Here is a 72,089-nt window from a genome sequence, read left to right as displayed (position 1 = left end):
ATGAGGTCAAGGTGTCAAAAGTTGCTAATAAGGATGAACGAACAAGCTCAGAGAGATGCGACAATTTGCTTTTGCCTGAGTCTACTGGGAAAAACAAGATTCACCCTTACCCTACATTCTTCTTTCCTCTCCTCTCAGTTAACTGAGGGTGCTTCCAGACAGTGTCAAAATGTGTGTTTTAAAATTGAGGCAAAAAATCCTGGGAGTTGACAGCAGGTCCACACACAGATCTGTCAGTACCGGGAAATGGTCCCTTGCTGTCCTTCCTTTGTAGCGGATCAAGGTGGAGGGCAGACAAGGACATAAGCTGTATTTTTTCAAAAATATAGCTCAGTCATGCACTGCTAATAGGCTTCTATTGGAAATGCTGAGTCATACATTCACTGTATATAGGGAATCATTTGGGGAATGTGTTCTGGCCTAGTCCAGCTGATTGTGAATGATGTAATCCTGGGTCTGAGTTAAGTTAATGAGTTGGGAACCAATCAGAGATTGCTATGTGTAATTGTATAGAATTGTATATAAGGAAGTTATTTACAGTGTATATCTCTCTCCTTGTGCTGTGATGTTGTTCGTCAAAGTCTCTATGTAATTGATTAAAAGAACCTGTCTGCTAAGACAAGATATAACTGTGTGCTGTGGTAAGTTTGTAAAGTCATCTAGACTGGGGGAAAGACAATGGTAAAACTGACAATGGTCGGGCATGTGCTCAAGTGTCTGCAAAAGTTTCCAGAGTGATTGCAGGCTGTGGGAGCAGTTGACTGAAAATACTGTGCAGGAAGAAGCTACTGGAAAGCGCTGAAGTTGTGCAACTGATCTGCTGCTGAATTGTGAAATTAATCTCAACACATTATGTGCTGGACCTCATATGCACACGTGTGAATATCTTAATGTACACACAAGCAGAGTTCCTATCTCTCCTCACCCAATTGTTAATTCAAACTCCTCACCCTTGGGGAGATAGGACAGAAAATAAATAAAGTTATTTATTATTGATATAATATTATAAAGTTTAAAAGAAAGAGTTTCAAAGAGTTCTAATTGCTTTCCACTTGTGCTTCCCTTGAGCTACTTGTGCATCTTTATGATGCCAAGTTTGTAACTTTGTGGTTTTTCTATATAATATAACTGTATTCTCATTTTGCTTCTGATACAATAAATAAATAGTAACCAGGAATGAGGGCCATGTAGACCTTCCCTGGGTCACTCTGTCATTCACCATGCTGTATTGGCCAAGGAAATAAGTGTCAAACAGCCCCAGGACAATTTAAAAGCAGCTGATACTTCAGGACAACAGAGAATTTATCTGTATGTTAGAATAAGCCCTTGACTTAACAATGGCTGCAAGAAGTCAGAGCACGAATACTAGTAGACAAAACTGGTCTCACACTGAATATTGCAACTGACAAAAGAATTAGAGCAACTGAGTGCTTTTCAGAAAACTGTAAGGTCAGCCAAATATTAGATATACATGTACAACAACTTCTCGTATCAATATCTTCTTTCTAGTGTACTTTTTATGGCAGGAGCTGGAATTAGACTCATAAAAACAGCCTAATTTTGGAAAGTACAATTTTAAATGTAAAAGGACAGTTTAAAAAACCAATTTAGTTTCATATACTTCAATGTATGAGAAATTGATATTGCTCTCTCAACTCCACAATCCTTGGGGAGGATCTAGCTAAAATACACCTTGTAAATCCCACCAATTTACAAGCATATGTTTAATACTCTTCCGTTGAAATAAGTGAAGCTTGTAACTGCTTAATGTGGGCAGGATCATGCTCCTTGTGAAAATAATAGATCATGACCAAAATATTGTTCTTTGTACAGTTATTTAACCCAAGACGAAACAGATGTGAATCAAAATCCTTTGGTAAAGCTAGGGATTCTTTTTGGCATGTAGCATAGCATACGGATCTAACTTTTCAAAGGGGAATAACATCCAGAACATGATCAATCCACTATTTCAAAAGTTATGGACTCATCTGGTATTTTGGAATGAAATGTCCACCCAAACAAGGCATAGTTTTACAAAGACTGGCAGACTGTCAAATTAGAAAACCAAGCTGTTTTGGGAGAGATCTGCAAGCGCAATTGAAGGAGAGAGCACTCTGCAGAGGAATTATGTTTTAGCATTCTCCAAAGAGCAGGAGGGGGAGATCAATCAAGGGAATTTGAACAACCCTAGTCCAAACAACCAAACTGAAGCAAGTAAAAGTTAATGGTAATATTATGTCTGTTAGTTCTGTTAGTGTACTTTTAGAGACGTCTCCCAGCTGTGTCAGAGAAGCCTGTTTTATCAATCACAGAAGTAGGTCCAAGAAAAATAAGATTTTAGGAGGCATTTTCCCCATTCAGGTGACCTCCAGGTAGTTGGAGGCTTGTAGAAGTTCTGAGGTGCATCTAAGAATTGTAGTTTGGCACCACTTTAATACACTTTTCTCTATATTATGAAATCATGGGAGTTGTCATTTGCACCCTTTGGCAGCTCCCATGAATCCATAGCATTGAGCCATAGCATTTAAAGTGATATCAAACTGCATTAATTCTATAGTGTACATGCACCTCTTAGTCCCATGCTCTCCAACATTTCACAGATGAAAACCGGAACATATGCAGCCAAGCACCACTCGAGAGTGATCAAGATGACAAAGGCTATAAATGAGGAAGAATACATAAGCAAAAAGAGGCTGCAGCAGTTTGCTTTTGTCTGAGCCTATAGAGAAGGGCAACATTTCATCTTTCCTTCACCTCCTCGGCTCCCTTCTGAGTTGAGTGCAATTTGTGTTTGCACTTTGAACAACATTTTCAGCAACTGAAGCAAACTCAGAACAAAGGGGGATAGGTGGGAGGAGAAATAAGAAACCAGGACATTTTAAAGCAGTGTTCCTCACCTGGGGGTCAGGAACCCTGGGGGTTCACGAGGCGGTTTCAGAGGGGTCATCAAAGACCATCAGAAAGCACATATTTCTGATGGTCTTAGGAATCCCTTTGGCATAGTTGTTTGGGTTCATAGTGCTGTCTGAATGTAGGTGAACCACATCTCCCTTAAATCACTGTCAATTCATCCCAAATCCCTCCAGTCATGAGGGTTCTGTGTGGGAAGTTTGGCCCAATTCTATCACAATACTCTTTGAGTATAGGTGAACTATACATCCCAGTAACTACAACTCCCAAATCTCAAGGTCTTTTTCCCCCCAAACCCCACCAGTGTTCACATTTGGGCATATTGAGGATTCGTGCCAAGCTTGGTCCAGATCTATCATTGTTTGAATCCACAGTGCTCTCTAGATGTAGGTGAACTACAACTCCAAAACTCAAGGTCAATGCCCACCCACCCCTTCCAGTATTTTCTCTTGGTCATGGGAGTCCTGACTGCTAAGTTTGGTTCAATTCCATAATTGGTGGAGTTCAGAATGCTCTTTAATTGTAGGTTAACTATAAATCCCAGTAACTACAACTCCCAAATGATAAAATCAATCCCCCTCCCACAACCCCACCAGTATTCAGATCTGAGTGTCTCGGGTATTTGTGCCAAATTTGGTCCAGTGAATGAAAATACATCCTGCATATCAGATATTTACATTACGATTCATAACAGTAGCAAAATTTTAATTTTAATGTATTTAATGTATTCGTGTATTATGGGGTGTGATGTTTTAAACTATTGTTTATTAATCTTTGTTGTAAACTGGCCTGAGTCTTTCTTTGGAGGTCGAGAAGATCGGTATATAAAAATTCTAAATAAATAAAATAATAATAAATAAAATTACAGTTATGAAGTAGCAACGAAAATAATTTTAAGGTTGGGGGTCACCACATGAGGACCTGTATTAAGGGGTTGAGAAACACTGTTTTCAAGCATGTAAAAAGTGGGATAGCAGAGGATTAATCAGGACTGTTTCTGCCAAATCCCAATAGTAGAGTTTGAATCCACATTCAGCCATGGAAACAATTAGGGACCTTGGGTAAGTCACACACTCTCAGCCACAGAGAAAGGCAAAGGCAAATCCCCATGATAGGTTTGCTTTAGGGTTGCCATAAGTCATAACACACACATATACCGTTTAAGGAATCCCCTCTTTTGCATGGCTGCTCTTTATTTTTTTTTCACAAGCCCTCTTCTCCTGCCATTGATAACAGTTTGACGTGCAGAAATTAAACAGACCACGTCTTTTCAACCCCTTATCTCTAAGATAGAAATGGCTTTAACCTGTATTATTTCTAAGTGACAGTTATAGGAACCGAACCAATAAAAGAGGGAAAGGAATGTTTTGGCGTGTTTATTCTTGTCTCATTTCACTTATCTGCCATCTCTCACTTTCCTGACATTAATTTGTTTAGTCCATTGATCAGAGGTGGGCAAATTCCAGATAGATGCAGGAGCCAATTTTGTATAACAGCCCTGCAAAAACATAAATAAAAGGGGGAAAGGGTACATACTCTCCAACATTTCATAGATGAAAAGAACATTTAGGACAGCAAGATCAGAGTGCGGTCAAGATAGCAATATATATATATTTCTAGGTGCAAAGATTACTGCAGATGCAGACTGTGGCCAGGAAATCAGAAGACGCTTACTTCTTGGGAGGAGAGCAATGTCCAGTCTCGATAAAATAATAAAGAGTAGAGACATCAGACTGGCAACAAAGATCCGCCTAGTCAAAGCCATGGTCTTCCCTGTAGTCACCTACGGATGTGAGAGCTGGACCTTAGGGAAGGCTGAGCGAAGGAAGATCGATGCTTTTGAGCTGTGGTGTTGGAGGAAAGTTCTGAGAGTGCCGTGGACTGCGAGAAGATCCAACCAGTCCATCCTCCAGGAAATAAAGCCTGACTGCTCATTGGAGGGAAGGATACTAGAGACAAAGTTGAAGTACTTTGGCCACATCATGAGGAGACAGCAAAGCCTAGAGAAGACAATTATGCTGGGGAAAGTGGAAGGCAAAAGGAAGAGGGGCCGACCAAGGACAAGATGGATGGATGGCATCCTTGAAGTGACTGGACTGACCTTGAAGGAGCTGGGGGTGGTGACGGCCGACAGGGAGCTCTGGCGTGGACTGGTCCATGAGGTCACGAAGAGTCGGAGACGACTGAACGAATGAACAACAACAACAACAACAACAACACACACACACACACACACACATATATATATATATTAATGAAGAAGAACCCTGAAGCTATAGCTGTTTGCTTTGGCCTGAACTTACTGGGAAGAGTGAGATTTCACCATTCCTCTTCTCCCCATTCACTAAATTAACTAAGTGTAAATACTTCTTGCACTTTGAACTCAGGGTGCCTCTACACTCTAGAACTGATGCAGTTTGACACCACTTGCCATGGTTAAGTAGCATAGAGTCATAAGAGTTGCAGTTTTATTAAGTCTTTAGCCTTCTCTGCCAAAGTACATCCACGATTGCGTAGCATCATTTTGCCCTCCTTTAATTAGAAGGGAATGATACACAATGTGTATCCCTCCAAATTAGTCATTTTACCAAGTTTTATTCTTGATATTATTGATCAAGAACCATCAGCCATAGCCGGAATACCCAAAAGTGAGGAATTGTAAGAACTGCAATCTATCAGCAATTATTCCCATCCATGTAAATAACAATGGAGCCGCAGTGGCACAATGAGTTAAATCCTTGTGCTGGCTGAACTGCTAATTGAAAGGTCAGTGGTTCAAATCCGGAAAGCAGAATGAGCTCCCATCTGTCAGCTATAGCTTCCCATGTGGGACATGAGAGAAGCCTCCCATAGGATGGTAAAAAGATCTGGGCAACATCTTTGCAGATGGCCAATTCTCTCACACCAGAAGCGACTTGCAGTTTCCCAAGCCACTTCTGACATGAAAAAAAATTAATAACAGTGGCTTAAGGGCAGTGCTTCCCAAAGTGGATGATATTGCTCCCTCAGGTGCACTAGAATGATCCAAGTGGGTGGCAGCAGCTTGGAGTGAAGTGGGGGGGGGGGGGCATTGAATAAAATTAAGGGAGTGGTGGAAACATAAAGGAAACATATTTTTTAAAAACCGTTCATACATGTTTTATTTGTTGTGTAACATCAAATGAAAGTTATCAATATTATTTTCCAAATGAATACACAAAATACAAGTTATAAAGTCCACTGACACACATGTGTTGGTGGGTGACCGTTCTAGTGCATTGTCTCGAAGTCCAGCATGCATTGGCAAGAATATCATGTGCATGTAATGACTTGTTTACAACACAATTCTATAAATAAGTGGCATATATTAAATCTAATTTAGATTTTTTAATATACATTTTATTTACATACATTAACAGCTTACAGTGTAAACAGAACTCAAAACAATGAACATGTTACAAACACATAACCCCACCCCATAGATTGTTTTTTCAATTATGTGACAAGCAGCTAATAATAATGCAAGTGCAATAAGTATCTAAAAATTCGAATTCTTGTCTCTGACAAAAATAGAGCTCAACATTAATAAATTGATAGCAGTGCACCAGGTTCATCCTTCTCATTTAGGATTATTTTTATGCTATTCATGATTTTTATTTTAATGTTATCCTTCGTTATCTTAATTCACAGTGTGCAATGCAAGTGTTCCTGTGGTTGATTTCAATTAACAGTTTTATAATTTCAGGTTTCAAGGTGTCTTATTTACAACAGTGTTTTTCTTTACCATGTTGTACCATTTTGTAGTATGTAGGTGGGAGCCCCGGATGGTGCAGCGGGTTAAACCACTGAGCTGCTGAATTTGCTGACCAAAAGGTTCAAATCCAAGGAGTGAGGTGAGCTCCCGTTGTTAGCCCCAACTTCTGCCAACCTAGCAGTTTGAAAACATGCAAATGTAAGTAGATCAATAGGTACTGCTTCAGCGGGAAGGTAACGGTGCTCCATGCAGTCATGCCGGCCACATGACCTTGGAGGCATCTACAGACAACGCCGGGTCTTCAGGTTAGAAATCGAGATGAACACACACACCAAGAGTAGGACATGACTAGATTTAATGTCAAGGGGAAACCTTTTAGAATGTAGGTAGAAACATGCAGACATACAATATAAATCTTCCTGTTTGCTTACTTAAAGAAGGTAGATTTCCATAGGAAGATTTAATCAGAGTTTCTGAAACTTACTTGGCCTATCTAAGTAAAAAAAATTCTGAAAGGAGAGCGATAGGCCAAGTAAGTTTCAGAAACTCTGATTAAAAGGATCCAACTTTGGGAAAGTTACTCTTTTGGACTCCAGCTTCCAGAAAGCCCAAGCCAACATACCCACCAGCCAGGGAATTTGGGGACTTTGTGTACCAAAATAATAAAATAATTCCAAGCTCTGCAAAGCATAACTACCAAAAGGCAGCTTCTTATAGCTCAAAATCCCCAGCGGACACTTCCCGGGGCACAGCCATGAGCATTATCACCTGCTTAGTGCCTTTAGATCAAAGTGCTGTTGAAGCCATAGGAGCTGGGAATAGTAAATAAATTTGGCAACTCTACAGGTAAGTAGGCTTAGGGCGGCAAGCTTTTGAAGTTATTATGGTGGAGTAGGAGGTTGTGTGACTCTCGGCCACCTAATCCAACCTTTGAGCTCCTTCAGCTGTGAAGAGGAAGGGCTGCCACTCTCCACACAGACAGGGTCTCCTGCCGGTTGCTTTCCAAGTTGAAGGGCAATCGCTTCTCCATCATGCGCCAGTTGATCCTGCCAGAAAGCATCTCCTGTGTGGGTCATTATCTGCATAGCAAAAGCATTAAATCATTTCCTGCCCCAAAGCTCACTTGCTGTCTGGGCCTCAAGGTGGGAAGAGTTCCATTCCAACTCCCTTTGAAAACATGACGTGCATCCAGAAGGTCATTCCTTCTTCTCAGCTGGGAGGGGGAAAATGCTTCAGCATTGAAGTTGGAGGGAAAAAATGAAAGGAAAGAGGAGGTAAAGGGAAAGAATACCCCCTGTCTGCTAATACCCAGGAGTAAAGAATGTGTTCAGATTTCAACAGACAGAAAGGATTCCGGAAGGAGGATTTTTGCTGGAATATAGAAGACAAATTCCTTTGCACTCTCTCTCTCTCTCTCTCTCTCTCTCTGTCTTTATTCTATTATGTGTGATTGCCACCTTACTGTCCTAGTATCAAGGTTTCCAGTTCAAATTGTAATTGCTGATAACCATAAATCATCACAATGGAGAAATCTCAGATAACAAAGTTAGCATGGGCCTTTCCAGACAGGCTGTTAGAATCATAGAGTTGGAAGAGACCTCGTGGCCCATCCAGTCCAAGAAGCAGGAAACTTGCATTCAAAGCACCCCTGACAGATGGCCATCCAGTCTGTTTAAAAGCCTCCAAAGAAGGAGCCTCCACCACACTCTGGGGCAGTGAGTTCCACTGCTGAACAGCTCTCACAGTCAGGAAGTTCTTCCTAATGTCCAGATGGAATCTCCTTTCTTGTAGTTTGAAGCCATTGTTCCACGTTCTAATCTCTAGGGCAGCAAAAAACAATCTTGCTCCCTCTTCCTTATGACTTTTTCTCACATATTTATACATGGCTATCATGTCTCCCTCTCAGACTTCTCTTCTGCAGGCTAAACATCCCAGGAACATCCACGTTTACAAAACACAGATGTTTCTGGGGGCCATCTATACTCACACCAGAAAGTTCATGCTTTCTGGAGTGTGTGTCCAGATGTTATACTGGAACTTCCCAGTACAACACCAGGACACTTAACCTCCTTCCGAGAAGCCTCCTAAACACAGTGGGGTGGGGGAAGGAAAATAACTCACCCGGCCTCCGTGGGACAGCGGCTGGAGTTCTCCTGAAGCACCAGGGGAAGGGGGGGTCAGGAGTGATTCCCCCCCCCCCCGGTGAGTTCTCTTCCTTTTTTTACTGTGTTTAGGGGGGCTTCTGGGGAGGGGGGTTGGTATTCCCACAGTTTTCCGAGATAATTTAGCCTGGAAAACTGTGGGAATACTGTCGGGACTGCAGTATTTTGCAGTCCAGACACTGGAAGTGGTGGGTTTATCCCGCACCTTCCAAGAAGATGCGGAATAAACCCATTATCAAATTAATTCGCCACAAACCAGGGTTTTCCTGGTTTGTGGCAAATTAATTCCAGGTTGGCCAGAATGTTGTCTGGACAGTCACCTTTTTTATTGCAGAATTTTCCGCAATAAAGCAGCTGTCTAGATCCGCCCTCAGTACTTAAGCAGAGTAGCACAAAAATAAAATGTAAGCATTACAAACATCCAGCGAAATTTCTCCACAATGTATTTCCACCTGAACTGCTCAGATCTAAAAGAGAATAGGGCTCCTGTCCCTTTCATATTTGTATCACAGAAGGAATTTTTGTCTGTAAACTTGTCCACATGCTTGTGGATGTCAGACTACACAGAGAAGCCACTGAAAGCATGTGGACAATTTCAACAGAAAGGAGGAAACCATGAAAATGAACAAAATCTGGCTACCAGTATTTAAAAAAACCTCTAAAAATTACAACAGCAAAACAACAGAAAGGAAACATTCAGGTACATCTAATCACCTCTCAACAAAAGATTGCCCCAGGCACTAACAAGCCACACCAAACAACTACCAGGCCATCAAATGCTAATCAAGGTGGTCAGTTGAAACATTCACACCTAGCTCCAACTGACAAGAGTTCTTGGTCCTACCCTGGTCATTTCACAGATATATAAACCCATTTTCCTAGTTCCAACAGACCTCACAATCTCTGAGGATGCTTGCCGTAGATGCAGGCGAAACGTCAGGAGAGAATGCCTCTAGAACATGGTCATATAGCCCGAAAAACCCTACAACAACACAGAATGAGGTTATTATCTCAGGTAGCAAATGCGTCAGAAAGTGTAGCCCCTTGTTTTTTCCTGAACTCTACTGCTGTTCTTCTTTTTGACCTTAGAGTAATAGATGCCATGCAGCTTTTCTTGGGCTTCTAAACTAGTCCAATTGATATATTTATTTATTTACTTTACTTTACTTTACTTGTATACCGCAGTTTCTCAGCCCAACAGGCGACTCAACGCGGTTTACAACAAGGGTAAAAAATCAATCAAACAATATACAATTTAAAATCATTAAAAGCATAGTATACACAATAATAATACATCAATAACAGCCCCATAACATCTCATAACTAAAATCGTAATCCAATCCGTCGTCCATAATTCCGTTCCTGTATTCATCATATTCATTGCTCTGTTTATCCGAATGCCCGTTCAAACAGCCAAGTTTTTAATTTTCTACGAAATACCATTAGCGAAGGGGCTGATCTAACCTCCGTAGGAAGGGCGTTCCACAGCCGAGGGGCCACCACAGAGAAGGCCCTGTCCCTCGTCCCGCCAGCCGCGCCTGTGAAGCTGGCGGGATAGAGAGCAGGGCCTCCCCAGAAGATCTTAGAGTCCTGGTGGGCTCATAGGCAGAGATACGTTCGGATAGGTAGCTTGGGCCAGAACCGTTTAGGGCTTTATAGGCCAGCGCCAGCACTTTGAATTGAGCCCGGTAGCAAATCGGCAGCCAGTGGAGCTGATGCAGCAGAGGAATTGTATGCTCCCTGCGCTCCGCTCCTGTTAGTATCATGGCTGCCGCTCGTTGGACTAGTTGGAGCTTCCGAGCCGTCTTCATATTGTCTCATGGCTCTGTGTTTTGTGCTCTGCGGAGGCCCTTCTGTTAAAAACACCTTCACCTAGTGAGAACATGGGAGAGGGTCTTCTCAGTAGCTAGTCCTGAGCTCTGGAACTCTCGAAAGGTGAGGCTGGTGCCAACTTTTCTGTCTTTCTGCAGGCATGTGAAGACTTCTATTTGGTTTTGGCACGCCTTTCAGAATTAACTGCTAATGAGGAACAGGCTTCGCATAATATGCTGTATTGTATATTCATTGTTTGCTTTTTAAAATTGCTTTGTTTTGAATTAGTTTTATTTTATTGATAATTTAATAACGATTTTAGCCTTTATGTTATACGGTAGGACTGAAATATTGGCTCAACTGAATCTTCCCAAGAGGGTCACAAAGCTAGGATGGGCACGGAAACTGAGCAAGAAGGCGAACAGATAACAAATAATAACTTTGGCTAAAGGATCTACCAAACCCCAGCAGTACTTTCAGTCCAATCTTCTCTTAGCTCTGGCCAAAAAAGACAGAGCTTATTTCAAATATCTGTATTTTGTAGAACTTCAGAGTTATGCAAAGATTGATGAAAAGAATATGAGCAATATCTAATGGATATCTGGTAATCCTCATATGAGGTTTATGTGACCAGCAGAGAAATTTTTTGGGGATTTCTTGTTTATAAGGATGCTTCGTAGAGCCTGGTACCATATGTAGCCATAACATCCAGTTGGTGGCCCTGGGTACACAATGTTGCAGGTACCGCAATTCTTTGTTGTTGTTTGCTCGTTCAGTCACATCAAACTCTTTGTGACCTCATGGACCAGCCCACGCTAGAGCTCCCTGTTGGTTGTGGCCGCCCCCAGTTCCTTCAAAGTCAAGCCAGTCACTTCAAGGATACCATTCATCCCTCTTGCTCTTGGTAGCTCCCTCTTCCTTTTTCCTTCCATTTTCCCCAGCATCATTGTCTTCTCTAAGCTTTCCTGTCTTCTCATGATGTGGCCAAAGGACTTCATCTTTGCCTCTAATATCCCTCCCTCCAGTGAGCAGTTGAGCTTTATTTCCAGGAGTATGGACTGGTTTGATTTTCTTGCAGTCCAAGGCACTCTCAGAATTTTCCTCCAAAACCACAGTTCAAAAGATCTATCTTTCTTCACTCAGCCTTCCTTATGGTCCAGCTCTCACATCCATAGGTTACAATGGGGTATACCATTGTTTAACTATGCCAGTCTTCCTTGCTAGTGTGACATCTCTACTCTTCACTATCTTATCAAGATGGTCATTGCTCTCCTGCCAAGAAGTAAATGTCTTCTGATTTCCTGGCTGCAGTCTGCATCTGCAGTAGTCTTTCCGCCTAGAAGTCTGTCACTGCCTCAATGTTTGCTCCCTCTATTTGCCAGTTATCCATCAGTCTGGTTGCCATAATCTTGGTTTTTTATGTTTAACTGCAACCCAGATTTTGCATTTTCTTCTTTCACCTTGGTTAGAAGGGTCCTCAGCTCCTCCTCGCTTTTGGCCATCAAAGTGGTATCATCTGCATATCTAAGGTTGGTAATGTTTTTTTCCAGTAATTTTAACTTCAGCCTTGGATTCGTCAAGCCCAACAATTCTAATATAATAAAAATGGCAGAGCTTAGCCAAAGCTATAGGCCATAGGTGAGACATCAGCTATTGAGAAAATGGAGTTAACTAGGCTCACTATAACAAACCAGCTGAATCTGTAATCCATATTTTATGTCAACAGTATGAGGTATATTCTTTAGCTAATTGTGATAAGCCACTTTGAGTCCCAATATTTGGAGAGGGTGTAAATTCTCTCTCCATCCATCAATCCATCCAAGTAAGGTTGTCTCTGCTGGCCCACCGTGCCTGCCACTTGAGACAATCATCCTATTATACTTGATGGTAGATCTGTCCCTGACACATGGCTAAGAAAGTTCTACTGAAACTACTCAAGTAACTTGGTGTATTGACAAGACATGCTGGAATCATGTTGCTTCATGGTCAACCCTGCAACAGAGAAAGTGGGACAACTCATCGGAAGCACACAGATTAGAATTATTCATCTCATCACTAGCCTACTCCTAATAGCCAGGGATAACACCTGGCTACCAGTATTAAAAAAACTCTAAAATTACAACAGCAAAGCAGCAGAGAGGAAACAACCAGCACATCTTAACACCTCTCAACAAAACATTTCCCAGGCTCAGCCAGGCCTTCAAATGCTAATGAAGGTGGTCAGCTGAAACATTCACACCTAGCTCCAGCAGAGAAGAGCTCTTTGCCCCACCCCAGTCATTCCACAGATATATAAACCCATTTTCCTATTTCCAACAGACCTCACTACCTCTGAGGATACTTGCCATAGATGCAGGTGAAATGTCAGGAAAAATGCCTCTAGAACATGGCCATATAGCCTGAAAAAAACCCACAAGAACCTAGTGATTCCAGCCATGAAAGCCTTCGACAATACAGTCTGTATAATTGTTTTTTTCAAATTTACACAAGTTTTAAATAAACCAACCAGGGAGTTTGTATAAAAAGGTCTCTGGTCATACCAGGATCAGACAAAAATATTCTGGGACAAACAAAACATGTATGGATTTTCAAAATAAAAATTGGAAAGATGAGGGGAGGGGAGAGAAAACTGGGACTTTCTGATCTTTCTAATCAGACATATACAACCCCAAATTCCTAGAATTTCCTCAGCCAACATGCCCATTCTAGAAATCATAGTTCAATAAAGCAACATTTCTAAGCTCTAGCACCAATGCCATTTCTTAAAGTAGAGGGGAAGGACAAATAGACAGTTAGCAAGTCCAGCTTTTGAAACACGAATCTGGAATGTCTATAATTTTTATTAAATTTCCTCCTCCCTCTTGAAATGAAATTGAATGCTGATTGCCAAGGAGAGGCAGAGGAGAGTCATGTGTGCATTGCTATTACAGGCTGCACAGATAACAAAAATGTTCTCTCCTGATCCCATGCCTTCTGGATTCAGCACGTACAGTAACATATCATATCAAAAATAATTAAGATGTAGATGTGGGTATGCAGATTAGATACAAAATGCAGACATTGGCACAGAGGGAGAGTAAAGGGTTTAAGATGATATTTATAAGCTGTGATCAATCAGTATCCGTGTCTCGCTCTGTTATTCAAGCAGACCCTTTGGGGTGTTATCTGTGATCTCCCTGATATTACAGCGGGAGCCCAGATCCGTTTAAAGCACCGCAGGCGTCTGTATGTACAAGATTTTCTTGCCACTGATACCAAGCAGCTCAGCCTCGCCCTCCTTGCATTTTCTGACTTTGATCTATTTAAGGAGCCAATTATGCATGTGCTTATCTGTATTATGGAAGCCTTGCTAATATATATGCACGAAGTATTTTACTATCTTCTCCAGATGAGAGTAGTGGTGTAGTTTGCTGTTCTTCGCCCTGGGCTCCTGTTTTGAAAACACATATGCTTCATAGGATACTTTTGAATATATTTTTAACTAATCAAGAGGGTGAGAAAAACGTAAGAGAGCTTGGAGAAGTTACTTTTTCAGCCTGCAACTTCCATTATTTTTCAGCTAGCCCCGCTAGGTAGGGCAAGTCTGGGAGGTTTCGTGCAAAGTAACAGCAACACCACAAACAAAATGTCTGTCCTCCCTAAAATCTTAACTATGCCGTGATTATTTATTGGATCAATTAATTTCTAAGCTACTCTTCTCCCAGAACAGGACCTAAGGAAACTTCTAATAAGATAATTATGTGGTTGGATTTCAACTATCCACTATGACCACAGGTTGAGGTCTGGTGCCTGGCATGCTCCGCTACTCTAATGGCCAAATAAGCACATGAACCAGGTTTGAAGGCAACAGGAACAATGGTTTATTACTTTCAGGCCCAAAAGGATGTCAGATACATTGCGCTCTCAAAGGATCTGACACAAAGCATGCCCTCTACGGCTCCGGCCCAGTGTACTTGTCCGAACGTATCTCCCACGTATCTATGTCCCACCACGGAGTTTAAGATCTTCTGGGGAGGCCCTGCTCTCAGCCCCACCTTTATCACAAGTGAGGCTGGTGGGGACAAGAGATAGGGCCTTCTCAGTGGTGGCCCCTCACCTGTGGAATTCACTCCCCGGGGAAATTAGGTTGTCAACATCCCTCCTCTCCTTCATGAGAAAGCTGAAGACATGGATATGGGACCAGGCATTTGGGTAATCTGGCAGGGTAACAAGGTAATGATGACTAGAGTTGGAAAGGACTATGGCAATGCTAAACGGATTGACGGATTTTAGAACACGATGAACGCAGGCTTTAGAGCTGTTTGATACTGCATTGTGTTATATTGTACTGTATTAATTGTCTGTTTTAATCTATTGTGCTATTGTTATTGCATTTTATTGTAATTGTGGGCATCGAATTGTGCCGGATGTAAGCCACCTTGAGTCCCCCCTAGGGGGTGAGAAAGGTGGGGTATAAATGACCAAAATAAATAAATAAATAAATAAATTTTTAAAGTCAGTGGGATTTTGGCCTGCATCAATAGGAGTATAGTGTCTAGATCCAGGAAAGCCATGCTCCCCCTCTATTTATATTTATTTATATACTGCTTTTCTCAACCCTGTGGAGACTCAAAGCAGTTCACAACATAATCAATGGCAAAATTCAATGCCTCACATCTATAAAACATCATATATCAAATCAACAACATGACAATAGATTAAAACCATCAAAACTATAATGGCAATCACAGACATAACATAAAGCATTGGACATTGTATCAATCCCAGGTGTCTTTGGCTACTTCCATATTTCCAAAATTTTCTCATTTGGCCAAATGGCTGCTTGAATAACCAAGTCTTAAGTTGTTTCCTAAATGTTAGGAGGGAGGGGGCCAATCTAATCTCACCGGGGAGGGAGTTCCATAGCCAAGAGGCCACCACTGAGAAGGCCCTGTCACTTATCCCCACCAATTGCACCTGGGAAGGCAGCGGGACCGAGAGCAGAACCTCCCCGGCAAATCTTAGTGCTCTAGCTGGCTTATAAAGGGAGATGCGTTCAGACAGGCAAACTGGACTGGAACTATTTAGAGATTTATAGGCCAAAGCCAACACTTTGAATTCTTCTCAGAAGCAGACTGGCAGCCAAGTGCAGCTGATGCAACAAGGAGGTTGTATGCTCCTTGTATGCCACTCCAGTGAGGAAACTGGCTGAACAGTCTTCAAAGGCAACCCCACGTAGTGCACATTGCAGTAGTCTATTCAAGATGTTACGAGAGCATGGACTACTGTGGCCAAGTCTGACTTCCCAAGGTACGGGCGCAGCTGGCGCACAAGTTTTAATTGTGCGAATGCTCCCCTGTCCACTGCTGAAATCTGAGGTTCCAGGCTCAGCCATGTCTCCAAGAGAACTCCCAAGCTGTGAACCTGTGTCTTTGGGGGGAGTGTAATCCTATTTGCAGCCTTCAGTATTATTTCTAGAAGAGAGCTCTGGTTTGTAGCCTAGGAAGCTATTCCATGAAGGGAGGAAGAACCAGCTTCCACCCCAGGAAGCTATCATAACACAGGATTTCTGGCTTGCGACTTGCTGCTACAAGGAGGAGATGTGGTTTGCAGCCCAGAAAGCTATTACATAGAGGGAGCTCTGGTTTGCCAGAAGCTTTTGCGTAGTTCTAAGTGCTGGTTATGGTTTCACCTCATTAACTTTGGAACTACTACTTCTAGAAAGACTGGGTTTCCAGCTTCTTTTTTGGGAGATGATCCATAACCTCTTTTTTTATTTGGTTTTGTTCTTTGTTGCTTGTCTTGTTTTGTTTTACACAAGTGGTGGTGATGCCATATTTGAAGAAGTGCCTGGATTTTCTTTTCACCTCCTACTCCCTCTTAAATATTGTTCTTTTTTCTGATATTTCTTTTAGACCATAAACCTCCAGGGGAGGGACTGTTTTATAATTAATCTTTATGAACTGCCACGAGACTCTTGTTCAGTGTTTAAACATGGAGTAAAACACGCTTTAAGTAAACAATAACAACACTAAATAGGGATCAAGGCATAAGCACAATTAAACAGAGAGGCGCTTTCTTCTGAGCAAACATATGAGAGTGCTGAGTACCATAAGACTGGCTGCAGACTACAAACAAAGGGTGGGGTTTACATTGCTAGTCATAATTTACTTTTAGAGGAACTAATGAAGGCTTGTCTGGCATTAGATAGGCTGAGACAAAACATTGTATAAACTACCCTTGGATCAATTCTTATGAAAGGCAGTGTAAATATATGGCAGGAAACGAACTATTATTTGGGTAACTGCTATACTCTTATATCACTCATTGTGTTTCACTTGTCATTTTCTGCAACCGCCACCAAAATATCTCCTGCCATTGTGATGAATGCAATGCTAAAATTCTGTAGGAAAAAGCATGAAACCTATTTTATAATTTCCAATTGCTCGCCTTCTTTTCACTAAATCGCATCTCATGTTGTTCTTTTGTGAATTTGTTACAGCGGAACTGTGACATCAGAATCCCAGTGCGCCTGCTCCAAATGAATCCAATGAAGACATACAGAGATGAAGGTAGGATCGTTATTCATTAGTAGCCAAAGTGGATGTCGGGGGCAATATCATCCCAAATCTCTAATGCCCTAATGCTACTGGTACACCCCGTGGCAAAATGGGTTAAATCCTTGTGCCGGCAGGACTGCTGACTGAAAGGTTGGCAGTTCAAATCCAGGGGGCGGGGTGAGCTCCCATCCGTCAGCTCCAGCTTCCCATGTGGGGACATGAGAGAAGCCTCCCACAGGATGGTAAAACATCCAGGCATCCCCTGGGCAACGTCATTGCAGACAGTCAATTGTCTCACACCAGAAGTGACTTGCAGTTTCTCAAGTCACTCCTGGCATGAAAAAATAACTGGTACATACGTTTTACAAGAATGAATAGACATTGAAAGTGGTGAAGAACTGTGGTGATTGGTGTGGTTTCAGGAACCATGGTCCCATTGGTTTAAAAGGCTATCTGTTCCTGGTCTGACAAAGAAAGGTCCATTCAACTAGGCCACTGATTGGAGGAGAAGTCTAGCAGGAATTTCAATAAATGGTCACTGGTTAAACATGAAGCCGTCTATTCACTCTGAAGGTAAGAAGATTTGGAAGAGCAATGGGGATTGGGTCATGAGGACAAAGAGTCCTTGATATGTTTATCTTTGAGATATGGGTCCCACAGTGATATCGGATTACGGACAATGGTTGCCAGGATGGCTTGATGGGTCCCAGCTATTGAAATTACTAAAACTACTACTACTACTACTACTACTAGAAACACAACAATAGTACATAGCAAACAAGATCACTATGCTGGCTGTTGTATTGGATCAAACGTCAGACACTTCCCAAGTGTCTAGGACTGTGTGATGTATCGGCGAATAATGCATGCAGATCCAAGTATGGTAGCCTTTTGTAGCTGACAGATGTTAATTTTGTCAGCACCAATTGTGTTTAAGTCCAGGCCAAGGTCTTTAGGCACTGCACCCAGTGTGCCAATCACCACTGGGACCACCTTTACTGGCTTGTGCCACAGTCTTTGCAGTTTGATCTTTAAATCCTCATATTGTGTCAGTTTTTCCAGTTGTATCTCTTCAATCTCGCTGTCACCTGGGATTGCAACATCGACAATCCATAGTTGATTTTTTAACCCAATTGTGAGCTCAGAAGTTTTGTGCTCCAAAACTCAGTCAGTCTGAATTCAGAAGTCCCAGAGTAGTTTGATGTGTTATTATTAAGATCAGCTCTGGTAAGTAATTAGATGGGAGAACACCCAGTGGTTACCAGGTGCTGTAGGCACTATTTCAGAGGAAAGAACTGGTAAAACTATATTTGAGTCTGCCTTGCCTAAGAAAACTCTTATGAAACTCATGGGGTTGCCACAAGTCAACAGGTGACTTGAAGGACATATACACATACACAAATGCAGCTAAATTGCATAATGTTAAACCAAGTATTGCTAGCCACAAGCCAAAGTTTTGCATAAGAATTAAAATTTCAAAATCTCATTGCTTGGGAAAGTCCATATCTGAGTGAGATACCAGCTCTGCAATTACACAAAAAAGGAAATCATTAGGCAAAGGTTACTTACCACAGCATGATTTATTTTTGAGGTTTTGCACACTCCTTCATGTTTGGAAGTATGTCACTTCTCTTGCTCCGCAAGGACAAAATCATGCTCTGCTCTGTTTTTGGAAGTCAATAGTGTTATTTTATACATTGAAGTTGCATGCTGCAAGTCGCTTCTTGCATGAGAGAATCAGCTGTCCACAAAGACATTGCCCAGGGAATGCCCGGCTGTTTTGCACGCCTGCGAGGAGGTTTCTCTCATGCCCAAGTGGCCAGCTACTGGTCAAAGGACATTTAATATAATGCCAAGCTTTTAAACTACATTACAGCTATACCCTTGGTTCGCTTCTTTTGTTTTGTTTTGTTGTGTCAGGAGTGATTTGAGAAACTGCAAGTCACTTCTGGTGTGAGAGAATTGGCCATTGCAAGGATGTTGCCCAGGGGACGCCCGGATGTTTTGATGTTTTATCATCCTTGTGAGAGGCTTCTCTCATGTCCCCGCTTGAGGAGCTGGAGCTGACAGAGGGAGCTCATCTGTGCTCTCCTCAAATTCGAACCTGCGACCTGTTTAACCCATTGCGCCACTGGGGGCTCTTGGCTTGCTTCTGATATAATAAATAAATACATTGATGTTATTTCCAACTTGTGACAAACCTACAATGACACCTATCACTATTATCTAAGGCTGAGCCTATGTGACTCTCACCTAAGGTCACCCAATGCATTTTCCTGACCAAGTAGGGATTCGAACCCTGGTCTTCAGAGTCATAGTCCGATACTCAAACCACTATGTCATGGTAGTGCCCAGCAATAGCCTGATGCCCAGAGGCCTCAGAATAAGGAGCAGACTTTCATATCGGAAGGATGCTATTTGTTCTGAAAATTTGGTACAATCTGATTTAGAAATAATCCAAATGCGACAAGGATGCAATTTGGGCCCAAAATTTAAATATTACCGGTACTTTTATTAAAATTCCAGGGGTTTTTTGAGCATCTCAGATGATTAAACTAGGGCTGCCATAGTTTGACATATCATGGGACAATGTGATTCATTGGAAAAGATGATAACAATGAGTGAAGTAGAAGATAGTGAGAAAAAAGGGAGAATGCTTTATATGTGTATTGATTCGATCAAACCAACCCAGTATTTGCAAGACTTGAGTAAGACTGTTGATGGCTTTTCCAATGTGCCTTTGGAGAGTGTCCATATGTTCCAGCCCTGTTGTTTCACCTACACTGTTTTCCCCATGTGGCACTTTCCCCCGGTGGTGCAGTGGGTTAAACCCCTGTGCCGGCAGGACTGAAGACCGACAGGTCACAGGTTCGAATCCAGGGAGAGGCGGATAAACTCCCTCTATCAGCTCCAGCTCCTCATGCAGGGACATGAGAGAAGCCTCCCACAAGGATGATGAAAACATCAAATCATCCAGGCGTCCCTTGGGCAACGTCCTCACACCAGGAGCGACTTGCAGTCACTCCTGACACGACAAAAAAAAAAACTTTCCCCCACTATTGAAAGTCTAATTCCACTGTTCAGTTCCCTACAAGCTCCTCCCACACAAATGTACCTTTTTTATTGCTCTCTTATCCAGAGTTTTATCATTTTATGTCATGCATTTGGCCCACCCACTGTATTTGATTTTCCATTATGTTATTTTGTCTGTTTATTTTACTTGATTAGTTTATTTATTTTATTGTGATGTTACTTTGTTGTTTATATTTTATGTTGCTATAATGTATATCTGGGCTTGGCCTCATGTAAACCACTCTGAGTTCCCTTTGGGGAGATGGTGGCAGGATATAAATAATAATTATAATTATAATTATAATTATAATTATTATTATTATTATTATTATTATTGCCAGGGCTCTTGAAGTCTCTTATCAAATGGTTGCTATAAGTCAAAGTTGATATGAACAGTGAAAGAAATAGGGAGAGGGAATAAAATATTCTTCCCAAGAAGTCTTCCTTTGGATTCAGTCCTCATCACTTTTAAATTATTGCATTACATCAACACACTCAGATCACTAATTGAAAGCACTTTCAGCTGCTCAAATACAGGTTGACCCTGTCTATTGAAAAGGATAGCCTGATAATGACTGTATTGTCAAATGCTTTCATGGCTGGAATCACTGGGTTGTTGTGTGTTTTCTGAGCTGTATGGCCATGTTCCAGAAGCATTCTCTCATGACATTTTGCCTGCATCTATGGCAAACATCCTCAGAGGTTGTGAGACCTGTTGGAAACTAGGAAAATGGGGTTTATATATCTGTGGAATGTCCAGGGTGGAGAAAGAACTCTTGTCTGTTGGAGATAGGTGTGAATGTTTCCATTGGCCACCTTAATTCAAAGCATTTGTTGGACTTATTGCATTTGTTGCAACAAATCGTAGCATTTGTTGGATTTGTTGGATGCTACATTCAGCAAAGGACAAAAGGGATCATCTCATTCTGCAGGAGTCTACCATATATCATGCAACTGTGGACAAGTCTACATAGAGACCATCAAACGCAGCAATGCCCAAACATAAATCAAGGAACGTGAAAGGCACTGCAGATGACTTCAATCAGAGAAGTCAGCCATAGCAGAGCACCTGATGAACCAACCTGGACACAGCGTTTTATTTGAGAACACAGAAATGCTGGACCACTCTAATAACTACCATGTCAGACTACACAGAGAAGCCATTGAAATCCACAAGCATGTGGAAAATATCAACAGAAAGGAAGAAACCATGAAAATAAACAAAATCTGGCTACCAGTGTTTTTTTTTTTTTTAAAAACCCTCTAAAATCATAACTGTACATTAAGAACACTCAAAAAACAGGGGAAGCCCAGACAAGAAACAATCAGGGACAGCTAATCACCTCTCAACAAAGGATTCCCTCAGGCAGTAAGAAGCCACACCTGAAACTGCTAGGCCATTACCTGCTAATCAAGGTGGCCAATGGAAATATTCACACCTACCTCAAACAGACAAGAGTTCTTTCTCCCACCCTGGACATTCCACAGATATATAAACCCCATTTTCCTAGCTCCCAACCTCTGAGGATGCCTGCCATAGATGCAGGCTAAATGTCAGGAGAGAATGCTGCTGAAACATACAGCCTGGAAAGCACTCAACAACCCCGACTTGAAAACCGCTTTGAAGTGTTTTAGCAGTGATTGTGAACTCATTGTCTGTGGCTAAGAAGCTTCGAACGCATGCTACAAGTCTCATGTAACAATCTCCTAAATATATGCATGCAGGCATCAAGCTATACCTAGCTGTGCACGCTAGCTGGGATGAAGAACCGATTATCAAGACCCCATTTCTAAAAATATAAGGACTGGTTTGCCCATACCTGGGATTTGGGACACTGTCCTACAAATCCAAATTCTGAAATCCACATAGGTAAAGGTAAAGGTTGTCCCTGACATTTAGTCCAGTTGTGTCCGACTCAGGGGGTTGGTGCTCATCTCCATTTCTAAGCCAGAGAGTCGGCGTTGTCAGTAGACACCTCCAAGGTCATGTGGCCGGCATGACTGCATGGCACGTTGTTAACTGGGGGCTCCCTGAAATCCACATAGAAATCTGAGATTTCAACAGACCTATTCATTCTCACGGATTTATCTTCTAGTGGACTTTTCTCTGTGTCAATCCCACCAATTGTGTGGACTAGCTCCTAATTCATTCTGGGCAAGCTAATTGTTAGGTTTTTGAATTGTATCTCCTATTTAGGGATGACAAGGATGAACAACAATACCTTCTTTGTACTGACCCAACCCTTATCAAGCACAAGCCGCAATATAGTTAATGAGTGCCATTGTCTTGTCTAATCTGGAGTTGGATCTTACTGGGTGAAATTGCTCCTTGTAGAGTGTAGGAGGATTAGAAAGAGTGCAAAAGAGGGAACGAAAATGGAAAGAGACCAGTCATCTTAGGCTTAAGCAACTAAGAGACCTCTGGTCACTTAAACACTCTCGATGACAGCCCACACATGCCTGAGCTCACCAAAAGGTCCAGAGATCATCAAAGTGTTCATCTTTAGGGCTCTTCATTGTTTTTGCTGAAACAAACGGAAAATTCCAGCTATATTTTGTCTTAAATTGGCCTGTTAGTGGAACTCGTTCACATTGCCTTCCCATGCGCCAGAACTGCAGAAACGTTGTGGCCATGCAAATGTTTTGGCCTCCAGTTTCCACTAGGCTTACGTAGCTAGATTAGCCAATTGTATGCAGTCCTGGGAGTAGTAGTTCACCGTTACTGGAGGGCCACATGTTATTTAGCCCTGCTATACATATTTATCAAGGAAAAAATCCCACTGAGCTCATTGGAAGGCATCTACACTGTAGAATTAATGTAGTTTTGGACCACTTTAAATGCCATAGCTCAATGCTATGAAATCATGGGATTTGTAGTATGTTTTTGTTTTTTTGTCAGGAGCGACTTGAGAAACTGAGCTCCCGGTGATTTTGTAGTTGCTGGGATTTATAGTTCACCTACAATCAAAGAGAATTCTAAACTCCACCAGTGATGGAATTGAACCAAACTTGGCACACAGAACTCCCATGACCAACAGAAAATACTGGAAGGGTTTGGTGGGCATTGACCGTGAGTTTTGGGGTTGTAGTTCACCTACATCCAGAAACCACTGTAGACTTAAACAATGATGGATCTGGACCAAACTTGGCGTGAATCCTCAATATATCCAAATGTGAACACTGGTGGAGTTTGGGGAAAATAGAACTTGACATTTGGGAGTTGTAGTTGTTGGGATTTATAGTTCACCTACAACCAAAGAGCATTCTGAACTCCACCAAGGGTGGAATTGAACCAGTCTTGGCACACAGGACTCCCATGACCAACAGAAAACACTAGAAGGTTTTGGTGGGCATTGACCTTGAGTTTTGGAGTTGCAGCTCACCTATATCCAGGTAGAGCACTCTGCACTGAAACAATGATGGATCTGGACCAAACTTGGCACGAATATTCCATATGCCCAAATATGAACACAGATGGAGTTTGGGGAATATAGACCTTGACATTTGGGAGTTGTAGTTGCTGGGATTTATAGTTCACCTACAACCAAAGAGCATTCAGAACCCCACCAACAATAGAATGGGCCACACTTCCCACACAGAACCCCCATGACCAACAGAAAATTCTGTGTTTTCTTAATGTCTTTGGCGACCCCTCTGACACTCCCCTCATTACCCCCTAGTGGTCCTGACCCCCAGGTTGAGAAATGCGGATATAGAGCCTAGTTAAACTATATGATTTTCTACCATGTAATGTAGAGCTGACCAATATCTATCCATTTGAAGAGTTTGGAAATGGAATGATTCAGAGGGAAGCATGCCATCAATGACTAGTGTCAGAATGGTTACATATTATCTCCATTAATGCTAGTGCTTGCTGTTGGCTTCCACATCAGTATGGAAAGCAGTCTCTTTCAATCTGAACTCTAGAAAAATTATCCGGGATACTGATTCAGGTGATAGAGTTCAGCATCATGAATGTCTCCTTTAAAGTTCAGATTAAAACCTGGAGCGAGTTCATAGAATCATAGAAACATAGAATCATAGAGTTGGAAGAGACTTCATGGGCCATCTAGTCCAACCCCCTGCCAAGAAGCAGGAATATTGCATTCACATCACCCCTGACAGATGGCCATCCAGCCTCTGTTTAAAAGCTTCCAAAGAAGGAGCCTCCACCACATTCCGGGGCAGAGAGTTCCACTGCTGAACTCATGGAAACCCTGCAGTAACCATTGCTTATTGGGGAATATGAATAGGAGGGTGTTGTTGCATTTGGGCTTTGCATGTTGACATCCCAGGAATACTGGAGGACCACTGCAGGAACCAGGAGTCTAGTTTAAGGTGGTCTTTGGGCTCTTCTTGCTTTCTTAAGGTTTCTAGAGTGGATGACCTGTCCTTTGGCAGAACTAAACCCCAGCACTTTGTTTGATTAGCAAAAAACAGTGATGGAGTTAAGCATTAACAGAAGGTAGCAAAACCAGATAAACCAAAGCTCTGCCTGGAGGCCTCTCTCTGGCCTAATATTTGTAGATGTTTCTTAATCAAATAGCCTTCCACAGGTGTAATTGACTGTTTCCCTTTCAGAACCAACGTTCCTGGCTACTTATCAGCCAGTGGGAAATTTTGTAATGGACCCACTAAAACAAAGTCCAGAAATGCAGAAGCATGTGTCCGTCATATCACCAAGTCAGTTTGCTAGCAGTGTTCATCTTCACCAAGAGCCAGCCTTGTGTAAATGAATCTCAATTGTTCATTTGAGTTTAAGTCGACAGAAAGTATTTTCTATTAGGACAGAGATGGCTCACTGCAATTGATTGTGGCTGGCAAAATCCACACAGATAAATGGATCCAAATTTCAGAAAAAAAGATTCTGCCTAAACATTAGGAAGAATTTCCTGAAAGCAAGAGCTGCTTAGCAATGGAATATGCATCCTTGAAGTCTGTTGGAGTCTCCTTCTCCAGAAGCATTTTATCACATTTATATACTACGTTTCCAGCCTGAAGGCACCTCAGGACGGTTCACAATCAGCAACAATTTGATGCCTCCACAACTATGAAGTGCAAGTTAAAAACAGATTATAAATACAATTAAAACATTAACATATAATATAAAAAACAGACAAAGCCATAGAAACATAATCTTCAATGACTCCTTACTAAAGCCAATGGGATTTTGGCCTGCATCAATAGGAGCATAGTGTCTAGATCTAGGGAAGTCATGCTACCCCTCTATTCTGTTTTGGTTAGACCACATCTGGAATATTGTGTCCAATTCTGGGCACCACAATTCAAGAGAGATATTGACAAGCTGGAATGTGTCCAGAGGAGGGCAACTAAAATGATAAAAGGTCTGGAGAACAAGCCCTATGAGGAGCGGCTTAAGGAGCTGGGCATGTTTAGCCTGAAGAAGAGAAGGCTGAGAGGAGATATGATAGCCATGTATAAATATGTGAGAGGAAGCCACAGGGAGGAGGGAGCAAGCTTGTTTTCTGCTTCCTTGGAGACTAGGACGTGGAACAATGGCTTCAAACTACAAGAGAGGAGATTCCATCTGAACACGAGGAAGAACTTCCTGGCTGTGAGAGCCGTTCAGCAGTGGAACTCTCTGCCCCGGAGTGTGGTGGAGGCTCCTTGTTTGGAGGCTTTTAAACAGAGGCTGGATGGCCATCTGTCAGGGGTGATTTGAATGCAATATTCCTGCTTCTTGGCAGAATGGGGTTGGATTGGATGGCCCAGGAGGTCTCTTCCAACTCTTTGATTCTATGATTCTATCATAAAAATCACCAATAATGAAATAATAATTAAATTTTGAAAGTCTTGTTAGAGTTCTGAAATTTTCACCACCAGAACTTTAGCTTTGTAAGTATTTTAGAACCATGGATTGACCAAGCCGAGTGTCAAACTGCAGCAACGCTACAGCACATAGACGCAGCACTTCTAGCAGCTACTGCTGTTTGGGTGTGTGAGGTGGGGGGGGGGGAGAGAGAGAAAGTGGGCCACCACCCCCTTGGGCGAGCTGGCCACGCCTTCCAGGCGCCCATTGGCCACGGCGCATGGCTGTCCCTCCAATCAGGGCCCGCCTGGCTTGGAACCCCCTCCCGAGTGCCTGGCTCAGCCAGACGCGCGCTGGGAGCGCAAGAGAAGCGAGCGGAGCGGGGAAGGAGCCGGATCCGGAGGCGAAGGAGGCGAAGGCGGTGGGGCGGGCGGTGGGTCTGGCGGGTGGGCCATGGCCCGTGGGGGGCGCCTGCTCCTCCTCCGTCTGCTCTGGGCCCTGGCCCTGGGGGCCGGGGAGGGCGCGCGGGGCTTCGGCGACGAGGAGGAGCGCCGCTGCGACCCCATCCGCATCCCCATGTGCCAGAACCTGGGCTACAACGTCACCAAGATGCCCAACCTGGTCGGGCACGACCTCCAGACCGACGCCGAGCTCCAGCTCACCACCTTCACCCCGCTCATCCAGTACGGGTGCTCCAGCCAGCTGCAGGTGGGCACCTCTCTCTCTCTCTCCCTTTCTCTCTCTCATCTATCTATCTATCTACCTATCTATGCTCTGTTCATTTTGAGGGACATCATAACTCAAGGGTCGCCAAAGACCACCAGAAAACACAGTATTTTCTGTTAGTCATGGGAGTTCTGTGTGCCAAGTTTGGTTCAATTCCGTCATTGGTGGAGTTCAGAATCCTCTTTGATTGCAGGTGAACTATAAATCCCAGTAACCACAACTCCCAAATGTCAAGGTCTATTTTTCCCAAACTCCACCCATTTTCACATTTGGGCATATTGAGTATTCATGCCAAGTTTGGTCCAGATCCATCATTGTTTGAGATTGAGTTCAGAATCCTCTTTGATTGCAGGTGAACTATAAATCCCAGTAACTACAACTCCCATATGACAAGGTCTATTTTTCTCACCCATGTTCACATTTGGGCATATTGAGTATTCCTGCCAAGTTTGGTCCAGATCCATCCCCATACTGTTCTTGGGATGTAGGTGGACTACAACTCCCAAACTCAAGGTCAATGCTCACCAAATCTTTCCAGGGTTTTCTGTTGAACATGGGAGTCCTGTGTGCCAAGTTTCGTTCAATAGTGTTTGAGTCCATAGTGTTCTCTGGATGTAGGTGGACTACAACTCCCAAACTCAAGGTCAATGCCCACCAAATCCTTCCAGTATTTTCTGGGGAGTTCGGTTTGCCAAGTTTGGTTCAATTCCATCGTTGGTGGAGTTCAGAATGCTCTTTGATTGCAGGTGAACTAAACATCTCAGCAACTACAACTCCCAAATGTCAAGGTCTATTTTTCCCAAACTCCACCAGTATCCATATTTGGACATAATGAAGATTCGTGCCAAGTTTGGTCAAGATCCATCTTTGTTTCAGTTCACAGTTCTCTCTGGATGTTGGTGAACTACAACTCCAAAACTCAAGGTCAATGCCCACCAAACCCTTCCAGTATTTTCTGATGGTCATGGGAGTTCTGTGTGCCAAGTTTGGTTCATTTCCATCATTGGTGGAGTTCAGAGTTCTCTTTGATTATAGGTGAACTATAAATCCCAGCGACTACAACTCCCAAATGACAAAATCAATCCCCCCCAACCTCACCAGTATTTAAATTTGGGTGTATCGGGTATTTGTGCCAAATTTGATACAAGAAATGAAAATATATCCTGCATATCAGATATTTACATTACGATTCCTAATAGTAGCAAAATCCCAGGAACTACAACTCCCAAATGTCAAGGTCTGTTTTCCCCAAACTCCACCCGTGTTCACATTTGGACATATTGAAGATTCGTGCCAAGTTTGGTCAAGATCCATCATTGTTTGAGTTCACTGGACGTAGGTGAACTACAACTCCCAAACTCAAGGTCAATGCCCACCAAACCCTTATAGTGTTTTCTATTGGTCAGGGGAGTTTTGTGTGCCAAGTTTGGTTCAATTCTATCGTTGGTGGAGTTCAGAATGCTCTTTAATTGTAGGTGAACTATAAATCCCAGCAACTACAACTCCCAAATGACAAAATCAATTTTTTGAGTGATGGTCACTCCTTGGATTAGTAGGTGTCTTATAGGTGTCAGATTTGGCTGCAATTAGTCCAGTGGTGTTTGAGTTACGAAGTCACTCAAAACTGGGATAAAATTATAAAACAACAAGAAATAATAATAATAAATAATTCAAAAAATATGTCACTCAAAACGAACAGAGAATTTATATAGATATAGATATAGGAATATATTGCTTTCTTATGGACCCCAGAGTCTAATTTGGACTCATCCTCATTGGTGAGGAAGCCAGGCTGGAGTGAATCAGGGCAAGCCTTCTGTACATGCTTCAAAAGTGCTACTCTGCACATGCTCTAAGTAGGGATCCCCAGGTCCTCTCCATGCCCTGATCTTTGTGTCCTTCATGCTCTTGCCATGCCCTGTGTAACCCAACCAAGGCTGGCTCTTTGCCAGCAGGGATGAAGAAAAACGGTGCGCCTTCCGCAGGCTTTCGCTTGTGGCCATGGGAGCCAAGGAGAGCCTAATCCGCCCCTGGGTGTTTCCAGACAGAAGGCTTTGGGGGGATCAGGTGTGTCGGAGTCTGAAGCTGGCGCATTCTGCGGAGAGCAAAGAGTGACACATACGCACACTTCCGTAGTTTTGGAGCCCAAAGGACGATGGGACTCGAAGATTTTGAAAACTTGGCATGATGCTAAATGTCCTTTAACCAGTAGCTGGCTACTTGGAGTGCCTCTGCTGTGGTTGTGAGAAGGTCCTCCATTGTGCATGTGGCAGGGCTCAGACTACATTGGAGTAAGGTGTTTGTGATGTGCTCTTGTCCACACTCGCATGTCATGGACTCCACTTTGTAGCCAGAGCATCCACTTTTCTGTTTGCCCAGGAAGGAGTCCCTCATCTGGTCTCAGCTACTGATTGAGGTGCTGAGTTTTAGCCTGCCACTTTTGGACTCTTGTTTGCTGAGGTGTTCCTGCAAGTATCTCTGTAGATCTTAGGGACTGTGGTGCAACTGGCTGGGAGTCAGCTGCATTAAGATCACTACTGATCGAAAGGTCATGAGTTCAAAGCCAGCCCGGGTCGGAGTGAACTTCCGACCATTCGTCCAGCTTGCTGTTGCATCTGTCAAGTAGGAAATTTAGATACTGCTTATGTGGGGAGGCTAATTTAACTAATTTACAATGCCATAAAATCTCCAGCAAGCGTGCAAAGAAAGAGGAAGTACTCCATCAGTGTCACAAATGGACAGTGAAGCGATAGCTCCCCTGGTGGCCATAATGATAATAATAATAATAATAATAATAATATCCAGTGGTGTTTGGCGTAAACATCCTGTGATAATGCGGCATGTCTCATTAAGAGCCACATCCACTGTTTTAATATGGTGAGATGTGTTCCACATTGGACATGAGTATTTAGCAACAGAGTAGCAAAGTGCAAGGGCAGATGTCTTCACTGTGTCTGGTTGTGATCCCCAGGTTGTGCCAGTCAGCTTTTGTATGTTATTATTTCTAGTACCCACTTTTTGCTTGAAATTCAAACAGTTCTTCTTGTAGGTCAGAGCATGGTCCAGGGTAACTCTCAGGTATTTGGGTATGCTGCAATGCTCCAGTGGGATTCCTTCCCAGATAATCCCCAGAGCTCGAGATGCTTGTATGTTCTTAAGGTGAAAAGCACATGTCTGTGTTTTAGATGGATTAGGATTGAGCAGGTGTCCCCTATAATAGGCAGTAAGGGCACCTAGAGCTTTGGAGAGCTTCTTTTCAACCATTTCAAAGCCCCCTGCTTGAGCAGTGATGGGATGATCGTCAGCATAGATGAAACGGCTCTGTCCCTTCTGGCAGTGGCTGATCATTTGTGTAGATGTTAAACATTAATGGAGCAAGCACGCTTCCCTGAGGCAGGCAGTTCTTCTGTTTTTGCTTCTGCTTCTCTGACCCTGGAAGTCAACAAATAAAACTCCTGTTTTGTAGCAGATTCCATATGAAGCAGGTGAGATACTGAGAGCAATACATAGGCACACTTCCATAGTTTTGGAGCCCAAATGACAATGGGAGCCTGGGAGATCATGGTTCTTTCTGTTTGCCTTGTTTCGTCATGTTCATAGCATCCTAGACTTGGAAGGGACCATGTAGGAATACACCATCAAAGCACTCCTGAAAGATGGTCATTGGACCTCTTCTTAACCTCCAGAGAAAGAGAGTCTAGCACTTCATTTTCCAAAGTGTTTAGTCTCATGTTTTCTGTCTCTCCCCTTTTTTGTACTTAACCATCCAAGGCTGTTTTGTGGTGTTCCCAGTTGTGAATCCTACCTTTTCCGCTCCACCTGTCCTCTTTTTGTAATGTGGGCCCAAAGTTATATTTGGGAACTTGCCTTTAGTTAGCCCTTGTTGCTCTTGGATATTCCTAACCTTTCTAAGTTCCTGTAGTTTTGGAAGGCAAAGATGTGGAACTTAAAGGAGCTGTTGCCTTTCAGAGACCAGCACTGTTGTGATTTAGATCTGGTCCGTATACAACCAGAGCAGGAGATTGTTACCATTTTCTGGGACTCTCTTAAGGCCCTTCTGCACAGACCCTATGTACCATTATCTGGCAGTGTGGACTCATATAATCCAGGCTAAAGCAGAAAACCTGGGATTAGATCCTGGGACAATAGGGCCTGTCTAGAACAGCAATTAGTTATTACCTCCTATCTTTTTGTACTGTATTAAGGCAGAGTGAGAATCAAGATGTATAACAAACTATTACAGCTGGGAATTTTGGGAATTGTAGTTTCTAAAAGGTAGGGTTACTTAACAGTACAGGTATGTAGTTTGAGGATTCTTGAAGCTTAAAAGTTTGTTTTCTGGCAGTTCCACCCATTAGGGCAAGTTACTGCTCTTCAAACTAGCCTATCTGATTTCCCTATACAGATGTTATTATTCTTCTATCAAGGAGTGAATCCCTTCAACTCTACAAAAACATATACAAAGTCAAGTGTAAAAGGTATATTCTCTGTCCCTTTGCTATCCCAACGTAGCAGATCCTCAAACACGTACAGGGATAGATATTGCAAAATTACAGCATTCTGGTTGATGGGGAATGGGATATTCTTACAGGCCAAGTGCTAATTTGGACTTTTTTTTTTTTTTTTTGCGAAATTTAAGGCTCTAAAACCTGAACTAAGGGTGCTGTAATCTATAAAGCAGGAATATCTATATTATTGGGGTCCATCCTTGGTCTAGTCCACACTTTCAAGAAACTATCCCAGGTGGCAAATCCCATCCTATACTTTGGAGAATTGTTTGAAAGTTCAGACTAAAATCCAGAGCAGTTTCACTGTCTCATTGAAACAGGAAGGATCAGCTATCACTTTGCTGTATGGAAAAGGATTTTGCAGTGCAGCGAGAACTTGCTTTACACCCCTACTATCTCCCCAGTGGTGCAGTGTTTAAACAGATGAGCTGGTGAACTTGCTTACGGAAAGGTCACAGTTTCAAATCTGGAGAGCGACATGAACTCCCGCTGTTAGCCCAGCTTCTGCCAACCTATCAGTTTGAAAACATGCAAATGTGAGTAGATCAATTGATACCACTCCAGCGGGAAGGTAACGGCGCTCTATGCAGTCATGTCAGCCACATGACCTTGGAGATGTCTATGGACAATGCTGGCTCTTTGGCTTAGAAATGGAGATGAGCACCAACTCTCAGAGTTCAACATGGCTGGACTTAATATCAGGGGAAAATCTTTACCTATCTCCCCACTTCCCAGAGTTACATTACTCTTCCTTCATCAATTTTTGGCATACCATCCCCTTAGAGCAGTGGTTCCCAACCTTTGGTCCTCTAGGTGTTTTGGACTTCAGCTCCCATAATCCGTAACAGCTGGTAAACTGACTGAGAATTCTGGGAGTTGAAGTTTAAAACACCTGGAGGAGAAACAGTTGGGAACCACTGCCTTAGAATCATGTTTCCCAGCAAACCACACTTATAAGTTCTCCCCTGTTGTGGCAATGAGGATCAAGGAACAGAGCTCCAACATGAGTTACCTTTTGGACTTCAAGTCCCATCATTTCCCCCCAGGCAGCATGACTGTTCTGTGGAGGAGTCCTGCCACTATGGCATGGGAAAAAGGCAGCACAGTCTGCAAGCTGTCTTAACAAGCTCGCTCCGCCTCTGCACTGCCTGGCACAAGAGGTAGTAGTGGCTGACTTTCAGGAGACAGGAAAAATATGAAAACGGAAAGAGCTTTAGCCAAGGATTTCATGGCAGCAGAAGGAATCAGACCATGGATTAATTTTATTTTTTTCTTGGCAAAAAGGATACTATGATAGCATTCCGATGTCTCATAGGTACTTTGGCTTTTAAAAACACCATTTGTCCCTTCCAAACTAAATAAAATAGCAGGTGCATTAAATGGGTAAGATTTCTACCCCTTGTCCCCTTTTCCCACATCATCTTCTTGCCTTGTATCGCTATAGATTTAATTTGTTTTCTGTTAAGGTTGCTTCTTTAAAAAACAGGAGAACTTAGTGGTTTACTCAAGACTCGAAACTCAGGTGCTTAATGTAACAGTTCCAGTGTGTGTGTTTAAACAGATGAATTGCTTACGTTTATATTTTGCTTGTCCTACAAGAAGTTCCTGTGTTCAGGGCTCCTACTTGCTCTGTTCTGTTTGAATATGTCGCTTCCCCAAGGTCAGTGAGTAGGGATTTGAACCTTGGTCTCCCTATATTAAGTGTGTCTAAAATGAAGTCTAGAAAAGCAATTTAGCAAACTGCCACAGTTCCCAGAATCCACTACGTGGGCAATTTAATGAGTAGTGGTTTAAAAAGAAATATCTCCAAACTCTTTAAGTCATACTTCTAGTTTGTTTGTTTGCTACCATGCCTTGCACTCAAAACGGTTTACAAACAGTGATAAGGAATAGGTTGCTGTGAGTTTTCTGGGCTGTATGATCATGTTCCACAAGCATTCTCTCCTGATGTTTCACCTGCATCTGTGGCAGGCATCCTCAGAGGCTGTAAGGTCTGTTGGAAACTAGGCAAGTGCATATTATATATCTGGAATGATGTCCAGGGTGGGAGAAAGAACTCTTGTCTGTTTGAATGTTGCAATTGGCAAGCTTGATTAGCATTGAATGGCCTTGCAGCTTCAAGGCCTGGCTAGTTGCTTCCTGGGGATCAGTTTTTGTGAGGTGTTAGCTGGCCCTGATTGATTCTTGTCTGGAATTCCCCTGCTTTTCGAGTCTTGCGCTTTATTTACTGGCTGCTTCACAACCTTTGAGGATGCCTGCCATAAATGTGGGTGAAACGTCAGGAGAGAATACTTCTGGAACATGGCCATACAGCCTGGAAAACTCACAGCAAACCAGTGATTGTGGCCTGTGAAAGCCCTCGACAATACAGTGAAAATAAATATTGTAATGTTTTTATTATTATGCAAAGAGTTATTGTAGCACATCTGAGACTAATTGAGAGGATAAAGTTAGTAGCATAGGTTTTCGTAGTCTTAGTCCATCAAAGCACATGCTTCATTGTTTATTTATCATGGACCAGACCACGCCAGAGCTCCCTGTTGGCCATCACCACTCCCAGCTCCTTCAGGGTCAAGCCAGTCACTTCAAGAATACCATCCATCCATCTTGCCCTTGGTTGGCCCCTCTTCCTTGCTACCAAATTCCTTTTCTCAATTAGTCTCCACCTGAACACGAGGAAGAATTTCCTAACTGTGAGAGGTGTTCAGCAGTGGAACTCTCTGCCCTGGACTGTGGTGGAGGCTTTCAAGCAGAGGCTGGATGGCCATCTGTGGGGGGTGCTTTGAATGTGATTTTCTTGCTTCTTGGCAGATTGGGGTTGGACTGGATGGCCCATGAGGTCTCTTCCAGCTCTATGATTTTAAGTGTTACAAGACCCTTTTCATATTGTTATTGTAGACTAACAGGACTGTGCCTTTGCTTTTATTATTATTGCTGACCATTATACCAGTTTCTCAGCCTTCGTAAAAATAAAGGGCTGAGTAGATGCACAAGAAAGAACTTCCCTAAGGTGAACTTCTCCATTGGGTGTGAATTTGCAGATAGGAAACTAAGTTAGAGTAACACTTTAGTCCAGAAGGGCCTGCTTGCTTACATGGCCAAAACACAGTATTCCAAAGATCTCCTCTGCCTCCTCCCTTTCCCCCCCCTTTCCCTCCTGAGGTTAATTTACACATGCAGTTGGCTTGACACGATGAACCCAAGTTGGCTTCATTTTTTTTTCCAAGTTGCAGATTGGCAGGTTATCCCTGTCCAAGTGTATGTTCCTTCTGGCAGCTTAGGAATTTGGACTGCAACTCACACCGGAGAGTATGTGCTGAATTGGAGCTCGCAAACAAAAACGAGAAACAACTATGTCTTAAGTATGCCAGTAATTTTCACACCAGTTGGGGAGAGGATCTTCACGTTGGCTTCTTGATGCAGGAAGACAGAATGTACTGAAGAAATAGGCGACTGAGCTGTTCCCAGGCTCAATAAATTCACTCTCTAAAACAGTAGTTCCGTACCTTCCTAATGCCACAACCCCTTAATACAGTTCCTCATGTTGTGGTGACCCCCAACCATACAATTATTTTTGTTGCTACTTCATAACTGTTATGAATCATAACAATAGCACCACAATTGGAGAGAGATATTAACAAGCTGGAATGTGTCCAGAGGAGGGCTACTAAAATGATGAAGGGTCTGAAGAACAAGCCCTATGAGGAGAGGCTTAAAGAGCTAGGCATGTTTACCCTGAAGAAGAGAAGACATGATAGCCATGTATAAATATGTGAAGGAAAGTCATAGGGAGGAGGAAGCAAGCTTGTTTTCTGCTTCCCTGGAGACTAGGACGCGGAACAATGACTTCAAACTACAAGAAAGGAGATTCCATCTGAACATTAGGAAGAATTTCTTGACTGTGAGAGCTGTTCAGCAGTGGAACTCTCTGCCCCGGAGTGTGGTGGAGGCTCCTTCTTTGGAAACTTTTAAACAGAGGCTGGATGGCCATCTGTCAGGGGTGCTTTGAATGCAGTTTTCCTGCTTCTTGGCAGGGGGTTGGACTGGATGGCCCATGAGGTCTCTTCCAACTCTATGATTCTATAACATAAACATCTGATATGTAAGATGTATTTTCCTTCATTGGACCAAATTTGGCACAAATACCTATTATGCTCAAATCAATACTGGTGGGGTTGGGGGGGTGGTGTGTGTCGAGTTTGGGGAAAATAGACCTTGAGATTTGGAAGTTGTAGTAGCTGTGATTTATAGTTCACAACTAAAGGGCATTATGAACTCCGCCAACAATGGAATTGAACCAACCTTGTCACACAGAATCCCATGACCTACAAAAAATTCTTGTAGGGTTTGGTGGGCATTGACCTTGAGTTTTGGAGTTGTAGTTCACCTACATCCAGAGAGCTCTGTGGACTCAAACAATGATGGATCTGGACCAAACTTGCCACAAATCCTCAATATGTCCAAATGTGAACACTGGTGGAGTTTGGGGAAAATAGACCTTGACATTTGGGAGTTGTAGTTCCTGGGATTTATAGTTCACCTACAACCAAAGAGCATTCTGAATCCCACCAGTGCTAGAATTGGGCCAAACTTCCTTCATAGAACCCCCGTGACCAACAAAAAATACTGTGTTTTCTCATGGCCTTTGACAGCCCCTCTGACACCCCGCTCAGGACCCCCCAAGAGGTCCTGACCCCAGGTTGAGAAACGCTGCTTTAAAATTAAAAAACAAACAAACAGATCTCCTAATAGGAACCAACAAGTGAGTAGCCCACCAATATTTTTACTATCCCACCATGAATAATTTGTGGCCTGAAAAATATAGTGAATCTCTGAAACATCCCATTTTGCTGGCCTAAAAATGTTCTTTACTTCTTTCCAGCATCGAAAGTGTGTAGCTGTTTATATACTTGGCTTCCATTTGAGAAACTTGGCTTCAGACTTGACGTTTGATTTGCAGCTCTTCTGAGCTTGGACTACTGCCTCTTGACCTCAGTTCATATCTGCGAAATGGGAGCAGTAAAACACTTAAGATTTATTTCCACCCCGACAAAACTTTCAAGAACTCTTCGCCACTTCTGAATTACGTGCTTTGGCTTTTTCCAAAACCAAACGCAGCGGGACTTACTCCTAAACATGCTTAATATTGTACTATAAATCCAACATAGCAGAAGCCAATCTTTCTCAAAGCCCTTGAAAGGGCCTCAAAGTCTGTTGGGATAAAATATGTATTTCATAATGATAGTCCCATATCTCTCTGGCTCTCAGTTGATTCCAGTTACTCCTGGTGCCAGCATAAAATTAATCAAAAATGGATCCAGGTTGAATCTTTGTGGTTGGGCACGTTCTGACTCCCTGCACACGGACAAATTGTATGTTGGGAGTAAGGTCAATCTAAAATCAGGTTTGGGCAGTATGTGACCTTTCCAGTGTCTGACTGCAATTTGCATAAAAACGTGGATTTTTAAGCAGGCTTTTGGCCTCAAGAAGGCTGAAATGGGCCCATATGAGGTTGACATTTTGGCACTTGTGATTTGAAGGCAGCTAGATAGTCTGTGTTTTAAACTGTGTTTTTATTTTATGTGTTAATAGCGGTTGTTTTTGTAACTTTATGTAATACTGTTTTTTACTCACTTACTGTTTACTTGCAGTGCCTTGTAAGCTGCCCCGAGTCCCTTTTGGGAGATGATGGTGGGATATAAATACAGATGATTATGATGATGATTATCATATCATCATCATCATCCTTCACCATTGGTCATTCTTTTTTTTTTTGTCGTGTCAGGAGTGACTGCAAGTTGCTTCTGGTGTGAGAGAATTGGCCGTCTGCAAGGACGTTGCCCAGGGGACGCCCGGATGATTTGATGCTCTTATCATCCTATTGGTCATTCTGATCTCATGGGAGTTGCAGTCTGTGTTGATTTAATCAGTACAGCATTGATATGTCCAAAAGGTTGATGTCTAGATGTTCTCATCTGCAGCAAGCAGCATATGTGTACTGTACACACCTTCAAGTTGCCTATCAACTTATGGCAACCCCACTAATTTCATAGGATTTTCTTCCACCAGTATTACTCAGAGGTGACTGTGTCATTTCCCTCCTCTGAACTCTCGCTGAAAGCATGCCATCTGATAGTCTTTATCAAACTCCCATCCAAGTACTAACCATGGCTGATCCTGCTTAGTTTCCAAGATAACATAATATGAGATCTGTTGTCTTTGGAGTTATTTTGACTCCAGGCACAAACAGTACAGACTAAAACACCTGACCAATTGGTTCTATTGCATATCTATCTAAAGTGATTCTTGGTCAGTTAAAAGAACAGACACATTAAAGAACTGGAGATAATTTTTGTCCATTTTCTTTCCTCTCCTGCATTGTTTTTACAAAATTCTTTGTTTTTGCATTATTAAAGACTAAAGTTCCCATTTTGTTTGGTAAACTACAGTGCTCTATCCGATTAAGATTATAGTCCTGGCTAAAACTGCCTATGAGCAGAGTGATATTTTTACCACTCAAAGGAAAGGATGTATGCTTTTGAGTCCTGCAAAATTGTTCAGTAGGCTAGCTTAATGTCAAATCCCGAGAAAGTGAAAACTTGCCCATTCTTCATGGTGGATCATGATAATAAACCTATTGCCTAACTGGAATCTGATTTTTTTTTCCCCCTGTTGGAACTGGTACAGCTGTTTTCACATATGTGTGTTCTCTCTTCATCTCATTCACACACACACACACATACACAAACAGAGCAAGAAGATGTGTTGCTTTGAGTTTTCTGGGCTATATAGCCATGTTCCAGAAGAATTCTCTCCTGACGTTTCACCCACACCTATGGCAGGCATCCTCAGAGGTTGAGTGGTCTGGGTTGCCTGCCATAGATGTGGACTAAACATCAGGAGAGAATGCTTCTGTAACATGGCCATTTAGCCCAGAAAACTCACAACAACCCAATGATTGTCGAAAGCTTTCATGGCCAGAATCACTGGGTTGTTGGCTGTTGGAAATCCAACAGACCTCACTACCTCTGAGGATACTTGCCATAGATGCAGGCAAAACATCAGGAGAGAATGCCTCTAGACCATGGCCATATAGCCTGAAAAAACCTACAACAACCCAACCCAATGATTCCAGTCATGAAAGTCTTTAACAACAAATAAAAGTCTAGAATCCTTTTATTCTAGACTTTTATATAGCAGACATCTAAGCCATTGTGTGCTATCTTCTATAGACAGCCAGAGTTTGGGGTTTTTTTTTTTGGGGGGGGGGGTTCCATTTCCTGGGTAGCTTCTCTAAACTTTGCTTTAACCCAAGGTAAGAGAGCATAATGTACATGTATAATGTGCTGATACCTTCTTGTCCTTTCTCTCTTGCAGTTTTTCCTCTGCTCAGTCTATGTTCCCATGTGCACAGAAAAGATTGACATCCCCATTGGATCCTGTGGTGGCATGTGTCTCTCGGTCAAAAGGCGATGTGAGCCCGTCTTGAAGGAATTTGGTTTCTCTTGGCCGGAAAGTTTGAACTGCAGCAAGTTCCCACCCCAGAATGACCATAACCATATGTGCATGGAAGGCCCAGGGGATGAAGAGGTGCCCATCCACAGCAAAACACTCCTTCATCCTGGGGAGGAATGCCAGAGCTTTGGTACCAATTCTGACCAATACATCTGGGTCAAACGGAGCCTGAACTGCGTGCTCAAGTGTGGCTACGATGCTGGTCTCTACAGCCGATCGGCCAAGGTGTTCACCGACATTTGGATGGCCGTCTGGGCCAGCCTGTGCTTCATTTCCACTGCCTTCACAGTCTTGACCTTTCTGATTGACTCCTCTCGCTTTTCCTACCCTGAGCGCCCCATTATATTTCTGAGTATGTGCTACAATATTTATAGCATTGCTTATATTGTCCGACTGACAGTCGGCCGGGAGAGGATTTCCTGCGATTTTGAAGAGGCAGACGCACCCGTTCTTATCCAAGAGGGCCTTAAGAACACAGGATGTGCTATAATTTTCCTGCTGATGTACTTTTTTGGGATGGCGAGCTCCATCTGGTGGGTGATCCTGACATTGACGTGGTTTCTGGCTGCCGGACTCAAGTGGGGTCACGAGGCCATCGAAATGCACAGCTCCTATTTCCATATAGCAGCTTGGGCCATCCCAGCAGTGAAAACAATTGTCATTTTGATCATGAGACTGGTGGATGCAGACGAGCTGACTGGACTTTGTTATGTCGGAAACCAGAACTTGGATGCACTGACGGGTTTTGTTGTGGCTCCCCTTTTCACCTATTTGGTGATCGGGACTCTTTTCATTGCAGCTGGCTTGGTGGCTTTATTTAAAATCCGGTCCAACCTTCAGAAGGACGGGACCAAAACGGACAAGCTGGAGCGGCTCATGGTGAAAATCGGGGTCTTTTCGGTGCTCTACACCGTCCCAGCTACCTGCGTCATTGCTTGTTACTTTTACGAAATCTCCAATTGGACGATCTTCCGCTATTCAGCGGATTACTCCAACATGGCTGTGGAAATGCTCAAGATTTTCATGTGCCTGCTCGTGGGCATCACGTCGGGCATGTGGATCTGGTCAGCCAAAACGCTGCACACCTGGCAGAAGTGCTCCAACAGACTGGTGAACTCAGGGAGGGTAAAACGAGGGGAGAAAAGATCCAACGGGTGGGTGAAGCCTGGGAAGGGGAATGAGACTGTGGTATAGAAATGCAAACGTTGCCAGTGGGCAGTCTCTGCTTCTCCTTTTCTCCCTCCCGGTGTGAGAAGAGTTGCCTGCACAGCAGAGCAGAAGTAGTTGATCTGGGAGAGGAATCAGACAGGATCTTGGCAGTTCTGCAGAATTTGGGGATTACTTGGGCAGAGAAGGCCCCACCGCAAGGATCCGTGCACTGCGAATGGTTGAGCAGAGCTCCTGAAAAGGAAACACGAAAGCCTTCCACGGCTTCAGAAAGCTGTGAAAACAAACCTCAGCACCCCCTGGGACTTCTGTCGTAAAGCAGCGTCCTTGCGCCTTGAGAAACTGTGGAACTTTGCACCGTCCTTCTATAACGCAAAATGTGCCTTCTCTCTTTCTCTTGTCTTAAATTCTCCTTTAGCCTTCTTCACAGATCATGTATTTAGCCATATCTCAGTGCAAAAAAGGAAAGAATTCAGAGGGCAAACATATCTAGTGGTGTAGAGAACTCTTGCGGGGAGCAAATAGTTGCCATCTTCAGGAAACTTGTAATCCAGAGGTCTGCCCCCAGGAGGGCAGAAGTTTATGTTCCATATTGGTTCCTATACCATGGCAATATTTATTTTTTATTACCTTACAATATCAGACAGGGCTATGCAAGCTGTCAGATTCTACAGAGCTCTTAATCCAACTAGATCAGTGGTTCTCAACCTGGGGTCCCCAGATGTTGTTGGCCTTCAACTCCCAGAAATCCTAACAGCTGGTAAACCGGCTGGGATTTCTGGAAGTTGTAGGCCAAAAACATCTGGGGACCCCAGGTTGAGAACCACTGAACTAGATGGTCAACAAAGCAAGCAGCAGTTAAGAGGGGAAAGCTGGCTGTTGTTGGAGCCACAGAGCCTGCTTTAAGTTATAAGATGGAATGTCAAAGGTGGTAGTAGATGTTCAAATTAGGCACTCTGACAGTGGTTCTCAATCTGTGGGTCCCCAGATGTTTTGGCCTTCACCTCCCAGAAAATCGTAACAGTTGGAAAAACTGACTGGGATTTCTGGGAGTTGTAGGCCAAAACACCTGGGGACCCACAGGTTGAGAACCACTTCTCTATGTGGTTGCGTACTTCTGGTAGTACCCAGGACTGCCACAAAGACTGGTTGTGAAAATATATGATCCAGTTGTTCTGTGCCCATGCTTAAGCCAAATATTGCTATGAAGTGCCTTCAAGCCAACTCCAATTCACACTATCCTTTGTATCCTTGTATTGTATCCTTGAGTTACAATACATGGATACATTGCATTGTAGAGTTACACTGAGCCATGGAAGCTGAAGTGGTGTTAAACCTGCATTAATTCAACATTGTAGATGTACCCTTAGGCTCTGAAATGGGTGGACTGGCAAAATGACTTAGGCTTGATCTTCACTGCCCTATATCCCAGGATCTGATCCCAGATTTTCTGTTTAACCCAGATTATCTGGCAGTGTAGACTCTTAGCAGATAAACTGGTATCAGATCCTGGGCTGTAGGGTAGCGCCTCTTCTACACTGTAGATTCAACACAGTTTGACACTTCTTAAACTACTATGCTCAATGCTATGGAATTTGCGATGACACCAGTGCTCTTTGGCAGAGAAGACCTTGTAAAACTACAACTCTAATATAACATTGAGTCACTTCTCAGGGAGGTATCAAATTGTATTAATTCTGCAGCATAGATGCACCCTTAGATGGAGGTTCCTATTGAAGGCATTAGGACAAGTCAGTTCTTCTCAAGCTTCCATTTATTCCACATACAAAGCATTGTGTTGAAATGCAATGCCCAAAACTCCATTGAATTGGCTATGCTGCCCAACAATATCTTGAAGGGGAGCTCAATTTAGTTCTGTTTGTTGGAATCCAGCCCCCTGTCCTTTAAAACCATTGGCTCTGTGGCTGAACTGTCATGCGCTATGGGTTTCTACCCACGTCTTATGCAGAGCCCCTGGTAGTGTTTTCAATTGCAGAGGGTGGGACCCTGCAGCATAGGCGTGGTTCAAGGAGGTCTGGTAAACTGAGCCGTTTATGTATGAAAGGCCTGCCAACAAAAGTAAAAGCCTGCAGGGTTGAATTAATTATCAGGCTAGTTTCCTAACTCCGCTGACGACAGAGTTATCCATGCAGCCTTGCGCTTTGCTTTCCAGAAATTCAGTATTTTCATAAACTGAATATTTTAACCTGCCTGAGATTTGATGCTCCATGTTTAGAGTAGCTGCATGGCATAGTCCTGGATGATATAGCCATTTGATGCACCAAATGGCAGGATGAAGGTGCATCTGTACTGCAGAATTAATACAGATTGACACCACTTCAACTAGCATGGCTCAGTGCTGTGGAATCAGGATATGAAGTTTTACAAGCCTTTTCTGCAAAAGAGTGATGTGGCCTTACCAAACTACAAATCCCAGAGTTCTATGACATGGAGCCGTGCCAGATGTATTGGCATCAAATGACATCAATTCTACAGTGTAGATTAGGCATGGGCAAACTTGGGCCCTCCAGGTGTAGTCATCTCAAACTGTAAATGGCAGAATGAGGGTGCACCTATATTGCAAAATTAATACAGTGGGTTGCTGTGAGTTTTCCGGACTGTATGGCCATTTTCCAGAAGCATTCTCTCCTGATGTTTCACCCACATCTATGGCAGGCATCCTCAGAAGTTGTGAGGTCTGTTGGAAATTAGACAAGTGGGGTTTCTTTATCTGTGGAATAATGTCCAGGGTGGGAGAAAGAACTCTTGTCTGTTTGAGGCAAGTATGAATGCTGCAATTGATCACCTTGATTAGCATTGAAAAGCATTGCAGCTTCAAACAGACAGTTCTTTCTCCTGCCCTGGACATTATTCCACAGATATATAAAAAAATCCCATAAATACATTTGACCTATATCCCAACTTTCTCCTGAAATAATGCAGTTGTGATTGGGCTTTGTAGTATGCTGCTAGTCTGAATCTGCCAATCACCTTTTCATTCCTACAATTTTATAGCCATTCATGGCACACAAAGTGGAACATTTTCACTGTTGTGTTGTCGAAGGCTTTCATGGCCAGAATCAGTGGGTTGCTGTGAGTTTTCTAGATGTATGGCCATGTCCCAGAAGCATTATCTCCTGATGTTTCGCCCACATCGATGGCAGGCATCCTTAGAGGTTTTGAGGTCTGTTGGAAACTAGGAAAATTGGGTTTATATATCTGTGGAGTGATGGGAAAAAGAACCCTTGTCTGTTGAAGGTAGGTGTGAAAGTTTCAATTGGCCACTTAGAGGCAAATGTAAATGTTGCAATTAGCCACCTTGATTAGCATTGAATAGCCTTGCAGGTTCAAAGCCTGGCTGGTTGCTGCCTGGGGGAGTTTCAGCAGAAAGAAGGAAACCATGAAAATGAACAAAATCTGGCTACCAGCATTTTAAAAAAAAATCCTCTAAAATTAGAACAGTAAATAAAGAGCAAGACTAAAAAATCAGGTGAATTCCAGACAAGAATCAATCAGGGCCAACTAATACTTCCCAATAAAGGATTCACCCAGGCAGCAATTAGCCAGGTTTTGAAATTGCAGACCATTAATGCTAATCAAGGTGGCTAATTGCAACATTCACACTTGTCTTAAACACACAACAGTTCTTTCTCCCACCCTGGACACTCCACAGATATATAAACCTCACTTACTTAGTTTCCAACAGACCCTGCAGCCTATTCCACTGCCAAACATTAACAAGAAGTATTGTCGAAGGCTTTCATGGCCAGAATCACTGGGTTGTTGTAAGTTTTTCAGGCTGTGTGGCCATGTTCCAGAAGCATTCTCTCCTGACGTTTTGCTTATATCTATGGCAAGCAACCTCACAACCTCTGAGGATGCCTGCCACAGATGCAGGCAAAATGTCAGGAAAGAATGCTTCTGGAACATGGCCATACAGCCTGAAAAACATACAACCCAGACCCCTCAACCTCTGAGGATACCTGCCATAGATGTGGGCAAAATGTCAGGAGAGAATGCTTCTGGAACATGGCCACATAGCCTGAAAAACATACAACAACCCAGACCCCTCAACCTCTGAGGATGCCTGCCATAGATGTGGGCAAAATGTCAGGAGAGAATGCTTCTGGAACATGGCCACACAGCATGAAAAACATACAACAACCCAGACCCCTCAACCTCTGAGGATGCCTGCCATAGATGTGGGCAAAATGTCAGGAGAGAATGCTTTTGGAACATGGCCACATAGCCTGAAAAACATACAACAACCCAGACCCCTCAACCTCTGAGGATGCCTGCCATAGATGTGGGCAAAATATCAGGAGAGAATGCTTCCAGAACATGGCCATACAGCCCAGAAAATTCAAAGCAACCCATTTTGACTGTTGCTTTTAATGGTGTTTGTGTGGTGTCCTCCACTCTATAACTCATTAGCCCAATTGTGCGACTCCCTTTCTTTCAGGGGAGCTTTGCTTAAGAGCGTAAAATTCCTCTTTGATTGCATTAGTTCTTATCTTATCAGCAGAGGCCCCAAAAAATTAGAAACTGAAACCTGACTTGAGCTTTAAAAAGATTGAACTGCCAATCTCAGCTTATCTCTTCCCCGAATTGTTAGCCACCCCCTCCCTCCCCACAGCCTGGATAGGTGATTTTGTTATTTTCCAGACTCTTCCCCACTCCATGGTGTGGCATTCTTGGGGTCCCGGTCACCTCAGAAATTCCCCCCTTTTTTATTTTTATAGCCCTCCTTCCGTCTGCAGCATGGGGCTAATGAGGAAAAAGTGAATGGAGGGTCATTTTGGACAATTGGCTTATTCAGAGCCTGTTTGGTTTGGTTTTTAATTTTTTTCAAATCGCTTCTCTCTATCCCCTTCAAGTAAACTAATCTGGATCTCTGCCCCCCTCCCCAACCCATTGCATTAAGCAATTAAAGCTTAATATATTTTGCTCGGCGTGATTGCATCTGTGTTGACGCCAGTCTGGGCCCAACTGAAATGTTAAGTTCTTTGGCAGCTTTGCCTTTGCACGGATCGGTTGTACAATTTGTGTGTCAATTACAATTAGGAGGACATTCTCCAGCCATGAGATAGGGAGACAACTGAAAACATTTGAATGAAAGTGCCTTTCTTGCCTTTATCAGTTGAAGAATGCAAGTGGATGGGGTTTTCTTTGTCTCTTGCCAAAGTGGGACCATTGTCTGCTCCCCTTCTCATTTTTAAAGGATCCAAAGAGTTGAGGAATTGACTGATTTGAAAGTAAAGCAGCAAGGTTTGGAGATGTGTCTGGCTACCACGGCCAGAGTGGGATGGTTGTCAACTTCTCCGTTGACTTTCACATTCAGGGAGGAAACGTAAGGCATTTGAGATGTTTATTTTAGAAATGGGAGTGTAATTGTAACCCTGTTCACAGTGCCTGGCCAATTTGAGGTGACTGCCATATATCAGCATTTCCAAACCTGGGGATTGGGACTCCTGGAGGGGTTTCAAGGGGGTGTCAGAGGGGTCGACAAAGACCATCAGAAAATACAGTATTTTCTGTTGGTCATTAGGGTTCTGTGTGGGAGATTTGGCCCAATTCTATCGTTGGTGGGGTTCAGAATGCTCTTTGATTGTAGGTGAACTATACTTACTTACTTAGGTGATTGCTCGTTGACCGAGTAGGATAATCCTCCAGGGTGGGTCCGTAGGTGACTATGGAGCCCCATATAGGTGAACTATACATCCCAGCAACTACAACTCCCAAATGTCAAGGTCTGTTTTCCCCAAACTCCACCAGTGTTCACATTTGGACATATTGGGTATTTGTGCCAAGTTTGGTCCAGATCCATCATTGTTTGAGTCCACAGTGCTCTCTGGATGTAGGTGAACTACAACTCTAAAACTCAAGGTCAATGCCCACCAAACCCTTCCAGTGTTTTCTGTTGGTCATGGGAGTTCTGTGTGCCAAGTTTGGTTCAATGCCATCATTGGTGGGGTTCAGAATGCTCTTTGTAGGTGAACTATAAATCCCAGCAACTACAACTCCCAAATGACAAAATCAATCACCCCCCGCCCCAACCCCACCAATATTGAAATTTGGGTGTATTGGGTATTTGTGCCAAATTTGGTCCAGTGAATTAAAAAACATCCTGCATATCTGATATTTACATTAAAATTCATAACAGTAGCAAAATTATAGTTATGAAGTAGCAACGAAAATAATGTTACGGTCGAGGGTCACCACAACATGCAAGTTGCTTCTGGTGTGTTTCTCAAGTTGTTCCTGACACAGAAAAAAACCCCACAACATTAGGAACTGTATTGTCATCGCAGCAGCCCCCGGTGGTGCAGTGGGTTAAACCCTTGTGCGGGCAGGACTGAAGACCGACAGGTCGCAGGTTCAAATCCGGGGAGAGGCGGATGAGTTCCCTCTATCAGCTCCAGCTCTTCATGCGGGGACATGAGAGAAGCCTCCCACAAGGATGATAAAAACATCAAATCATCCAGGCGTCCCCTGGGCAACGTCCTTGCAGACGGCCAATTCTCTCACACCAGAAGCGACTTGCAGTTTCTCAAGTCGCTCCTGACACGACCAAAAAAATCGCAGCATTAGGAAGATTGAGAACCACTGCCTTAGATTGTCCATAAACCTGGGGTGTGTTATCCTTGTGTAAGTTCCTTTACACATGTGGTTGCCCTTTTTTGGCCCTCCTGCCATGGATATATTCGGCATAAGCAGAATTATACAAGTGCAACTCATTTTTTGTGTGCCTTCAAGCTGTTTCTGACTTACAATAACCCTAACGTAAACCTATCACAGGGCTTTCCTAGTAAGATTTATTTAGAGGTGGGTCCTGCCAATGCCTTCCTCTGTGGCCCTCCTTCTCCCTCCCCCAGTACTGATGCTGCTAAAAATATTTGCAACTGTATAAAGGAAGAGAAGGCAAGAGCAGGTATCAAAATAGTTCAGTAAAAGTTTCACAGAAACTTTGTTAATGGAGGCATATCTGTTGGTTATTTTACAATGGCCATTATGGCTGCAGCATTCTGATTACTGCAACCCAAAAATATAATCTTTTTCAAGCCACATAACGCTATTGTTCCCTGTTGCTGCTTAAGTTAGTGCAAAACTGGAAAACCTGGACTGTACTTCATATAAACAAACCCAGTTTGTTTTGCACCACTTATTTGTGATTTAGTGTGAGAGACCTCCCTTCTTTGGGCACATGATATCAATGCTAGTTTGGGTTGCCACCTTTTCTCTTCCAAAGATCATTCAAGTACCTCTTTTGAATCATCTTGTTGGCTGCCACTGTCTATACCTATGAAGGAATGTGGCCACGTTTGCCTTTTTAAAATGCTATTTTGGCGGGGGGGGGGGGGGGGGGGCTGCCAATATTATGCTGGAGTTTCTTTTACTCCCCCTCAATGGCAATGCTAGAGCTATGAATTTCTCATATTTGCAACAGTTTTCAAAGAGATAGCCGCAACATAAATAGGAAAATTGAGCCCCCCAGTGGCGCAATAGGTTAAACACTTGTGCCTGCAGGCCTCCTGACCAACAAATCAGGGTTTTGAATGCTGGGAGAATGGGTCAAGCTCCCTCTGTCAGCTCCAGCTGACAGGGGACATGAGAGAAGTCTCCCACAAAGATGGTAAAACATCAAAACATCCAAGCGTTCCCTTGGCAACGTCCTTGCAGACGGCCAATTCTCTCACACCAGAAGCGAATTGCAGTTTCTCAAGTAGCTCCTGACACAATTTTTTAAAAAATAGGAAAATAGGTGTGATAGGAAAGAGACGACAAGTAGCACTTTTCAGACTAACTGGTTTATTTCAGCATGAGCTTTCATGACTAGCCACTTCTTCAGGTTTCCTGATGGAGTGCAATATTGCAACCAAAGTATAGGCACCCTGACAGCTTACTTTTTCTCGATCCATTCAATTGTATTTTCCATATTTTTGACACATGGTCCAATTTTTTGACCATATATCATTTTTCCCCTTTCTAATTTGGCATGCTGTTTTTTTCCCATCCACTTTTTCAACCATTTCCATTTTTGACAATGCCTAACCTACCCAATAAGCAGGGATTGCCTGTATTTAGCAATGGCAAGTGCCACTGTGATGAAATTGACACAGTGTTAGTTTGTAGGTTGAAGAGGGATTTCCTGCCTGTCTCCATTGCAGAAACGATAGGGTCACTTTGACACTTGAAGAACACCAGGGGAAGCAATGGATGATGTGCAAACAGGCACATTTATCTTCTGGCATGCTTTCAGGGAAAACAGGAAGAAGGGTAAAGTTATGCAAGCATTTCTGTATCTATTTTTCTTGCCTGGATTAAGACATACTTATGGCAAATGACATGTAAGAGCATGCACAAAACAGCTTGGCTTCCTGTCATTCAGCTTATCTACCTGTTCATGATAAATCCCATTGAATCTGGGGTGCATCTGCATTGTATAATTAATGCTTTTTGGTACTACTCTGACTGACTCAATGCCATGGAAACATTGGATGCATTGTTTTAAAAGATCTTTAGTCTTCTCTGGCAAATAGCAGTGGTGACTCACCAAACTACATCTCCAGTAATCCATAGCATTGAGTCATGGCAGCTAAAGAAGTGTCAAACTGCATTAATTCTAGAGTGTGGATCAGGCATGGGCAAACTTGGGCCCTACTGGTGTTTTGGACTTCAACTATCGGCTGTCAGGAATATTGGGAATTCAAGCCCAAAACACCTGGAGGGCCCAAGTTTGCCCATTCCTGGTGTAGATGCACTCTTTGTCAGGGTAGGGAATGCATATTGGAAAATGCCAGAGTGAAATTGTTCCACCTGTGCAATAACAACATGGTCTAGCAAAGTTAAGATGGCATTGCTTTTATGTTCCATCTGGAATCAAATTTCCTTGCTCTTGATACTGGGAGACAGTTGCAATGTATTTGTGTTGCACCAAATAATTCGTGTTGCATTTAAAATTTCTCCCTCATCCCTAAACATGCTGCACCATATTCCAAATGGGTATATCTGTCAATGCATTAAGATACTAACCGCTTGAACCAGCTTTCCCTCTATTTGCTGCAATCTAACACACCTGGAAAGCACCAGGCTTGAGGAAGGCTCAGCTAGCAGCATTGCATTATGTTGGTTTGTTGTGAGTTTTCCGGGCTGTATGGCCATGTTCCAGCAGCATTCTCTCCTGATGTTTTGCCTGCATCTGTGACAAGCATCCTCAGAAGTTGTGAGGTCTCAGAGGTTGCATTATGTTTCCTTACTCTGCCCAAACTAGTGTGGGTTGAATCACAACTCCCATCATTCCTAAGCAACAGTAATGGAGAGCTATGGCTAACCACTCCTTTGCTCTTTAAAATTGTGGTAATGCTTACTTGCAGTGGTAATTGGTGGCTTTCATATATGTAAAGTGGTGGATATGCTCTTGATGTCAGACTTGAGTTTTAAATGAGCTTTCCGAGGTGCAAAATAGGTTGAACACCTAATATGCCTGAATGTATTATACCTCTGACTTAAAACCCACCACAGCAAATTTAATGAGTTATCAATTGCTTGTTGAATTGATTTTGCCACTAATTACTTCTTAAATGCAACTGAATTGCTTTCAATAGCACCTGGTTTGAAGCATTTGGGTGGACTGTCCCTTTTCAAGCTAACAATAGGAACACCGTGTTATCAAAGGCTTTCATGGCCAGAATCACTGGCTTGCTGTGAGTTTTCTGGGCTGTATGCTTCTGGAACATAGCCATACAGACTGGAAAGCTCACAATACCCCAATGGGAGCACCATCTCCATCCCATGTAAGAAGATCTCCTTGGAAAGTATGTCTTTGAAAAAAGACAAAAGAAAGTGTCTAAAGACTAGCTCATTTCTTATTCCTCCATTATTATTATTTTAGCACGCTACCAGATCCCTTGGGTGGATATTTAGGCCACACTTTAAGTTAGAAAGAACCTTGTCAACAATTACTTGTTGACTTAGGAAAGCTGCCTGATTCTGTGTCCAAAGTGAAGTTCCAATGACCTGAGCACCTTCCATTCTTTTTCTTCCTTTGCAATTTTTTCACCTTTCCTTGATTTATTCCCCTAAGGTATCGCCTTTTCCACTGAACTGCAAAAGTATTTGTTTTCACCCTTCAAGTTTCTTCAACCCTCTGAAGTGTAGGTACATTCTTTTTGGTTACTTGTGCTAAGGTTGGTGTTGCAGATCTCAGTTCCTGTGTTCCCTTCTCCCCTCCAAAAAAAACCTTAAAGTAAATGGACACTGCCTTTTCCTCTTCGTTGGTGATTGTACAGAAGAGTTATCTACGTCTATTGTAAATTTCTAATTTATCACTGTACAAAAAAACTTTGCTATTTAATTTTTGTATCAAAATAAATTTTTGTTTTATTACACTGTCTCCCATGGCAATGGATTCTTTTTCATCATCATTCTTTTTTAAAGAGAGAGAGTAAAGTGGAAAGCTTCCAGCGTGAGGGAGTGTGTGTCCTTTAGATGATATTGGACTCTACTTCTCATCATCCCTAGCCAACCCAGTCAGTGGTTAGGGATGATGGGGATGCAGTCATTTCCATTTCCTATAATATAATCTATATGGTAGGCTTTATAACTGGTTTCCTGTGTAAGCCAAGCAGGGACATTTTTGCAATCCGGATGTTTGGAACTACATTATCCACCATCCCTTACCATTAACCATAATGGAAGCAAATGGGAGTTGTGGGCCAAACCAACGGCAGGGTCCATTCCCTGAAGCAGTGGTTCCCAACATTTTTTTGACCAGTGACCACTTTGACCAGGGACCACTCTCCAACGTTAGTACCAAAAGGCTTGTGAATCAGTTTTTTTGGTCAATTTTAGATTCGGTTTGGTTATTTGGGGTGCTGATCCAGAAAATTGCATTGGACAGACCACATCAGCTCTAGTTTCTGATACAGAACTTATGCCATCCAGTAGTGCTGGAGCCCCCGGTGGCACAATGGGTTGAACCCTTGTGCCAGCAGGACTGAAGATGGACAGGTTGGAGGTTCGAATTTGGGGAGAGTGTGGATGAGCTCCCTCTGTCAGCTCCAGCTCCCCATGCGGGGACATGAGAGAAACCTCCTACAAGGATGTTAAAAACATCAAAGCATCTGGGTGTCCCTTGGGCAATGACCTTGCAGATGACCAATTCTTGCACACCAGAAGTGACTTGCAGTTCCTTAAGCCGCTCCTGACATTAAAAAAAATCCAGTAGTCACCATCTGCTTGCCCACAGAAAACCATATTTAATAATCTAGAGCTGATGTGTTAGTCGTAATCTTTCATGGGTAGTCAGCCTCTCCCCTCCCCTTTGCCCTGGCACTATAAGAGGGTTTTGTGAGACTAGTCGCTCTCGTTGGCACGTGGTTTTGAGGCAACAATGTAGTAATAGTAGTGGTAGTGGACCATATTTTCATTCTTGTGGACCACAGGTTGGGAACCACTGCCATAAAGCAACTAGCATTGTAGAATTGGAAAGGATCTCAAAGGTCATCATTATTAAAACACCTGCACCTACTTCATGTTCCACATAGATGTCCATCCTGTTTCTCCTTAAAACATTGGAACGTCTTTCTCTATAAATCAGCCACAGATGTGGATGTTCATGTTGTATTCTTTATGTTGCAAAACATTCTAGGATGCCCTTCTGAAACACATCAGTGTCACTTAAATGTGTCCACTTACAACTGAGTCTTCTGTTTGCCAATAGCTATTTGATCCTTAGCCTCATTTTTATTTTGGCATGAGCATTGGATTACAACTCTTGAGACCAGCATTTGAATCCCTGGTTGGCCATGAAAACCCACTGAGTGACTCTGGGCAAGTCACAAACACTCTGTCAACCTCAGAAGGAGGCAAAGGCAAACCCTCTGTGGACACATCTTACTAAGGACAATCCATAACAGGTTTTCCATAAATCAGAAACCAGTTGAAGACACACATCAACTTTTCCATACTTTCATGCTTTCAAGTTGTTTCTGAGTTAAGATGTCTCTCCATGGGTTTTCTTGATAAGGACTAATCAGAAGAGATTTCCTATTCTCTTCCTCTAAGGCTGAGAGAATATGACTTAGTCAAGGTCACCAGGTGGATTTTAATGACTGAGTGTGGATTTGAAACCTGGACTCCAAAGTCATAGTCTAACATTCAAACCACCAACATCCAAAGTAGTTTGGCTGGGATGGAGTTGAAATGAGTCCATCATGAAGCTATAAACTTGTGTGATCTAGACAACAACTTTGGGTTATACTGTAGTTATACAGCATAACCCTGTTATACAGTATAACCCAGTATAACCCAGTTATACCAGGGATGGAGAAAGTGGCTGATTGGTTCCACTATGTCCCAGGCCCCAATCCGTGACTCAAAATTATGGTGTTTGGTAATGATTATTTAAGGGCTTTCCATTATTTTTCTCTGAGGCTGAGAAAATATTATTTGGCTGAGGTCATCCACATAGGGATTATTTATTTGTTTGTTTGTTTGTTTGTTTGTTTACATCATTTCTATCCTGCCCATATCAGCCTGAAGGCGACTCAGGTTTCCTGGAATTCTAGCTCAGCACCCAAATCTCTCTCCAAGCCCTCCTAGGGCCCTTCCACACAGCCATATAACTCAGAATATCAAGGCAGATAATCCACAATATCTGCTCTGAACTGGATTATCTGAAAGGGGACCTAGATTCATCAAACTGCTCCAAAAATGGCTGGAAAATGCTTTTGTTGTTCATTCGTTCAGTCGTCTCCGACTCTTCGTGACCTCATGGAGCAGCCCACACCAGAGCTCCCTGTCAGCCGTTACCACCCCCAGCTCCTTCAAGGTCATTCTAGTCACTTCAAGGGAAAATGCCTAAACCTCTACATAAAATGTGGTGCATGTTATTGTCATTATCCCTATGGCTGGTGACCTATATAAGCAGCATTTGTCTTCCCAAGATTTAGTACAAACTATTTTTGCATTTTGCACTCAGTTTGTAGCCATTGAAATAAGCCAAGCTGAAGGGGAAAGTGGGAGGAAAATAGAGGAAAAACTGGGACATTTTAAAAGCAGCTCAGAAAGTGGGACAGCAGGAGATTAATCCAGGCTTCCTTACAAATCAGCACTTTGGAAGACAGGAAATCTGGCCTCATCAAAACTTTGATTAATAGAGTTTTCACTTCAGGAGACCATATATACCTTTTGGCATTTAAAGCCAAAGCGGAGATGTCGAATGCCTTCTTTTATTTACTTTAGCTTTTAGCTAATTTCCTGCCTGCTACTTCCATTTCCTGGAGTTTATTCTAAGGAAGGGAAACGTCCTTCCTGAAATTTAATTTGAAAACCTGTTTTTGTATTAATGTTGCTAAGTAGGGGTAGGTTTTTGAAGAACTCATTGTTGCACGCTACAAATTGCACACTAATTTTTGCCTGGAGGAAGACCTCTGTCAAGCTCAAAAGTCTGTATATCTGGAACAGTAGATGCTGGTTATTTTCCAGAATAGGTAGAGGACAGGAGAGGGTTGCATGATTTTGGATTACAATCTAGAGACTTTGATGAAATGGCAGGATCTCACTCCCTTTCTGCTACACAACTGAGTGGGGATTCACAATCACAGTTAGGGACATGTAAAACACAGCAGTGGTTCCCAACCTGTGGTCCATGGACTAAAATATGGCCCACAACCTCACTGTTACTACACTGTTGCAACGAGAGTGGCTGGTCTTGTGAAACCCTCTTACAGGGCCGCGGCTTATTAAATATAGTTTCTGTTGGCGAGCAGATGGTGAATACTAGATGGCAAATGTTCTGTGAAAGAAACTAGAGCTGATGGGGCCTATCCAATGCAATTTTCTGAATCAGCACCCCAAATAACCAAACTGAATCTAAAGTTGACGAAAAACTTATTTGTAACCCTTTTTGGTTACCTTGGCCACATCATGAGGAGACAGCAAAGCCTAGAGAAGACAATTATGCTGGGGAAAGTGGAAGGTAAAAGGAAGAGGGGCCGACCAAGGGCAAGATGGATGGATGGCATCCTTGAAGTGACTGGACTGACCTTGAAGGAGCTGGGGGTGGTGACGGCCGACAGGGAGCTCTGGTGTGGGCTGGTCCATGAGGTCACGAAGAGTCGGAGACGACTGAACGAATGAACAACAACAACAAACCCTTTTGGTAATAATGTTGGAGAATGGTCCCTAGCCAAAGTGGTCCCTGGTCAAAGTGGTTCCTAGTAATAATAATAAAAAAGGTTGGAATCCAATGATCTAGAGAGACTGATTTGTATCCATGGCCCCTTTGTGTGTTTGTGTGTGCCTTCATTCCAGTGGCCTATCGATTTATAGTGACCTCATGAATTTAATAGTTTTTTTTAGTCAAGGCATACTCCAAGGTGTCTTTGCCAGTTCCTTCCTCTAAAATATAGCCCCCAGCACCTGTATTCATTGTAAAACACATTAATTAGCTATGGAGACAGTTCATATATTTGCTTGAGGAATCTCAAGTGATAAGATGCACACTGAATTAGCTTTGATTTTCAGAAGATGGGCAGTCATAATTATCCATCTAGCTAAAATGAACCATTGGATCATTTTCCAGATTCCCCCAAGGGCATAACATTTCCAAATGGCCCTTTCTTGGAGGGGGATATACATGGAGCACAGCTTGCAAAAATTACTCGGTATCACAAAGTAGTATAACCACACTGGTTGGAGGATTTGGAGCAGGCAAGGGCAAACTTCAACCCTCCATGTGCTTTGGACTTCAGCTCCCACAACATGGGTATGCAGATGATCCCTTGATTGACTGAATTGTCCAGTTCCAAGAAGACAAAGGCATGGGCCAGCTTTAGCCCTGCAGGTGTGTTGGACTTCAACTCCCACCATTCCTAACAGCCTCGGGCCCCCTTCTTAAGCAACTGAGGGGGAAAAGGAAGGGGCCTGAGGCTGTTAGGAATGGTGGGAGTTGAAGTCCAAAATACCTGCAGGGTTGAAATTTGCCCGTGGCTGATTTAGAGTCTTGTAGTCCAAAAATAGGAGAAAACACGCTTTTCCAATTTGCGACATGCAGCCAAATGTCAAACTTCTTAGTACTTGGTTTTATGTGCATTGAACGTAAAACGAGTGCCCTCTTGTGGTGTGCTCAGGCTAATATTCAGAGATGTCAGATTGGAGAAAGTGAGAATGACAAAGTAAAAGTGACTGGCAGCTCCTGGGAGTCCCATCTATGACGTCCTGTATGTACCCAAAGCCTCCTGCAAGAAATGGTCAACAAGAGGCAGAGCCAAGGAAATGACATATTCACTTCCCAGAAGGTTCTTGAGCAGCAACTTCTCAGAGTAGCATCGCTTCAATCTGCTCTGGGAATCTTCAGTCAGAGATTTGCTATCACTCCTGGTTATGACCTATCAAGTCTTATATGGCTGAGGCTCAGGCCATCTGACAGATTACATCTCCCCGTTTGAGCCTGCCTTGGCTCTGAGATCAACAGGAGATGCCCTTCTGTCATTCCCACCAATGTACCAGCCACAGTTGTCATGAATAACTTCAACAACTTTGAAGCATAGGTTCTTTTTATTGCAATTTCCAGTGTGAGAGGGTATATCAGATTAGAGAAAAACATTTAGACAAAGAATGACATTGGACATACAGACATATAGATTCTATGCAACTACATTGGATTCACAATTACTTTTGTTAACAAAAAAAAGGGGGGGGGGAATTACATTTTTACTCAGCATTCACACCACATGTACACACATTCATCCTCAAGCAATCAAATATTACCATATCATTTTTCTCCCTCCTTGGAGAAGCACCTGTTAGGCCAGACTCTGCTCTCCTGCAGCTTGCCAACGTAGTTCCAAAACTTCCATAACTTCATAACTTCAAAACGCCAAAATGCATCCTTTCCCTAAGCCAGGGCGGCTCAACCCATTACGCAAAGTAAGCATTTGCAGTATAGTTGATTTTGCCCTGGGGCGCTCTTGAGGCACTCTTGGGGGAAAATAGACCTTGACATATGCGAGTTGTAGTTACTGGGATGTATAGTTCACCTACAATCAAAGAGCATTCTGAACTCCACCAATGATGGAATTGAACCAAATATGGCACACACAACTCCCACGACGAACAGAAAATATATATCAATGATTGGTTGGGCACCAAAATACTGTTTGCTTACCATTGAAAACTACCTAGGGCCGCTACTGCCCTAAGCACAATGCCAAGGACCAGATCTGTGTTTTCCATACAGCAGAACCTGACTCCCTGCACAAAATCCAAAAGTGCACTTCTTCTTCTCTTGAGAAAGAAGCCCCAAAGTGACCAGAATCATGCTTTCCCATATCTGACACTCTCCATAGGTACACTATCTCTCTCCTTCCCATGGAGCAGAGCATAGCGGATGAACAGCGTCTCTGTCTGTCACACTTTGAGCATTATTAGACTTTTATTGGAATATTCTGTTGGTGTAGTCCCAAAGTTGTAAATTAATGATAGACTTCTTCCATCCTGGCTCCATCTCAGTTTCCTGACCAGATGTTGATCTTCTTGATTGGTGTTGACCTTATGTTGACTTCCTTCTTAACATTGTAAACATTTATGTTATCACTGTCCCAATTCTTATCAGAGTTTACTATTAGCAACTTTTAATTATAGTCCACTGCAAGTCTTAATATTATACTGGTGTCGCCAAAACTATTAGCTCCATCCATACAGCCTTCCATCCTTCCATTCATTCCCATACATCATATTAAATCCACATTTATCAAATCTGTACATTGAATTTCTTACTACACAGTTGATGGAGATGAGAGAGGGTCTTCTCCGTGGCTTTCCCTGGAATTGTAAAGATGTTTAACAGGATATCGGTAAGAGTGTCCCAATGCACATTGACACTCTCTAGTCAATGTCCCAATACATAGCAGGACTGATACACAATGAAGCCAATAAATGACAACAAAAAGCTAATTGGTCCCAAAGTGCATTGGTCTTCTTGTGCATCATTCTCAATCTGCATTGGTAATTTTGCCTATGTTGTGCTGGTACAGCTGTACCAGGAGCTCCTATTTTGTTTGCTTTGCATTGAATGTTTGTTGTAGTCCTAGGTTTCAGGGACTCTGCAGTTAGGTCACTTCTTTTGGCTGCAATCATAGGGAAAGCCACCTGTCAATTATAGTTAGGTTCCCTGGTCCTGCCTCCTTTTTGGGTTTTTGGAGGGAATATGAGCCTTTTTGAGTTCAGTCCACACAGAGAAGCTTTCCATGCAGGACATAATACCAAGTGCTCCTGTAGAAAGCTTCGTCTTCTACAGCTTGGCCGGGGAGATATACAGCCTACAGCTTGGCCAGGGTTATACAGCCCGCAGCTTGGCTGAGGATCATACAGCCTTACAGCTCCTTTGCTGAAGGACTTCAGCCAGCCACCACTGAAACCTGAACTCCTTTTTCCCTGGAAGTCTACAAAGCTCTGCTTGGCAAGGGTCGTTCGCGGAAGCCAGACGCAGTTGGTACCGGGTGCAGGGGCTCCACGCCAACAGAGGCAAGCACAGACTGCCCAGATTAGAAGTTAAGGATTTCCCCATTAGTTAATTACAATTAAGAAGATAGTGCCTGTCCCCTGTGGACAAGATTGAGAGAGCCAATAGACTGTTAAGAAAGCTTGAAAGTACCTGTTTGTTTTCATTAATAAAGAACATTGTTGAACCTTTAAGCAATCTAAAGACTTTATTTTGGGGAGGTCCAAGGGCCTTTAATCTGAGGCAGCCCCGGCGTCCCATTGGGCACACAGAATTTATGTCCTGTCTACAGTCTTATGCACAGGCCCAGCGTGCAACAGCACATACATAGTGACATAACAGCAGCCATTTATGCAATACAGATGGCACAGAACCATCCAATTTCTGCACCAGGACTCCAGCCATTGCCTTTTCTGTCGTCTTGTGTTCACATCAGGCAGAAAGATATCTTGGGATGGTTCCAGTCGATGTAATAATAAATAAAAATTCACTGCATTGAAAAGAGACAGTCACATGTATTTTTGCTCAGCAAGAGAGTATGGCTCCTTTATTGTTATAAGCTGTTAACAAGGGGTGTTCCAGCAGGCCCGTAGCCAGGATTTCGTTTCGGGGGGGGCTAAAAAATTTTCAGGGGGGATTTCGGGGGGGGCTGAGTTTCGGGGGGGGGGGCTGAGTCTGAGTGAAAGAGGGTCTAGCCTAGCAAACCTTTTGTATCATTACCCCAATACCCCCATACATATGGGATATATTGAGAATGGTGATCAAATCATGATATTAATAAACATAACAGTTTAAATAATGCACCAGTAAGGCCTTTTCGCGAACCACCATGAGAATTTCGGGGGGGGCTGAAGCCCCCCGAGCCCCCCCCCTGGCTACATGCCTGTGTTCCAGTGACCTCTCTGAGCGGATGGCTAACTCCCTTCACAGTGGTTTGCCCATAACGAGCTCCCCAAGGAGAAAATTCAATCTCCTCTTGCCCTTAGGCCTAGAAACATTTTTAAACACACCTTTTCCTCTTCCTACTTCCCAGCAAGTAAACTCAAGGTTATTAGGGTGTATGTGTTTTGCTTTTGACCCCAGATCAGCCTCCCGGGCTGGAAAACTGACCACTCCTTCCTAATGTCTTCCGGTGCATTCGCAAGAGTCGGCAGTATTGTGTCGATAAGGACACAAGGCAGTCACTTCAGAGCTGTTTAACTCCACAATGCTTTCTTTCTCCCGGAGCAATTTTTGTTTTTCTGTAATTATCAAGTAAACATGTTTCTGAGGCTTGGCAGCAGAGAGGTGAGCATTAAAAAAGCTCTTTTGTAACCAACCAAACTCTACCTTGTTGCCACAATGGCTATCCAGGTGCTTGTGTGTTCCTACAAGCTGATGTAGAGTTAATGCTGTTTGACACCACTAACTGGCATGGTTCAATGCTATGGAATCATGGGAGTTGTAGTTTTACCAAACTGCAAAACCCCAGATTCCATAGCACTAGGTTGTTGTAAGTTTTCTGGGCTGTATGGCCATGTTCCAGAAGCATTCTCTCCTGACTTTTTGCCTACATCTATGGCAGGCATCCTCAGAAATTGTGAGGTCTGTTGGAAACTAGGCAAGTGGGGTTTCTATATCCGTGGTCTGACCTCTGAGGTTGCCTGCCATAGATGTAGGCAAAACATCAGGAGAGAATGCTTCTGGAACATGGTCATACAGCCTGGAAAACTCACAGCAAACCAGTGATTCCGGCCATGAAGCCTTCAACGATACATTTAAATGAAGTAAAGTAAAATAACCAGGATCGTGCCTGTTGTAGGTTCCCAGAATATGGGAATTTTGTGGATACAGAGAAAGGCTTTGAAGAAAGCAAGAGACCCCAAGTCCTTTTCTGTGGGATAAACCTTAGGGGTGTTTTCCCCTGCAACAAACCTTGAAGGATTATTTTGATTTGGTTGTCTTGCTCAGCTAATTAAACGGGAACAAAAGGGCCCCAGTGCCAGAGACGGCTTTGTTGCATCTCTTTTGGTTTTGTCGGGAGCCCTTTGCTTTCATATGGACATCTCCTGCATTGCTGACGACCCTAATCCACCTGCGGCCTTTCTGATCCGCTGGTTTTCCAGGGCCCTTCAACTTTCTCCTGCTAACGGGAGGTTAATTGGAATCTTTGGAAAATCTCAAACCCTTTTCTGAAAAGATGTAAGTGGTTTTTGCAGCTTGCCCTAGTAAAGCAGGAGTTCATACAAGAGCATCTTTTTTCTGTTATAAGGGCTTTCTTTTCTCTTATTTTCTGAGCCCAAGGAAAGAAATATTCCCTTCTGGATGAAGAGGGTCATTTACGCATGCTACGTCTTTCTTCATGTTTTCATGGTGGGCTCAAAGCTGATTCTTTACTGCCTTCAGCATGCACTTTGTTCTGCACAAGAGAAGCAATTTCCAAGCAGCCAAGCCTGTTTGTTTCAGTAAAAGTGATGAAAAGCTATCCCGAGACACTCTTAAGACTGATCTATTTAAGCTCAGGTTGAGCATCTCTTATCCGGGATTCCAAAATCTGAAATTCAAAATTGTCTTCATGGGTGGCTGAGATAGCGACACCATTGTTCAGCATATTATTGGAGAACACAGAAATGTGGACCACTCAAACCACTACCATGTCAGACTACACAGAGGAGCCACTGAAATCCACAAGCATGTGGACCATTTCAACGGAAAGGAAGAAACCTTTTTGCACTTTCCCTTAGCTCTGTCTGGGAATTTGCACAAACCCAGAGCCCTGTGAACTCAGCACTTTTATCGTTCTGTATGGTACTGTTTTTATGATGTTATGCTTTATTGTGATATGTTTTTATTTGGTTTTGTTTTGATACTATCTTATTGTGTCATGTTTTTAACTTTGTGCTCTCTGGGCTTGTCCCATTGTAAGCCAGCCCAAGTCCCTTAGAGAAGATGGAGGTGGGGTATAAAAATAAAGTTGTTTTTGTTGTTGTTGTTGTTGTTGTTGTTGTTGTTATAAACCATGAAAATGAGCAAAATCTGGCTACCAGTATTAAAAAAATCTAAAATCATAACAACACTCAAAAACAGTGGAACTCCAGGCAAAAAACAATCAGGGATAGCTAATCACCTCTCAAAAAGGATTCTCCCAGGCAGTAAGAAGCCACACCTTGAAACTGTTAAGACATTAAACCAACCTGGACACAGCATATTATTTGAGAACACAGAAATGCTGGACCACTCTCACAACCACCATGTCAGGCTACACAGAGAAGCCATTGAAATACACAAGCATATGGACAATTTCAACAGAAAGGAAGAAACCATGAAAATGAACAAAATCTGGCTACCAACATTAAAAAAAACTCTAAAATTACAACAGCAAAACAACAGAGGGTAAACAATCAGGGACATCTAATCATCTCTCAACAAAAGATTGCCCCAGGCACTTCCAGGCCATCAAATGCTAATCAAGGTGGCCAATTGAAACATTCACACCTACCTTCAACAGACAAGAGTTTTTTCTCCCACCATGGACATTCCACAGATATATAAACCCAATTTTCCTAGTTTCCAACAGGCCTACCATAGATGCAGATGAAATGCCAGCAGGGAATGCTTTTGGAACATGGTCATGCAGCCCAAAAACTTATAACTACCTAGTGCTATGGAATCTGGGGTTTTGCAGTTTGGTAAAACTACAACTCCCATGATTCCATAGCATTGAGCCATGCCACTCTCCTTCTTCTCTTGCCACTATCTCCTCCCCCTTTGAAGATGAAGCAATGTAATCTCTGTGAGGGATGGGGTAACTTCCTCTTTAAAGGTATTTTTAATTGCCCTGGCTTGTTGGCCATGCAGTCATTCTCCATTTTGGCCCTTTCTCTTCTGCCTTTGTCTTCCTTCCAGTGAGGACGCATTTTGTCATTCCCCTGACAAAATGTAGCTGCATATTTTATCCTTTTACCTTCCTTGGAATATAGCTTAGTAAGCAAGTTAGCTACAAGATCCTTTTCTATCAAGAATGGATTTCTTTTTACTTCAATAAATATATTTTTGAACCTAAAGTTGTGGCTCTGCAATCTGGTGCCATCCTGTTGAATTAAAGCTAATCGTAATTCACACGCGTAAGTTTCTGCTGGTTATAAACTGTGCTTCTAGCTTGGAATCACCCCAAGTGAAGGTTATTTTGAACCTAACAGCTTCTATTCCAAACAGTGTATACAGTGATACCTTGTCTTAAGAGTTTAAATCATTCTGTGACTGAGCTCTTAACTCAAAACATTCTTATCTCAAAGCTTACCTATCCAAATGTATCTCCCCTTATGAACCACCTTGGAGATTAAGATCTTCTGGGGAGGCCCTGCTCTCGGTCCTGCCTTCTTCACAGGCACAACTGGTGAGGACAAGAGACAGAGCCTTCTGAGTGGTGGCCCCTCGGCTGTGGAACTCCCTCCCCAGTGACATTAGATCAGCCTCCTCCCTCCTGACCTTCAGAAGGAAAGTGAAAATGTGGCTTTGACATCAAGCTTTCGGAGAATAACTGCAGTGCAATAGATGAACTGGTGGATACAAACTATGTGCAATGATTACTGGAATGGCTCCAGATTATGATTATGGTTGGTGTGGCTCTGAGAATGCTTGTCACAGATGCAGGCAAAATGTCAGGAGAGAATGCTTCTAGAACATGGCCATACAGCCCGAAAAACCTACAACAACCCAGTGATTCTGGCCATGAAAGCCTTCGACAATACAGAGATTGTGATTTTTAAAAATGTTTTAATGTGTATTAATTTTAATTTCAATTTAAATGTTTATTTTAATTATATGTTGTGTCAAGGCCACCTTGACACAATATATAATTAAAATATGTAAAGCCACCTCGATTCCCCTTTGGAGTTGAGAAGGGCAAGATATAAATATGGTAAATAAATAAACAAATTCAACAGTTTAACCTGTTGCACCACAGTGGCTCCATAAAATAAAGGGGGAAAGAATCAATTGCACCAAATGTTAAGTATTCATTCACAGATGGTGCATCTACAGTATAGAATTAATGCAGTTTAAACCCACTTTAACTACCATGGATCAATGTTATGGAATCATGAGATATGTAGTTTGTTGAGACATCAATGCTCTTTGGCAGAGAAAGCTACAGACCTGCCACAATACCATAGCATTGAGCCATGGCAACTAAAGTAGTGTCAACTTGCATTAATTCTAGAATGGACATAGACCAGACTTTCTAAGAAATATGGAAGAAGTTGAGAATATCTTTTGCTAAAAAGGCATCTAAGGTGCTATTTGGTCCTCTGGCATATGTCTTCAAAGTCCAGTAAAACTTTTAAAATTTATTTATTTAATTAATTAATTTACTTTACTTGTATACTCTTCTCAGCCAGTTAGGCGACTCAGAGCGGTTAACAATAAAAAGTGGCAAAAATTCAATGCAACACATACAGCCATTTAAAAACAATTGACACATTAACACACTAAGCAATTACCATCAGTGACCATCAATGGCATCAATAACAATTCGATAGCGTCTCATAACTAAAATCATAATCCAAGTTCGTTGTCTGTTGTTCCGATTCCTATAATTCATTGTGATTCATTGCACTGCCTATTCAAATGCCTGTTCGAATAACCAGGTTTTAAGTCTCTTCCGAAATGCCATCAATGAGGGGGCTGATCTGATGTCTATGGGTAGGGCGTTCCACAGCCGAGGGGCCACTACCGAGAAGGCCCTGTCCCTCGTCCCCGCCAACCATGCCTGAGTTGCAGGCGGGATCTAATCACCTCTCAACAAAAGTTTGCTCCAGGCACTGTCAGGCCATTATATGCTAATCAAGGTGGTCAGTTGAAACATTCACACCTAGCTCCAGCAGACAAGAGTCCTTTGTCCCACCCTGGTCATTCCACAGATATATAAACCCTTTTTCCTAGTTCCAACAGACCTCACTACCTCTGAGGATGCTTGCCATAGATGCAGGCGAAACGTCAGGAGAGAATGCCTCTAGACCATGGCCATATAGCCCGAAAAAAACCTACAACAACCCAGTGATTCTGGCCATGAAAGCCTTCGACAATACTTTTAAAATTTGTTTCACAGCAATAATACACGAGCCACCAGATGGCAACCTTGGCTAGCAAAATTAAGGAGGATTGATCAAAGAGAAGAGGAAAACCTTTAAATAACTAGCATGTGTTTTCTAATTGGGAAAGATAAAACTTCCACCATTTTTTTTTTTTGCAAGATCAAAAGGACTGAAACACCCATAAATGGTGGATCCCGCTGGTATCTTTAAAAGTTCATTATTTGCACATAGGAAAACATGTAATCAAACCCAAAAAGTTGAGATTTTAATGTTATTAGCACTTCAGAAGTTTGAAAGTTGCTTACATCCTTGAAAGATTAATTATTCAAGATATTAATATCAGCAGGAGGCTATTATTAATAGTAATTAATTTGGTACAGCTGATGTATTAACTTGAGAATGTTATGAAATTTAACATGAAACTGGCAATCTTCAGCGATATTTTTCTAAGAGTACGTTTCATTGAACATAGTGGGTGTTGCTTCAGACTAAACATCCAAAGGATTACATTTTAAAACATCATTAATGAGAAACTATATATTCTGAGAGTATTCAGTCTTGTGCTACTAAATTAACTGATCTTGGTGATCCTAATAAATCTGATCTGAACAATAAATTATTACTTTAAACCCAGTCATAATTAATTTTAAACACACATGTTGCGTTCACTATATTTTAATCTTTGTTCTGTGTATTTTAAAATATGTGTCTGTAGAAATATGTTTTAATATATGGATTTATTTTGTTTAATGTTTATTACGATTATGATTCTAATAATATAAATATAAATACTTTATTTATATTCTGCTCTATCTTCCCGAGGGGACTCAGAGTGGATTACAGAGTATATATACGGCAGAGTACATATACGGCCTTGAAGTGAATGGTTGGACTCTGAAGGAGCTGGGGGTGGTGATGGCCGACAGGGAGCCAACCCCGACCGAGACTGCCTTCCACCTGGAAACCAATGCCCTCACTGCGGAAGAAGATGCAGAGCAAGAATAGGGCTCTACAGCCACATACGGACCCACAAGAACACTGGAAGGCAATCATCCTCGGAAAGCGAGGGATCGCCTAAGTAAGTAAATAAGTAATAAGTCAAACTTGATGACAAATGGCAATAGCAATAAGCAGGCATGTATCCAGGGGGGGGGGAGCTTGAGGGGCTTCACCCCCCCCCCCCCCGAAATTCTCATGGTGGTTCGCGAAAAGGCCTTACTGGTGCATTATTTAAACTGTTATGTTTATTCATATCATGATCTGATCACCATACTCAATATATCCCATATGCATGGGGCTATTGGGGTAATGATACAAAAGGTTTGTTAGGCTAGACCCTCTTTCATTCAGACTCAGCCCCCCCGAAACTCAGCCCCCCCAACCCCCCCCTGAAATTTTTTAGCCCCCCACCCCGGAAACAAAATCCTGGCTACGGGCCTGGCAATAGGGACTTTATATGATACTCTCAATGCATCAGGGAGCTCCATTTACACCAGTGGTTCTCAACCTGTGGCTCCCCAAATGTTTTGCCCTTCAATGCCCAGCTGGTAAACTGGCTGGGAGTTGTAAGCCAAAACACCTGGGGACCCACAGGTTAAGAACTACTGATCAACACTCAGTAAGGCTATATTTGTCATTTTTACAATCCACTACAACATGGTCGTGCAATCAATGGTAAGTTCTCTGTTTGGGCATCAACAGTTGGCCAGAGTTGCCATCTGATGATACCAGCCCCAAAGGAAAAAGCCAAGAGGGAGAGAGAGAAATTAGAGAAGATGCCAGCAAAGGCTGAAAGCTGGTTTGTGATGACAATGGGATTTAGACAGCATCTCTTTGGAACCCAGGAAATGAAAAGAATCTGGGTAATTCAAAAGATGACCTTTTCTAAAGCTAAGCAAATAGAGTTGGAAGTGCAATGTTTCTCAGAAATGGTCTCATGGTGTTTTAATCACTGTCGCTCATAAGGTGAATGAAAAGCTTTAATCACCACTGAGTAAACAGCAAGTGGTAGTTCTTTTGTAATGAGTTTTATACTGAAGTTTTAAGGCAACCCATGGCAACAGTTGAAGGATACAAGCATCTCATACATGAAGAAAAATGGCCAAAAGCCTTCCTTCCATACAAGGTAGGTTCAATAGAGTCTGATTGTACATTTGCAAGCAATACATGGATTGATGTGCCCTCTTCCTTGGATTTTGGTGTCCATTAGACAAAAGAACACAGTTGGCATATTACAATTTTTGGGGGGAAGAGGGATGCAAATGTATACATAATGTAATTCATATCTGATCTCCTGGGAAACAACCTGCAAACATTAAATGAGCTAGTATGATACAGGGGTTTTGATACTGAGTCCCCTTTGGGGAGATAAAGTGGGTTAGAAATAAATATAGTAATAACTTGTTCCACAAATACTATCTGCCTGCAACAAAAAACTGGTGGGATCACAAGCCTGAAAAAGTTACAAAAAATGAGCACATCAAACTACTCTGGGACTTCCCAGTTCAGACTGACAAGTAACCTACGGATGTGAGAGCTAGATCTTAGGGAAGGCTGAGCGAAGGAAGATCAATGCTTTTGAGCTGTGGTGTTGGAGGAAAGTTCTGAGAGTGCCTTGGACTGCGAGAAGATCCAACCAGTCCATACTCCAGGAAATAAAGCCCGACTGCTCACTGGAGGGAAGGATACTAGAGACAAAGTTTAAGTACTTTGGCCACATCATGAGGAGACAGCAAAGCCTAGAGAAGACAATTATGCTGGGGAAAGTGGAAGGTAAAAGGAAGAGGGGCCGAAGATGGATGGATGGCATCCTTGAGGTGACTGGACTGACCTTGAAGGAGCTGGGGGTGGTGACGGCTGACAGGGAGCTCTGGCGTGGGCTGGTCCATGAAGTCACAAAGAGTAGGAGACGACTGAATGAATGAACAACAAACTCCTGACCTCACAATCATGTTAAAAAACCAAGTATGGATTGTTGATGTTGCAATCCCAGGCGACAGCAGGATTGAAGAGAAACAACTAGAAAGGCTGACACGATGTGAGGATTTAAAGATCGAACTGCAAAGACTGTGGCACAAACCAGTAAAGGTGGTACCAGTGGTGATTGGCACACTGGATGCAGTGCCTGCACTTAAACACAATTGGTACTGACAAAATTAACATCTGCCAGCTACAAAAGGCCACCCTTTTGTATGCATTATTCGCCGATACATCACACAGTCCTAGACACTTGGGAAGTGTCTGTTGTGTGATCCAATACAACAGCCAGCACAGTGGTCTTGTTTCCGGGGAAAGAGAGGATTTAATACACTATGTGTTACATTGCCCTTTGTATAATGGCCTTTGAAACAATCTTCTGGGAGTCCTTTTGGAAGAAAGGGCAGCATGGTAACAGTCAGCAGTTGTCTGTGACTTGTTAGCAGACTATTGCAAAAATATAACATTAAAGGTAGCCACATTTGCAGCTGCAGCCCAAAAAATCTGAGCTAAATTAGTAAAGTCCTCAGCAGAGACTAGAAATGGAAATGGTTTGGGATGGTACAAATCAGACATTTGTGATTGTTATCATGTCACTGCTACTATAATGTTAAAGAGCCAGTATATGCAATAAGTTTCAATATATATATTGGAAGGTGCTTATTGTACTTTTAAAGGTTGTATATTATGTCATGTCATGGCCTATGGCTGGTACCATAAACCATCCATTCATTCAATAATAATACTTTATTTGTACCCCATCACCATCTAACTGAAGGGATTCGGTGTGGCTCACAAAAGTACCCAAAAGTGTGAGCACACAAAATACAATAGGTACATAAACAATATCACAATAACATAAGAAACTATCTTTCAAAAGCTCATATCTTAACTCTTTCTATATATATTTCATATTTTCCAATTACATGAGCCAATTTACAATTATTGAAAGAAGCTTGTCTTAGAAGGAGTCCAAAATGAACAAACAAAAACTAATTTAACTGACACCAGCTATTTTTTCCCCTAACTTGATTAATTCCAATATAATTCCTTTGGCTACATAAAAACTTTCCACTCTCCCAATGGCCAAACCACAATTTTAGAAGTATGAAAAACTAAAACCAGCTAGGCCGTTTTTAATGAGCTTTACTTTGGAAGAAAGAAAGGAGACATGAGCACAGCAGTCAAGGAACAGCAAAACAAAAACAAAAACAGTTAAGTAAAAATAAAAAGCTTTCAGCCGCAAGATGTCCAAGCATCTCTTGAAAGGGATCCTGTAGTCATGGGATGCAGAAAACAGAAACAGGAATAACATTGTGTTTTTCATTTTTATTTTTTGGCAATTATCGCTTAATGGCAGAAATGCCTTGCTTTGACAGCTTTGTTTTTAGTGAGTACAAAAGGAGATATATATGGGGAAGAAACTGATAATAATAAAACAAGAAAACTATTATACTGTAATTTGTATTGTCTTCTGCATTGACTGGAGAAATTGCAGTGGTGTCAACTAGGCTTGGTTGATGCAAAAGAAATGGTTCGAAACCCGTTTCGGATGTAGAGGACTCGGGTGGTTCGATTCTAAAGTCAATTCCGATTTTCACAGAAAAAAATGTTCAAAACTTATCAAAACTTCAGAGACTTTCGAATCCTTTTGTTAATGGTTTGAAAGTGTTATTTCCTGTTTCATTGGGTGGTCTTTACTTTAAGAGTAGTTGTTTTACTCCAGAAGCGGGGGAAAGCAAGTGGAGGAAATTCCTTCCTTCTCTGGTTTAAAACTGGCTTCTCTGGCTTTAAAACTGGCTTCTCTGGCTCGAGCCAAGGCCAGGAAATTCCTTCCTTTTCTGGTTTAAAACTGGCTTCTTTGGCTTGAGCTGAGGCCAGGGACTAGAAGTGGGGAAAAGCAAGCAGAGGAAATTCCTTCCTTCTCTGGTTTACAACTGGCTTCTCTGGCTTGAGCCAAGGCCAGGAAATTCCTTCCTTCTCTGGTTTACAACTGGCTTCTCTGGCTTTAAAACTGGCTTCTCTTGCTTGAGCCAAGGCCAGGAAATTCCTTCCTTTTCTGGTTTAAACTTGCTTCTCTGGCTTGAGCCGAGGCCAGGGACAAGAAGCGGGGAAAAGCAAGCAGAGGAAATTCCTTCTTTCTCTGGTTTAAAACTGGTTTCTCTGGCTCGAGCTGAGGCCAGGGACCAGAAGCTGGGAAAAGCTTAATTATTTCCGACTCACTTCATGAGTCGTAACAAAAATGGCAGAAAAAGCTTTGGAAGGGTAAAGGAACTTCTGGTTTTCTTAAAAACTTTGAAATCGCTTCAAAAAGGTAATTTTTCCAACTTTATTCCAAATTACAAAGGTTACGACTGTACCTAATCATGCCTAGTGTCAACATGTGGTTTGTTTCCATAGTCCACATGAATACCAAAATCCCATGCTCATTTTGCCAAAAAATGGACCCAGAAACCCATGACTCTGAGGGTGCCCAGAAATGGAGTCCATGACGACCTTTCCCCCAGTTTTAGGAAACTTCCAAGTGAAGAAGACTCAGAAACTGCAGCTGGTACAAAATAACATCTGGATGGCCAACTGAAATAGCACGTACACAGCATATAATACCGATCTTTAAAGAATTTCATGGGCTGCCAATATGCTTCCACTCTGAATTGCTGCTACTTGGGATAACATTTGGAGCCCCAAACTCCTGCTCCAATGTTATCAGATCATTGGGGTCAGCCATCCCAGCCTGCTCTTTTGGGGAAGTTTTGTTCAAGTTCCTTTCTTTTCAATTTTCACCCGAATGATCAATCAGTTAGTCAATCACAAAAAAAGAAGAGTTCTCTCCAAGCAACAAAAATCACAAGTGGTACAGAGAAAAGGTCATGAAGGGAATAATTAGAGCAGTTATGATGAGCTGGAAATTGCTATAATTATCTATAATGATCACGAAGACAAGCAAGAGGCATGGATGTTATAAATCTGCTGTTAATTAGCTCTGCAAATAGGACAAACAAAACCTTCTTAGGACTGACATTTTAATGGAGTCAGACAAAATATAAACCTACATCTACTGTGCAGAGAATGGAATCCATGTGACAATGTTAATTAGACTGATTATACATGCTAATTTTGCATGTTTTTAAAAATATTTTATATCCTGTCCTGGGTGACACATGTCTTAGGTCAATTAACGTTTATAAATCAATTTAACATCTGAAAGAGTACTAATTACAAAAGAGGCCAAAACGATATCAAAATTCAACAGATTCAATCAGATTTTAAAAGTTAAAACATTATAAAATGTGAATAAACAAAGTTTAGGCTATGAGCCATATGTGGGCCTGTGACGGCGCATTTGGTGCCACCTATATGTAAAACTGTAAGTTGCAGGATTTGAACTGTTGTATCATACCTGATTTTGCCTTTTTACCCTGAAAATGTATAGTTGAATTGATTGGTTGTTATAGCTGTCAATCAATGTTGTTTGCACCAGTTGAATTGCTCCTCCTGCTCAATTGTTTGACCCCACCTCTTCCTAGAGAGCAGGACAGTGTTTCCTTTTCCATTCCACCATCAAACTTTCTATCAGATGGACGTGAGAGAGAGATTTGGCTCTGAAGCCCTTGATTAAGTTACCTCTTAGCACCAATTCTGAAGTTCTTACCCTTGAGACTTATGCTTCATGTTCAGACCAACCTGGACGATGTTGAGAAGTCTCAAGCATCTTCAAACCAGTTCTTTGGCACCAGAGGAAGGCTTTGTGCCTTCAAAAATAGGCCATTGGAATTGGGGTTGTGATTATTCCAATATTCACAGCCATTGAGAAAGAGGGACCTTCTCAGCTGCAAAACTCCTTGGACCCAAGACAACCAGAGACTATAATGTATATTTTCCTTTACCCCTTTGAAACTTCCAGCTTATTGCCTTAAAGGGATAACTCTTTGTGAAAAATTAAACCTATTTTGAGTTATCTACAGTGTTTTTGATCCTTGGGAGGTCCAGTTTTCCTAAAGGAGGGCAAGAAGCAATCCCCTGGGGGAAAGATGTCACGTCCATGCCTCTTTCACTAAGAGTTGTAGCCCCAGGCACGATGGCACAGGGCTCCAGGGCCATTCATGACCTCCATTGTTTCCTGTAAAAAAAATTACTCCATGGGTTACTGTGAGTTTCCCAGACTGTATGTCCATGTTTCAGAAGCATTACATCCTGACCTTTTGTCCACCTCTATGGCAGGCATCCTCAGAGGTTGTGAGGTATATTAGAAACAAGGCAAGGGAGGTTTATATATCTGTGGAATGAGGCAAATGTGAATATTGCAATTGGACACTTTGCTTAGCATTTAATTGCCTTGCAGCTTCAAAGCCTGGCTGTTTCTTGCCTGGGAGAATCCTTTGTTGGGAGGTGCTAGCTGGCCCTAATTGTTTCCTGTCTGGAATTCCCCTGCTTTTTGAGTGTTACTCTTTATTTACTGTCCTGATTTTAGAGGTTTTTTTAATACTGGTAGCCAGATTCTGTTCATTTTCATGGTTTCCTCCTTTCTGTTGAAATTGTCCACATGCTCATCTATTTCAATGGCTTCTCTGTGTAGCCTGGCATGGTGGTTGTTAGAGTGGTCCAGCATTTCTGTGTTTTCCAATAAAATGCTGTGTCCAGGTTGGTTCATCAGGTGCTCTGCTATGGCTGACTTCTCTGGTTGAAATAGCCTGCAGTGCCTTTCATGTTCCTTGATTTGTGTTTGGGCAATGCTGCATTTGGTGGTCTCTGTGTAGACTTGTCCACAGGTGCATGGTATACGGTAGACTCCTGCAGAGGTGAGAGGATCCCTCTTGTCCTTTGCTGAACGTAGCAAACCAGAATCTCCGTTCCCTTCTGCCTAAGCATGTGTGCTGTGTGCTGTATTCTCTGGACTTCCTCTTCTTGCACCTCCCTCCAGCTCCTTTCCCGCTGCTTTACCTGCCATTCCTTTTAGAGTTTTTCAGCCTATGACAGACAGATGAAGCCATAAGTACAATAAGTGGATCAACAAACAACAGGTGAGTGGGATGGGTGGAAGAGGAAGACACTGAGCACAGTCACACAATGCAGAATGTGTAGGCGGGAAGGGAGCTACAATGTGTTGTTTTTGAGAGAAAGGAGGTGCAGAAATTGAGACAGAATGTGAAAGGAAACACTAGCATAGATGTGGATTTGCTGTTAACTGCTTTCAACTTCAAGTCAACTTTGGTCCCTTCCACACAGTTGTATAAAATCAACATTGAACTGGGTTATATGGCAGTGTGGACTCAGATAATCCAGTTCAAAGCAGATATTGTGGATTATCTGCCTTAATATTCTGGGTTATGTGTTCGTGTGGAAAGGCCCTAAGACTAATGGTGAGCCTATGAATGAGTGATCTCCAAATTGTCCCATTTATAAACATCTTGTGTCCAGATAATATTTTCTTTTTCAGAAAGAATATGAGAAATAGCAATTAAGATATCCCACTGGCTGAAGCAACTGTGGACAGAGCTGAAGGCCCTTGAAATAAAATGATGCCATACAGTGGCTGTTGTTTATTCATTTAGTCGCTTCCAACTCTTCATGACCTCAAGGGCCAGCCCTCACCAGAGCTCCCTGTCGACCATCACCACC

At 42.6% G+C, this 72,089-nt stretch overlaps 1 protein-coding gene across 1 annotated transcript; it reads left to right on the top strand.

Moving 5' to 3' along the window:
* Positions 1 to 26,336: 26,336 nt before the first annotated feature.
* Positions 26,337 to 44,860, top strand: FZD4 (frizzled class receptor 4). The gene is made up of 2 exons (XM_060771136.2): positions 26,337 to 26,706; positions 38,610 to 44,860. Exons 1-2 carry the CDS (start codon positions 26,452 to 26,454, stop codon positions 39,939 to 39,941), a joined length of 1,587 nt encoding a protein of 528 aa, XP_060627119.2. The 5' UTR covers positions 26,337 to 26,451; the 3' UTR covers positions 39,942 to 44,860.
* The last annotated feature ends 27,229 nt before the right edge of the window (positions 44,861 to 72,089 follow it).

Source organism: Anolis sagrei, chromosome 3 (assembly GCF_037176765.1).
Source record: "Anolis sagrei isolate rAnoSag1 chromosome 3, rAnoSag1.mat, whole genome shotgun sequence".
NCBI lineage: Eukaryota > Metazoa > Chordata > Lepidosauria > Squamata > Dactyloidae > Anolis > Anolis sagrei.
This window is presented reverse-complemented; position numbering and strand designations above follow the sequence as displayed.

Excerpts from the sequence above, each read along its gene's own strand:
- FZD4 (XM_060771136.2), top strand. The coding sequence starts at position 26,452 with ATGGCCCGTGGGGGGCGCCTGCTCCTCCTCCGTCTGCTCTGGGCCCTG. Across the intron at positions 26,707-38,609 it reads GGTGCTCCAGCCAGCTGCAG|TTTTTCCTCTGCTCAGTCTA; the intron begins GTGGGCACCTCT and ends TCTCTCTTGCAG.